The following is a 72,089-nucleotide window of genomic DNA, read 5'->3' as shown; positions in this document are numbered from 1 at the left end:
TGTGGTTCAGCTGCCTCACCTGTAAACAGAAACAATAAGATGTCCTTCGCAGGGTTTCTTTAACTATTGAATGAGACACACCAGCTTCTTAGGACAATGCCCGGATCACACAGAAACAGTTCTCGAGTGATGGCTGCTGTCGCCGTGTCTTCTGTCGGTTTGATCTCCAGAGTCCTGCAGCTCATAATCAGTGGCTGCTCCACTTAGACTAAGAAGATCGGTGAGAACCTACTGCATGACCCAGGGAAAGAACCAGGAAGGCATGATCTCCTTGCAGGACATATATAAGTGAACCTTAAAAATATGCATTGGGTGCAGACAAATACTGTTTGATTCCACCTAAACCAAGTACCTAGCATAGTCAAATTCATAGCCTCACAAAATACACTGGCAGACGCCAGGGATGAGGGGTTGGGGTAGCAGGGGATTGAGGCTTAGCTTAATGAGGACACAGTTTCAGTTTATGAAGGTGGAAGATTCCCGGGATGGACGATGGTGGGAGCCGCACAGCTGTGTGGATGCAGGGCCCCTGAACTGGACAGTGGAATGTGGCTGAGATACTCTGCCCCGGATTATGCGACTTCGACCACAATAAAAAACAAGAAGATTGGAAGATTGAGTAGCTTTCTATCTTAGATGCCAAGTGAGGCATCCTCAAATTAGCCTTTCACAGCTGAATTGAAAGCGTGTGTCTACACCTCACATCTAATTGCACACCCCTTCCAAGCTCTTGCCATTAGTTTGCTTTCTGAGTGCTATTAAGTACCATGGGCATTTTCCCTAGAGGCTGGCAGGGAGGGATTCACCTGAGGCATGAAACTTTAAATCAACATTTTGTTCCTTAATGGGAAATTCTTCACTGCTGTTTACATGTCCTCCACTGACAAACACAACATGCCATTTCAGGGCATCAGGGCCAATCCCGCAGATAAGTCATCAGTGACATTCTCAGCCTCAGTAATTATGCCTTTTGTTTGGAGCTTCTTGACGTGTCAAACTCAAGCTGAGCCGTTTGAAGAGTGGATGAGAGAGGATCCGTTTCAGATCGGTAACTGTTCACTCTGCAGGGAAAGCTGACGGTGCAGTGGGCCTCACGGCCCAGAATGGCTGATGGCAGGAAAACTCAAGCCAACAACAAAGGCACGGTGCTGACCTGTGTGGGAGACCCTGCTGACTCCCTGCTGGGACCCCCTTTCCGGAGGGGCTGCCCATCTCCAGGGCGCCAGGGCCGCTGGGTCCTCGCAGCTCCTGGCTGCTCCCTTTGGGAGGACTTCCGGGTCCCGACAGGACCCGCCTCACCCAGGGGTGCCTGATGAAGAGCAGCCCCTGTCCCCCGCAGGACCCACAGCTAACGCCCGGCCGTTCCCGCGGTGTAAAAACCCATCCTCTTCTCAACCTGGGACAACTGGTGTTCCTTCGGCCCCAGAACTCCCTGTGGGATGAGGCTGAGTTGAGTCAGCACCTAAGCCGCGTCTTCACCCAGCTTTCCCCGGCCCCCATCCTGCCCCCTGTGTGTCCTTACAGGCGTCCCTCCCGAGAGCACCCCCGTGGCTAATCAGAATCGGTCTCAGACACGGTCTGAAGAAAAGGCGATGAAAGTTTCACTGTGACCATTCCAGTCCACCACCACAGGCGTATCTTAGTATAGAGGGCCCAAGCTCTGAGGTCGGCAGTGGAGAGTTTCGGAAGGAGCCGTGGCAGACGCAAGCGAAAGAGCAGAAGGCAGAGTTTTAGTCCGGATGAAGCAACAATCTACCGACATTGTGTCTGCGTGATCTGGCCTCTGGTGATATGAACCAGAAAATCTCTTTGAACTCTGAGATCTAAAAATCCATACTGCCTGGCAGAGGACTGCCTGAAGGAAAACCCAGCTGAAGCTATTTTCGGCTGTTCAGACCCTCTGTGCTTAGACTGGGGAAACGGGAAGTTCCCTTGAGGAACAAAATGAGCGAGAAAGACTATAAAGGTGGCCGTCAGGGGCTGTCTCAGCAAAAGGGATTTTCCCAGACTGAGTCAGCAGAAAACGATCCTTCATAAAATCGCAGATATGCATAGGCCCTTGCTAAAAGAGCACCAATAGCTTTCGGAACATCTAAAATACAGCAGGTGAAAAAAATCAATGAAGAGCTATTTTTCAGGTCTTTGTGTTGGTAGATGTTTAAAGATTCTGTCTCCATGATGATGCCTCTGAACAACTTTTAACAAAAACAAGTGCCTTTCCCCAGCTGTGTTTTGAAGCACATTTTTCATGGGTTTGAGTGTGTTGTGATCCATTTAGCGTAGCTTTAATTTTTTTGAAATGGTGATTGTCAATTGCTGAATGTTTCTCTGCTCTGTTATGCCAGTTATTCTTGGTATCTTGAACCCAGAGAATTTTAAAACTAACACTGCAAAAGGTGGTATTGCTTGCCCAAAGGCAGAAGTAGAAAAAAAGAAAAAAAAACCTTATCCTCAGAACACTGTCAACAGCTACCCTGAATTAGGAGGGGGAAAAGCTACCAAAAGTCGCTAACCACATGGGAAGCATTTTCTGTCTAAAGGGAACACCGGTAAAGTGGTTTGTTTTTTTTTTTTTTTTGCTTATGCGTTTTCAGAACCATAGACGTTTAGAAGGAATAGATGAAAATAATATGAACTCAAAGAGGGAGGAAGGCCGCTTATAAAAATTAGCATGGCACTTCAGATTAAACAATGACGTTGAATCCCTATTGAATAATTCAGTCCTCAGTCCTCCAGGCCCAGCACTTTCGGTGGCAGACTCACTTTCGTTACGCAGATTTCTCAGCTTAAAATCTCTCTCTCTCTGGGGCCTCTCCTGAGTCCCACCTACACAGCCATCTACAGAGCCATGCAGTCCTGCTCTGAGACACCACGCTGTTCCATCTCCTGGCACATTTCCACTCCAGAAACCCCCATCTGTTTATCTCCCTAACAATCAGCTTGGTTAATTTCCATCCCTTCCTTAGAGTGTGTTCAACTTCCTGTCCAGAACAAGAGTTGGCTTGGTGAACAAGTGCTCACTGGTTGAATATATAAAGAAATAGCCCCACTAGACTCATAGTTCCAGTAAAAGAAAAGACGGCGTCTTCTGCTCAACGCCTTGGTGGTGTTCTTGGTGCCTGGCATGAAGCAGATGCTCGATAAACATTTGCTGAATAAATAAACTATCCTGGATGCGGATGACAGAGCGGAAAGCCAGGAAAGGCCCCTGCCCTCACGGAGGCTGTGAAATCATTAACAATACTTGGAGTGGCTCATTAACTCTTGACTTAATGGGAGAAAAAAAGAAAGCAACACAATTGTGTACAATGAATGGGCCTCCTCTCTGGAACGAGACTTAAATCTGTTTAGCTGTTACATTTTTGTAAATGGCTTAAAGACTGCGTGTACTTTGTAAATACTATTTAGGGATATTTGATGTCAATTTTTATTCTCTTCTCCTAAGAATCTGGGATAAGAAAAATTTCTCTGTTCTCATATGATCAGATTAAGTCTAGTCTCTTCTGAAAATCTGCTTTGCACATGTGCCTGACCCTTCTTCCACATGACCTGCACTGGAGCCGGTAGATTCCATTTTTCAGAAACAGATTAATATCATTACATGCTGCTTTCCACAGACTCTGTTACTTCACTTGCTCAAGAGTTCACTTTAGCGTAAGTGCTTATCAATTCATATCCAAAAGTTTTGCTTCTTCCAACACATGTTGTGAAATGCCACCATAATTGCCAGCCCAGAGAGGTGACCTTGTTAGAACCAAACTGGAGCCAGGACAGGCTCTAAGGGGCAGGCTAGGCCTGAGGTTTAGTCTCTGGAAAAGCTGAGGCACTGGGAACTCCCACAGGCAGTGTAGCTTGACCAATCAGAAAAATCCCCATAGCCCCCCTCCCGCACCAGACCCGAGCCAATCCAGATAGGGATGCAAGGTTTAAAAGTCCTGCGCACACGCGAGTACGGTTTAACCAATCAGCTATGCTGTTACAGAAACAAAGAACCGTCTGTATAAAAGTAGATGTGATTCAGAGCTCGGGGCCCTTGTCGGATTCCGCTGTGCTGGATGAAACCTGGGCCCTGGCTCGAGCCGGTAATAAACCCCTTTATGCTTTTGCATTGCTGTGGACGTCTTATTCTCTCAGTTTTGGGGACTCGGACTGTGGGCACAACAGCCTTAATCCCTTTGCTTGGCTCTACAGATGCTGCTTTTCCAGAGCAATTAGTTGTCTCCAATGGTTTTTTATGTTTGCTCAGAGAATGGAGAACAGTTGAACTCGTTTTTACTAGTAAATTCAACTTTCTATACGTATTGTTGTTGAGAAGAGATTTTCTCAGTATTCAGCTCCATGACACTTCCATAGACCACTGTTAAGTTCCCCTACACAGGGGAAATCCAACCTGTCTAGTCATTCTATGCCTGATAGCATGCCAGCTATATAGCGGGCACTTATTTAATCTACTGTATTTATTCACATATATTTTTCAATAAAAATATTGGGCATCTATATGTCAAGTCACATACAGAGGAAGGCAGTAGGGTCCGTGTCCTCAGCTACTCAGTGGATGGCGTGAAGACAGGCACATAACTGAGAATAAACAAGGATGGTCCACTCTGACCACTCTGGATAGTGGGAAACTGACAGTTTCGGAACTCCGACGGACCCACAGCACGCAGGCTTCTCAGCTCTGGTAACTGAAGAGAACGCGCCTCCTCTCATGCTGTTTGGCTCTGAATCAGCTCCATTTCTGCAGTGATGCCAGGGAAAGAGAAAGCATTACCGTCAATGTTTTATTAAAGGCTCCAACATTGCTGTTTTTCATTACACAAAGCACTTGGGGGTACCTGGAGGGGGAATGCCCACAAAGAGAAGCCAATTCTATTCTCTGTTCTATTGATCCACAAATGAAATAATTCCAGAGATACACTGGTTGAGGAGAGAAATTGAACTTCCTGGGTTAGCTTTATAATAGTATTTCTAAACAGAGCCATCTACATAAACACCATTCCCCATGATGGATTGGCTCTCATTTCCATGAGGAAGTGCGGTTTCTCCGAGAGTGAGAATACAGTCTGGAAATCAACTCAAAGAAGAGAGCAATGTTTACAGGTGGTGACCTGATTCTCAGACTCTCTGGTCTCCTTGAACAAAATCCACAGCTCATCCAGCACAGACTGCTATTATTAACATTACTCCTATTTCTGCTGAAAGTTCATTTTTGTCACTTTATGTTTTGTGTAACTTGGCAAACAATTAGAAAATGTTTCTTTAATTTTCTAAAAATGCATACACCAACAAAGATATTAACAACATTTGAATTCCATGAATGTATATACATATATATCATGGATATAAAGTTCAGTGTATTTTTACAGTTTTGAATAAAATTATATTTATAATGAACTAATAGAATATTGTAACCGTTTTGTAAAATGTCATCTATCAGGTACTATGATAGCTACTAGGAGATTTAGTTATATTTGTCCATAATCCCTGAGGATGCAGCTACAGGAGACTTTTCTTATTCCTTAAACCCCACACTCAAGCAGGGAGCTACCTGAGGCAAAACAGGGCGGGGAAAGTGGAGAGACAGACAGCTCCTTGCACTGTTCCCTGCCTCTGCCCCTGGGACCACACACCTGCATGACCGTTCTGGAAAATCTCGCGGCGTTGTTTGATGCAACTGAAGAGGCACACAGCTTACAGTCAGACTTGCAGACTGTAGACTTGTAGACCCAAGGCCCAGCCCAAGAGTGGTCACACCATAGAGCTTATAATAGCAAGCACTGATACAAGCAAGTGGCCTTCAGCTCGAGCCTGGATACTTTCCAAAACAGCAAATCCTCGGGACTTCCAGGGGGCCCAGTGGCTAAGGCTCCACCTCGCAACGGAAGGGCCGGGGGCTCAGCCCCTGGCCGGGGACTAAGATCCCTCTTGCCGCAGAGCTGCTGAGTGCTCGCGCGGCGACTCTGGCGCCAGCAGACCACAGCTGCAGAGCCTGCACTGGACCCAGGCCTCCACGGCACCCGGGGCCTGGGCACCACAGCTGAGATCTGACGCGGCCAAATGAACAAATAGCTGACATTTTTCCTTACAATGAAATTAATGACCTAAAGGGCTAGGGGGCAGGTCAGCAAACTTTTTCTTCGAGAGCCAAAAAGTAAATGTGTTAGACTTCACCCGCTAAGGAGCAAAACTCAGGATAATATATATGGACAATATATGGATAATATATATGCTACATCTATGTAACTATTTAAAGTATAACCGTCGAAAAGTGTGAGGAGAAAAGCCATCTGTAACTCACTGGTCATTAAAAAAATAAATGACATAAAATAAAATAATGAAAGAGAAGTTATTTGGCTTCTGGGCGGTGGGTTGCTGGTCTCCCGCCCAGACCATCACACCAACATAAAGGAGTCTGAAACAGTCAGCGTGGAGCAGGGGGGGAACGCAGCTGAAGCACCCGTGATGCATAAGGCCACTTAGAGGCATTCCCAAAGCCTGCAGAGCTAAGCCATAGGGTGACGCTCAGGACGGCACCCGGGCGGTAGAAGCGCAAAGGGAAACGGCCACGAGTCCCAGGTTTCACAGCAATCATGGCTTGCTGGTGGAGAGAATGACAAACGGGATCCATGGGGATCAGGGGGATGGGGGGCAGGCATTAGCAAAAATGTCTTAAGCTAGAAGGTGAACATATGGTCTTTAGAGTTCTTCTCACATACGTGATATAAATATACTTTGTATGTATTAAATAATAACAATACAAGATGAAGATCAATGCCACTTTATGGATATCATTCAAATTTTAAGTGACAGAAACTAAAACACAACTGGGTCAAAAATCAGAGGCATCGCATCCAACAATTCATGTAAAAGAGACTTACTAAGATCAGTCTGGGAAAAACATCTGCTCCACTGCATGTTGGACATGTTGCGCTCAGATTTCCAAATGTGGAAAACAAACCACCGCTCTGCGCCCACAGCCGCGTGGCTGAGCCACCAACGCGACTGAGCTGTGGAGCGCTCCTGGCCTACTTCTGTGCCTCTTTGCTCCAGCGAGACCTTTGGAACTGCCTGAATACCAAGTCCTGGGAACATTTCTACAGCTGAAAAAACGACAGAGACAGAGAAGGGTGCCTTCCTCAGCCCCCAGAATGGCGTCTGTGGTGATTTCCATCAGGGCTCGTGGTAACGTAAAGAGGCCCTGGGCTTGCACCGGCCCTTCATCTCTGCTCTCTGACCTCTGTTCATAAATAGTGAAGCCAGCAATCAGAAGAGGCTCTGCGGTTCGGGGGAAGGGGGGCAACAGCCCGGGACACTGCGCTTGATCAATGTCACCACCGGTGTCGAGAGACGGTCATTACTGCCTGGCAGATTTATTGCCTGGGTCAAAGCAAATTACTTTCTCTTCCTCTGGCCCTGGCTCCCGAGGTTTTTAATCTTTCTCCCTTGCTTTGTCAGTTTTCGTGCTTGGCTTCAGGCTATGGGAACACCAAGATTTTTTTTTTTTTTTTGGATGGAGGGGGCAATTAGCATGATAATTGACACCTTAGAAACGGTGACTTTTGAGGAATTAATACAATCATTGAATTAAATGATTGTTGTTCAGTTGCTAAGGCATGTCCAATCCCTTAGAACACTTCCGTGTTCTCCTTTAGCTTCCCCCTTCTCCTTCTGCCTTCAATCTTTCCCAGCATCCGGGTCTTTTCCAATGAGTGGGCTCTTCGCATCGGTGGCCAAAGTATTGGACACCAGGCTCCTCTCTTCTTCACTATCACCCACAGCTCGCTCAAACTCACATCCATCGAGTTGGTGGTGCCATCCAACCATCTCATCCTCTGTCGTCCCCTTCTCCTCCCACCTTCAATCTTTCCCAGCATCAGGGTCTTTTCCAGTGAGTCAGTTCTTCACAGCAGGCGGCCACAGTATTGGAGCTTCAGCTTCACCATCAGCCCTTCCAATCAATATTCAGGACTGATTTCCTGTAGGATTGACTGGTTTGATCCCCTACTGTCTGAAGGACTCTCAAGAGTCTTCTCCAACAGCACAATTTGACAATTCGTATCACCCAAAACACCCTCATCCATGCAATCACCTCTGCATAATTTTCAGCAACTTCCTTACTGGGTGTTTACTGACAATGATCATGTCTGCTTCTGTCATTCATGCTAATTACACATATTTTTCCATTGTGTTTCTGTTAATTGATTTGTTTTACATTCATCTACTGCAGCTCGATTTGTGTTCGGTAGAAAGCATTCAACATACAGTGATTCTTCCTGGTAATGATTCCCCCTCAGGAGCCTTTCCGTAAATGCCTCTTTCACAAGACGTGCTCGAGGATTCTTCTGACTCAACAATAGTTTTCCATAAATGAATGACATTGGTGGGGGGGATGGCTTGAAAGGAGAAGGGTTGGGAGGGGAGGACTCACTTCATCAAGAGGGACTGGCTGCTGGCTCCACTCCAGCTTGGGAGTCAGACGTGCCACACCGTCCTCTGCAAGAGAAGGCAGAGGTTGTTGTCTTTAAGTGAAACTTCCCAGTTTTAAAAACATCAGGAGAGTTCAACAAAGCATATATGAGTTAGTAGCTAAAAGCAGCTGTTTTTCAACTTCTGACCTGTTACTTATGTTTCCACACTTTTCCTGAGCTACACTATAGTTCTTAAGCTCATTCTCTGACTCCTTCTACCACTGAAATCCACATCAGGCCCTGCTCAAAGGCGACCTCCTGTTCTTTCCTCTGCAAAATGCCTGAGGTGCAGCCTGCTCTGCTTCTGGCCTGTGTCCTGTCAACACTTCCTTAACAGTTGTGTGCTTATCTGCCCGTGGCCTTCCTCCCCCAGACAGCTCAGCCTGGGGTCCGGCGTTATTTGTCTCCTTGGCACCGTGAGGCTGGCTCTGCGCCGCGCACATCAGAACCCGCTCGGGTCCGCACGGCACTGGGGCCCCCCTGTGAGCTGGTGCTGGTGCCGATGCAGCAGAGAGCAGGGCAAAGTCCGTGAACTCATGAAGCTCCCGTTCAAGCAATGGACAGAGAAAGGTCAAGAAAGTAGCAAATTAAAAGAGACGGTGAGTCTCTTAACCTCATTTGTACTAACCAGAAATTGTCTTCAAAGTGTTCCTTTTTTTTTATATACACGTGGGTGATGTTCAGAAAGAGGATGTCTATAATCATATTCTCACAGGGATCTGTGACCTCAGATAAGTAAACACCTCACAGCAATATTGTTCTAAACAAACAGCGAGATGCCTGTTCCCTGTCTCCACTTCAATCTTCTTTCACATCAAGCAGTCCTTATAACCAGCTACTTCTTAGTAGTGAGAGCTTGAACTTATATAGCTTATTTGCAGTTTTCAAAGCACATTGCCTTTCATGCCTTACTCTTGCCTCTGTAAAAATGCTATGAAGGGCTTATTTACCATCACAGGGCTTTGCAGACAGGAAATTGAAGTTCAGAGGTGTTCAGTGCCTTAAGCAGTATCACGTGGCTTGTATGGCGCTAAACCAGTCCCTAATTCCTGACCCAGCACCTCACCACACATTGCGTGACCTCAAATTGCCTCTGTGACTAACCCAACTCACCTCCCACCCCCATGGGTCTCTTCGTATGGGAATAATTGCTGATGAAAAACAGAATCTCTATACATTTCTCAACTCACCATGATCCTTAACTCATAACTAACTAGGTGGAGGAGAAAACACCTTGAACAACTCAGGTTTGAAGTGTGTGGGTCCACCTATACATGGGTGCTTTTCTCAACAGTGAACGCTACAGTACTGCACAATCTGAGGTTGACTGAATCCACGGATGCCGAACCAGGAATACAGAGGAACCAGAGATGAAGAGAGCCAATTAGAAATTACACGTGGATTTCTTACTGTTCAGAGAGTCACTGTTCCTAACCCCTATGTTGTTCAAGAGTCAAATATATATGTGTGTGTCTGTTCAGTTCAGTTGCTCAGTCGTGTCCAACTCTTTGCAACTACATGGGTTGCAGCAAGCCAGGCTTCCCTGTCCATCACCAACTCCTGGAGCTTACTCAAACTCATGTCCATCGAGTCGGTGATGCCATCCAACCATCTCATCCTCTGTCGACATCCTCTCCTCCTGCCTTCAGTCTGTGTGTGTGTGTGTGTGTGTGTGTGTGTGTGTGTGTGTGTGTGTGTGTTCATATATTTTTTCCCCAGTTCTCTTTTAGCTATGCTTCCTTGGATCAATCTGTTCTATTCCCTCCTAAAGGGGGCTTTCTGAAAAGATGGTCATAATCATATCAAGCACACGTTTATATCTCATTATGCAAGAGCTACAGAGATTTAACTCCCAAATTCCAGTTTATAACATTCTGGATAAAGACAGATTAGCCTGGCCTGCATTACTTCTCGAAAAATATGAAGTCCTACGGGTGCCTAGACCTAGGTCGCTGATGCACCTCTGTGGGCTTCACCAGGACAGCATGGAGTGAGGAAGGAGTCTGCATAAACAGAGGACGTGTGCATGTCTGACTCCTCGAGACCCGCCAGGCTCCTCTGCCCATGGGATTCTCCAGGCAGGGATACTGGGGTGGGTTGCCGTGCCCTCCTTCAGGGGATCTTCCAGCTCAGGGATGGAACCTATGTCTCTCATGTCTCCTGAACTGGCAGGCAGGTTCTTGACCACTGGTGCCACCCGGGAAGCCCGAAGAAAGGAGAGAACTGGCAGAAACGAGAGACGGGGAGAATAAGGTGCCTTTCTACATGACCCGGTTAAGAAAACCTGATTCATGGCTAAGCCCGAGAAAACAGAAAGGAACAGGGAGTTAGCGCTCACACGAACTAAGCTGCCCTTATTTCTGCCCCTTTTAAATCCATGGTGCGTGTGTGCTTGGTTGCTCAGCCGTGTCTGACTCTGGCGACCCCGTGGACTGTAGCCCATCAGGCTCCTCTGTCCATGGGGATTCTCCAGGCCAGCATACTGGAGTGGGGTGCCATGCCCTCCTCCAGGGGATCTTCCCAATCCAGGGATTGACCCCAGGTCTCCTGCGTTTCAGGCGAATTCTTTTCTATCTGAGTCACCAGGGAAGCCCAAATTTGTGGTGAAAGTGAAGTCGCTCAGTCGTGTCCGACTCTTTGCGACCTCATGGACTGTAGCTACCAGGCTCCTCTGTCCATGGGATTTTCCAGGCAATAGTACTGGAGTGGATTGCCATTTCCTTCTCCAGGGAATCTTCCCAACCCAGGGATTGAACCCAGGTCTCCCGCACTGCAGACAGACGCTTTACCGTCTGAGCACCAGTTGGGATGTATGAACTGAAGACTTACGTGTAATAACGACAGTGTTTCACAGATGAGCGAGATGCGGCCAACAGCGGGGAAGAGTCGGTGGCGCTGTCTTCAGCGCTTACAGAAAGACACCCAGAGAGAAGTGCAGGCTCGCCCAGCGCCCCTTAAGGAAGGAGTTCTCAGGGATTGATGAACGCATTCATTCACTCGTCAGACGCACAGGACAATGTGTTGACGATGGGCACAGGGCTTAACTCACTACCCTTAGTGCCTGAGTCATTCACACACTTGAGGACTTTAACCAGTACGAACAACATGCTTATACTGAGAGAGGCAGGAAATAATCAAGTGAACTTTATAAATCCACGCTTTGGAGAGAGTACAGAGATGCCAAAAGCTGTGGGCGACGGCTTCTGCCATGAAGCGTTTTCGCGCTATTTCAGGCAGTTATGAACTCGAGTTTGGCCTGCCTTCTACAGCAGCCTCTTACTGACTTATGCCTGGATCAGGGTTCACAGTGTCCCAGTTTGTTTTCTGGTTTTCCATGGGGAAAAAATAAATAAAATTACATTATGGAGTGACCCATTTTTATCTGCCTCTGTTTATCCCCATGTAGAATTATTCCTCCTAGAAAAGGTGTGAGGGAGATGGAGTGATTCCCTAAACAATAAAACCCTGCAGTCTTTTCCTCTGACAATACCCCTAGTGAAGAGGCGCAAAGAAGCTACTGCCAGGCGGAGCCAAGAGATAAGGTCAGATGCTGGCATTTATTCTTGAAAATAGTAGCAAGATGGTTTGGATGCATTATTTCTAAGGTCCCTTGGAAATGCATGACAATGCCTTTAACAGGAATTCTGCATAAGAATGTGAGCAGAGCAGGGCACAGGAAACCAGGGCCGCGGTCTCTGGAGGCTCTGGGGGGAGACTGCAAGGCTCACGGCCTAAGTGCTCATCACCTTCGCACTGTGAGGGGCGCTGTGTTGGCGCTTCAGGAAACTCAGGTGCAGGAGAGAAGCCTCTCCTGCTCAAAGGACACTCTCACCTCTCCTGCGGTCACAGACTTCTACACGGCATTGGAGAGCAAGGGATAATCCATGGAGCTTTACAATCCAAAGAAAGAGTAGCTTTCCAAACAGAAATATTCTGTGAAAGGCTTGGACACTTAAACATGATTTGTTCTCATAGCATCACTGACTCAAAGGACATGAGTTTGAGCAAACTCCAGGAGATAGTGAAGGACAGGGAAGCCTGGCGTGCTGCAGTCCATGGTTGCAAAGAGTCAGACACTGTTAGACTTAGTGACTGAACAATAACAACACAAAAGAGTAACTGTCCTACATATTTCGTTTTTTCTGGTATATGCTTGTGTAAAACTTTCTCACTGTCGCAGGGAGGAAGCCAATTCTGACTCCACGTGGGGAACTTTCTTTGGCTTGCTTTTCGTTGACTCAGTGGCTGGGCTGGAGGACCCTGCCCCTCCGTGCGACTGTGAACTAAGTGCCTCTGTTCAGCTCCCGGAGGGACAGCTTGTCCCTGCCGCCTGTGACCAAAGAGAGGAACACTCCCCTTCCAAGGCGGGCCGCCCCTGGAGATGCTCTGCAAGAGGCCCCTGCCCTCTACTACCCACCGCCTCTCCCTCTCCAGCCTGCCTTCTGACTGTAGTTCCTTACTGCTTCTTTCTCTCTAATCTGTGAAAGAACCTGGCATCCAGATACCATTAAGATGGCTATTGTGAGGCGCTAGCCCACCATCTTCTCAGGCAGCTGCTTTCCGAGTAAAGTCCTTGCCTCGACACCTCGTGCCTCGCATTCACTGGCCTGTCCTGCAGCAAGCAGGGTGAGCTGGGACTTGATAACAAGACGGACAGTTTTTAAAACATGAACTTTGGGAATTTCACCATAACGGAACCCTGCACGGGCCTTTTAGGCCTTAGTCTTCTTTGGGGAACGTGCTGAGTAATGCATTGCACTGGTCAAAAAATTCATTTGAGCTTTTCTGTAACATCTGATGGAAAGACCCAAACGAACTTTTTTGGACAACCCAAATAGATCACAGTTCTGAGAAACTCAGCTCCAAATAGCCCACAAATGTTGAGTCGTTAAAAAAAAAAATCATGAGACCAGGGGAAAAGGAAAAAATAGACTAAATGTTGATTACTTGGAGAAAGAAAAGATAACAACCCCTGACTTACAGGTAACTGGAAAGCAATTTTCAAAAACCAGTCCCATTTTCATGAAGGATAACACAGTGCCAAAATAACTTCAAATAAAGTATGTTTAGGAATAACAGGAAGCACTGTTATCAGGCTGGAACTTCAAAAATATCGCCTCAAAAGCAGGGACTCATCCTGTACTTCCCAACATGACTATGCCATTTACATGCTGGACTTCCAATTCAAAAACGAGAGGGAAAAAGGTAATTTTATGAACTGATGAATACTAACAGTCAAAAGCTCCCAACAAGGCTCTGCTGGAATCTCAGGCATTTTTAAGAAAAGCAAAACTATGATGAAAATCTAAATGGCACTGGCACTTAGAGATAAGCAATGTAATTGTTAAGTTGCAAGCTGAAGAAATGGTTTTGTTGGTGTCTTAGAAAGGAGACACAAAGGTTGGGAGCAATATTGCCCAAGAGTAGGACCTGTTGCAAAACAAAACCCAACAAAGCCCTCTTAATCTTTCTTTTAGTCAGTATACTTGGCTTTCTTTGCCTCTCAGGTATGTAAATTTATAAAGCACCCTCCTTACCCACTAGGCATCACCATGGGGATGATGCATGGAGACCGTGTTTATCAGAGTCACCGAGACTTTCTGTCGTCAGTTTGGTATTCTGATGCTTGCCGGCAGGCACTCGTGTGTGTGTGTGTGTGTGTGTGTGTGTAAGTCTAGTCTTTTTAGAAAGAGAGTGACATCCTCTGATTGGATTCCTGTTGACACTTCATCCAGGCTCTACACGTCCACATGTGGCCTTCACCACCAGACTTGTTTTACAGAATTAGGGAGCTTGTCAAGGTAGATTAAAATAACAGTGTCTGCACTGGGCATGACCAAGTAGATCAACAGAGGGCAAATCCGGGGTCTGCAGAGCTTAGGTAGATGGTACACAACAGCCCTGTGAGTCTGGTGGAGGCCATGAAGACAGGCCGCTCTATGCTCTGCGGACAGAAGGCAGGGCCTACTCCATGGAGCAGCCTGCTGCCTTGCTGCAATTTGTCTCCCAGAATCCTGAGAACTGCTACTTTAGGGTAAGTAAAAACAATCAGAATATGTATATATATGGGCTTCCCCAGTAGCTCCTCGGTAAAGAATTCTCCTGCAAGTCAGGAGACATGGGTTCCATCCCTGGGTCAGAAAGTTTCCCCGGAGCAGGAAACGACAACCCACTCCAGTGTTCTTGCCTGGAGAATCCCATGGACAGAGGAGCCCGGTGGGCCTCAGTCTTTTGGGGTCACAGAGAGTGTGATGTGACTGAAGTGACTTAGCACGCACACATACATATATGTTGTTGCTGCTGCTTTTAATCACTAAGAAATGTCTGACTCTTTGTGACCCTGTGGACTGTAGCCCGCTAGGCTCCTCTGTCCATGAGATTTCCCTGGCTAGAATGATGGAGTGGGTTGCCATTTCCTTCTCCATGGGATCTTCCTAACCCAGGGTTCGAACCCAAGTGTCCTGAAGCTCCTGACTTGCAGGTGGATTCTTTACTGTTGAGCCACCGAGGAAGCCCATTTGTTTATTTGTGAGGGATCTCCTCTCCTGTTTGCAAGTGAATGGAAATGATACGTTATTGCTGTTGACAGGAGATACGGGTTCAATGCCTGGGAAGTGGGAGCTCTGGCCCAGAAGAGAGGTGAGGGGAACACGGCCGCAGGAGTCCTGGTTTTGGGGCGCCCAGGCCCTCGGGCCCAGGCACGCTGCCTTCACAGTGCTGGTTGGAGATGATGCTAGTGTCTCCATATTTGTGTGAAACATGTGGAGTGCAGCTCGCTGCCTGGGAAGGACACACTGAGGAAACAGACACCAGGCAGTCATCAGGACACTCGCCTTCACTCTTTCTATTTACTAAGAGGCTGCATGTCAACAGAGAGACGACACATGAGCCCAGATCTATGCGGACACTGTGAGATACCCAGATACTTCAGATCCGGAAGGCACAGGGGAGACGCTGTAGTCTCTCATTTTAGAGACAAGAAGATTAAAGTCCAAAAGACCAAGGGTCACGCTGCAAGCCAATAACTGAAATTGCCCTAGAATCCAGATCCTCAAGATCCCCAACTTGTAAAACCCATATCTAATGGGAAGAAAAGGGCAGTAACAGTAGAAAGAGCCACCTCACACTCACGGAGACGTGCCCGCGTGCTCTGCGTGGGCACCGCTCTAAACGCGCGTCCCGTGTCTCTGCTCGCCTTCACAAGCTTCTGCTGCCACCCCAGTAAGGAAAACTGAGCTTCAGTGGGTTAACTGACCTGCCGGGCCTCCAAACTGTTCCTCAGGACTCCTGAGACGGGCGTCTTCACTAACAGGACGTTTTCTGGCCTGGGCCCACTCTTCAGATACAAGGAACGTAAAAGATTGATGGTGGCTCAAACACCCTTTTGTTGCTGTTGTTCAGCTGCTAAGTCGTGTCTGACTCTTTTGCGACCCCATGGACTGTAGCCCGCCAGGCTACCCTGTCCATGGGATTTTCCAGGCAAGACCACTGGAGTGGGGTGCCAGTTCCTGCTCCACGGGATCTTCCTGGCCCAGCGATTGAACTCATGTCTCCTGCAATGGCAGGCAAATTCTTTACCACTGAGCCACCAGGGAAACTCTCAAAAACCCTTAAACCTACCCAATTGAAAATGAGTTGATATATTTTTAAAATGCTATTACTTAGAATTTTACAGCAACGGTTGACAAATCTAGTTAAGTACTTTTTTACTTTAAAAACATTATTCAACGTCTCATTTTTCTTCCTAGATGAAATCAAGTAATTTTTTTTATTTCCCACCCCTGAAATCAAGTAATTTTAAAGGTCATATTTAAATTAAAAAAGTGAAATTAAAAGCTTTTCTTTTCAATATTGATGCAGTCTAATTTTCAACAAAATGGCATGAACCCTTCTCTTAAGCATATGGGAAGTCACACCATCTCCAACACGTCAATGAGGCGGAGAGCAGATGACATATTACAGAGGGTGTGCTTGTCCACACTCTCCTTACGCAGCAGGAAATCTTTCGTTTCTCCAATTACCCCCAAAACCATGTCACTGGACACTTCTGTTCCTACCAAGGATCTTCTCCTTTTACATTCTCCTCTCCCCCAAGCTTCCAACTTTGCAAATTCCTATCTCCCCTATCCACTGAAGAGTCAAACCCCCATCACAGTAATAAACAGAGCTGTCATCTGCAGGTGACAAAACACCCAAGCCAAATCAATGCGAAATGGAGCAGATGGGCCCGCATGAGCAGTCGCTCCAGGACAGAGCGGATCCAGCTGAACTGAGTGCAAGGTTCCACAGCGGCTGGACAAGACGCCTCTCCCCAGGGCCTGGCTCTGTGCCCCTGTGCTGGGTCCACAATCAGCCTCCATGCGGTAGGCAGCAGGGTTGGTCCCTGTAGCCTTCAGGTACGGTGGGAAAGAAGGGGTGCCTTTTTTGAAAGACCGGTACGAACCCTGAAGTTCCTGTAACTGCTCTGACTGTGGCCGGCTCAAGCCGCCAGGCCAGCCATGCTTCAAGTGGGGGTCAGAGCTCCAGCCCTGCAGAGGCGACAGAAGGAGGGCAGAAACGAACAGTTTAGGGAACCCCAAATAAGAATCAGGGATACTGTCAGAAGAACGAGAGATGGTTCTATGGGAGCAAACAGCGATGAATACCCCATGCTTTTTTGTATAAATTTCTCCCATATTAGAGGAAAAAAGCTCATTTTCTTCCCCCAAGAAAAAGGAATGATCATTATAGTACGTGGATTCTTGTTTACTTTTACCCTAACCTTCAACTCAATCTTCAGCTAGCTCTTAAAAAATAATTTCTTTCCTCCTGTTATACTGAGAAACCTTCTAAAGTAATATAGATGGGTTTATTTCTATGATCCTTTAATGTCCGAGTACCTGGACAAACTGAATGAAATCAGGCCAAGTGTTGCCTAATGGAGCATATGTTTTAATGGGTTGGTAAAAATGATTTGCAATTTAAGCACAGCTCCTTTGTGGAGATAGAAGAGGCTGGAATAGGCCACTGCTGTTATTTAAGGGTGCCCATAAATTAATATTCAATCTTGTCTGAGAATTAAGTCCTTGCTTTATGCTATGTTTAAAAATTCTGATATTTATCAGAAAAATGGATGACTGTGTTTATTACAGGTTGAATTTGGAAGGTTTAATAAGCTATAAATAGTGATTAGGTATTTAGAGCTTGCATATTGACAGGCTTTACTTATATTCTCCTTTATGACTAAGGTAAGAATATTTGGTGTGCAATATATAAGAAATGCATTTAATTAAATGATCAAATGAATATAAAATGAATTGCACAGTTCTTAACTGTTAACAAGCTTTAGACCAAGTCTTGCTACTATTAATAAAATAATGACGATGATGTTGGTGATGTTGATAATGACGCTGTAGTTTGGAGACACAAGTCTTATTTAGAATCATTTAAGAATAATGATATATAATAATAATAACATTAGACCTCAGACAAGAGCCCCAACGGGAAAATGACAAGAGCGTGGCTGCATGACATTTTTGTCTGGCATGTAATTTACAAACATAAGTGTATGAATGTGAGTGTGTACATACACAACAAAATGTGCACACATACACACACACACGCACGTGCACACGCACACGGATGCACACACATGCACACACGTGTGCACACACGGATGCACACACGTGCACACACGTGCACACACGTGCACTCGCACACAGGGATGTACACACATGCACACACACGTGCACACACACGTGCACTCGCACACATGGATGCACACACATGCACACACGTGCACACGCACACTGATGCACACACGTGCACATGCACACTGATGCACACACGTGCACACACACGTGCACACGCACACAGGGATGCACACACATGCACACACGCACACGGGGATGCACACACGTGCACACGCACACGGATGCACACGCGCGCACACACACACGTGTGCACTCGCACACAGGGATGCACACACATGCACACGCGCGCACACACATGTGCACACACACGCACACACACACACACCTTCTGTTCAAATTACCAATGTGTGCGTGCTCAGTTGCTAAGCTGTGTCCGGCTCTTTGTGACTCCACGGACTGCGGCCCCCCAGGCTCCTCCGTGCATGGGGTTTCCCAGGCCAGAATACTGGAGCCGGTTGCCATTTCCTCCTCCAGGGGGTCTCCCCGACCCAGGGATCGAACCCGGGTCTCCTGCATTGGCGGGCAGGATCTTTATTTTGGAGTCACCTGAGACCTAAGCCCAAAACACAAAGTAATGATTTCCAATCCTGTCCTTTCCTGGCAAAACGCAAGACTAAACAGTAACTATGAAACGGTTACATTTTCACAGCGGTTCTCTTAACAGAATGATAAACCACAGGCGATACAGCTGATGAAAGCGAGAGCCGCATTTCACCAGAACTCTAACCTTTTAGAACACAGGTGTAGGATTAGGTTCCAACAGAGCTCCTTGCCACCAAGTAACCCTTTTTCACTCTGTCATTACATATTTTCCCAAGGATGGCAGAATATTATCGCCAACCTTTATCTCATGATTTCCTATCATATTCCAGCAGATGGAAAGTGCCTCTAAATAACCACAAAACACACACAATCAAAAGGATTTTAATATTATTTTTTCAAAGAAGAGCCCTTTTCCCTGCACACCGGTGTCTTACAGGCTGAGGAACACAGTGCTTCTGGCCTTAGTTTTGCCGTCTGTGAAATGGAGCGAGTCTGACTCCTTGCACCGAGTGGTGGTGAGGCATGCGCAGTGCTCCTTGTAGGGGCGGGATGGGCGCGCCCTGACACTGGAATCTGCTCGAGTCTTCAGATCCCCGAGTTTGCCGTTTGCGAATCTACCCTCCTGTTTAAGTCAACGGCCTTTCCCTTCTCAGTACTCTCAGACTCAAGGGGGTGATTCCTGCCTCCTCCTTCTTCCGGCAGGCTCCTGCTCCGCACTGTGAACGGGGCATCCAGAGGGTTATTTTCCTGCATCGCACTCCGTGTGCCGCGAGCATGGGTGTCAGCTGACTCAGCACATCCTCAGCTGGAGCGGTGTCTCTGTGAATACAAAGCACGACCCTGAATCACTAGGGCGATGAATCGTGGGTGCCCACCTCCATCAATCTCCTCTACTAGCATATCGCACAGGAGGATTTTTCACTGGTAGCGACTTTCTGTTGGAATTTCAAAACATGCGTGCAATTTCTCTTGGGCAAGAATCGTATTCAGGCAAGGGCTGTTTTCCTTCCTTTTTTCTCTACTTGCCGTTCTTTCTTTGTAAAGCCTGGAACAAAAGCTCCTGTACCTCGACTCCATTTTATTTTGTTGCACAGGGATCAGAAGTATGATCATTTTTATAGAGATTCTATCCACAGAAGCTACTATTCGTTTTTCAACCCAGGTCAACGGGAAGAAAAAAGAGAAGGGAGGGAGGGATAAAAGAGGAAAGGAGGGTAGGGAGAAGAGACAGAGAAAGAGCGGATGCCACAGGCGGAACTGAGGCTGTGGGTTTAGACAGAACTTGTTTTAAATTTTGGATCTACAACTTTGCTTGTATGCAAATCCAGTGAATAAGTTCTAAAAGCCTCAGCTTCCTCATCTGCACAATGGATATATTATTATTAATCTACTCCAAGATGATGTTCAGGCAGTTCAGTTCAGTCGCTCAGTCGTGTCCGACTCTTTGTGACCCCATGAATCCCAGCACGCCAGGCCTCCCTGTCCATCACCATCTCCCGGAGTTCAATCAGACTCACGTCCATCGAGTCAGTGATGCCATCCAGCCATCTCATCCTCTGTCGTCCCCTTCTCCTCCTGCCCCCAATCCCCACCCCCAGCATCAGAGTCTTTTCCAGTGAGTCAACTCTTCACATCAGGTGGCCAAAGTACTGGAGTTTCAGCTTCAGCATCATTCCTTCCAAAGAAATCCCAAGGCTGATCTCCTTCAGAATGGACTGGTTGGATCTCCTTGCAGTCCAAGGGACTCTCAAGAGTCTTCTCCAACACCACAGTTCGAAAGCATCAATTCTTCGGCGCTCAGCTTTCTTCACAGTCCAACTCTCACATCCATACAGTACCACAGGAAAAACCATAGCCTTGACTAGACGGACCTTAGTCGGCAAAGTAATATCTCTGCTTTTGAATATGCTATCTAGGTTGGTCATAACTTTTCTTCCAAGGAGTAAGCGTCTTTTAATTTCATGGCTGCAGTCACCATCTGCAGTGATTTTGGAGCCCCCAAAATAAAGTCTGACACTGTTTCTCCATCTATTTCCCATGAAGTGATGGGACCGGATGCCATGATCTTCATTTTCTGAATGTTGAGCTTTAAGCCAACTTTTTCACTCTCCTCTTTCACTTTTATCAAGAGGCTTTTTAGTTCCTCTTCACTTTCTGCCAAAAGGGTGGTGTCATCTGCAGATCTGAGGTTATTGATATTTCTCCCGGCAATCTTGATTCCAGCTTGTGTTTCTTCCAGTCCAGCGTTTCTCATGATGTACTCTGCATAGAAGTTAAATAAGCAGGGTGACAATATTAAAGAGATTAAATAATGTAATACATATAGAACACCAAGCTACCTGCTTCAGAGAGTATATAGTCACTCTAATTCAGCTCCTACTAACAACTGCCATCATATTTATAGAACAGCCACTGGTTGATGGCCTGCTCATAGCTAATTCAAATAGTATTTGCATCTCTCCCAGACAGCTAAAGCTCAGAACAGAATATTTCATTATATTAAACCATGGATTCTAGAAATGGAGACTTAAAATAGACAGACAATTAAAAGTCTACTTGGAATCTATTTTATGATCAAAGGGATCTTTCTAGACCTTTCCTGCTGCTGTGCTGTGCTAAGTCACTTCAACTGTGTCCGACTCTTCGCAGCCCCATGGACTGTCGCAGCCAGGCAGGGATGCGGGAGTGGGCTGCCATGTCCCCTTCCAGGGGATCTTCCCGACCCAGGGATTGAGCTTCTGCCTCTTGCTCTCTGCACTGGCCGCCTGGGGAGCCTTCCTGGGATGTGAAAAACGACAAAAAGAGCTCAGTGCCTTCAGACCAACGCACTGCTCACAGAGAAAGGCGGAGGGATGTGGCTCATTCACTCGCCTCTCAGCACCCTTTCAGACAATGAATGAGTCCATTGAAAAGGACGGTGGAAGCACAGAGGAAAAGGGCAATGAGTCTGACTCCATCGTAAAGCTGGTGTAACACTGGGAAAATCGAGTGTGCACCTGGTCTGCAGTGAGCATGGAATCTGCATGGACACAAAGAAAGACGACGTTGGTGCCGGCTGCTGAGGTAGACGGAGACAAAGATGCGCTTATTAGTTGCAGTCTTAAACGCTTCAGAAAGTTAAGTTCATGTCCATGGATATTGTCTTATTATGAAATGAGGATGAAATGACTGCAATGAATATATTTCAAGAGAACATTCTGAAATTTCATACTGCCACTGAAATGCTTAAAGATGAAAGTTCTGTGATTAAAGAGACAAGGACTCTATTTGAAATTTAGAAGTGTTATCAACATTTTGTATCACAGTATTTTATAGAAATAATAACTTTTTGTGTTATTTCCTGGGCATTATTCCAAAATTATCTTCAATGAATGACATTTGAAGGCAAATATTATCTATTTCATATAAGCTGATAAAATGTTTTTAAAATCATCAAATACATAAAACAATTCCTGTAAAACTTGATATCTGACTTTTTCTAGCATATATGATCACTATTATATTTAATGTCTAAGTCATAATACTTGTGAGGCCTTGGAATTTAATGTATCTTTTTAAGGACTCAGTTTCCTCATCTCTAAAGTAGGGATAACAACAGTGCTTACTTCCTGGGATATTGTGGGGCTTAAATAAAGTATGTAAAACACTAATCCTGACTCATGGCAGCAAGAATTTAACAGGTATTTAATACAGGTGGTGGCTGATATTAAACTTTCTGATTTGGACCAAGGGTATACTCACTGATGCTGGCTCTTTAGTGGAATAGCAAAAAAACTGAAACATAATAATCATGATTATTATGTGTATCCCTATGTCGCTAAAGCCACACTCTTCACCGTGGTCTTATTTTGGTTATATTTGCAATGGTATAAAAATTATAAATACAGAAAAGGCTAGTTAGGTCCATGAAATATTAAAAATACAAGTATTATATTCTTAGATTAAAAAATATTTTCCTAGGAATGTAAATTCACTCACCTTTGTTTAAAAAGACTCATGCAAGGATGTATATTGGGCTATGGTTTACAGTCACAAAATCCCAGCAATAATTTAAATATCCTCCAGTAGAAGCATGACAGGTTATGGAACATTTATGAATCCTCTTTAAATACTAAGAAGAATGAGGTAAATAAATGAAAGAATATGAAGTGATATTTAACTTCCATAGGCAGGAAAGTGTGTTTAGATTATAACCTAGCGGTTTGCGCCCGTTTGGGTCAGGAAGAATGGCACACACAGACGCACCTTCACAGATGCGCTCTAGAGGATGCAGAAAGCGGCCACAGCGCTGCCGGCCTCTGAGAGCAGCACTGAGGAACTGAGAAACTAGAGTGAAAAACGTGAAAAAGAAAAAAGAATCCTTCCTATATACTTTTTGGTGCTATTTAAAATTTGTAATGTTCATTTAATCACCTTACAAAAAAGATGTGATATTAAGCTGTAAAAGGGGCTTCCCAGGTATCACAGTGGTGAAGAATGCGCCGGCCACTGCAGGAGGTGCAAGAGACAAGGGTTCGATCCCTGGGTCGGGAAGACCCCCTGGAGAAGGAAATGGCAACCCACTCCAGTGTTCTCGCCTGGAGAACCCCATGGACAGAGGAGCCTGCCGGGACACAGACCGTGGGGTTGCAAAGAGTTGGCTAAGCACACACACATTAAACTGTAAAATAAGCAGTTAGGATTGCTTTCCCCAGGGGTCATTTATTTTCTGATTTCCCAGATAGTGCTAGTGATAAAGAGCCCGCCTGCCCATGCAGGAGACTTAAGAGGCCTGGGTTCAAATCCCGGGACTGGGAAGATTCCCTGGAGGAGGGTATGGCAACCCAGTCCAGCATCCTTGCCTGGAGAATCCCAGGGACAGAGGGTGGGCTCAGTCCATGGGGTCGCAAACAGTTGATCACGACTGAGTGACTTCTACTTTTTAAATTTATTTTCATTTAGATTTTGATTGATTCCAGGACAGTATTGAGATACTCTATCAATGCATGCATAGTACTCTATAGAGTCAAGTCATTTGCTCCCCAGCACAATAATGTCCGTGCTGTAGACATAGTCTTCTAATCATTTTAACCTGGCTGCCCAGACACTACAGGTCATGAGGAAGTACCAAATGATATCTGCCCAACCGTTTTAGTTCCAAAGAGGAACTGAAGCATGAGGTGTTATATATGGGGATTCACTAGCTTTATTGACTTTCTGAGACAAATTTTAATGTTGAGTGGTGCGGTTTCTTTTGAAGGGAAAGATTGCAAACCCTTTTCTTTAAATGTAAATAATGATCAATAGCTGGAAAGAACCATAGTGGTTAATAGAACAAAGAGCCCTCAATTACTCTAACACCAAATGAAAATGTAATCTATAAGCCATTCCTTTAAGGTATTTTAGACTCAGTTAGAAAAAACAAACAAAATCTCAGAAATTCCTTTGATTCTCGATTAGAATCATGAAACTTTAATATAAGTAATAGTGAGAATTCGACCCCCTTGAAGATATATACAATATAGTTTAACGCTTGATTATATATATATATGTTACCTGGAGTGGGCAACTGGTTATTTTATGTTGCTCTTTATAAAGAAATAAATCTCCTTAACTCATTTCAAAGTGGCATAACCCAGAACTCAATTCCTGGCACCAATAAACTGCAGAGTGCTGAATTTAAAGGATAGTCCACTCCAAGTCTTATTCTCCTTCCCGTCTGCATCGGAAGCTTGTTACCACTGATAGCACCCTGACCCTCCATTAGGTTGTACTGAGTAGTCCACCTGGTACGACAGTCCTCTTTTTCCGTTTCCTCTGCTCCGTTTAGAGGGACGCCTTCTTTCACGCTTACGTGGATGGCTGTCTCACCTTCTTTCACGCTTATGTGGATGGCTGTCTCCTGGCCTCGCTCACCGTCGTGCTATTTTAGTCGCTAAGTCATGTCTGACTCTTGCAGCCCGTGGACTCTACCTGCCAGATTCCTCTGTCCATGGGATATCCCAGGCAAGAATACTGGAGTGGGTTGCCTTTTCCTCCTCCAGGGGATCTTCCTGACCCAGGGATCAAACCCACATCTCCTGCACTGCAGGCGGACTCAACTGCTGAGCCAGCCCGGAGGCCCCTGACTCTCCATGCTTTCCAGGAAGAACCTCAGCTACACTCATGGTTATGACCGTGTGTTACCACCACTGGCTTCCGGAGGCGGTACCGTCTAACCAGACCACTCCCCCGAGCACTGGCATTTCCTGCCTACCTACCTGCAGGCCAGTTTTCTCTCAAAGTCCTACAAGCCTCTGAAATCCACTGCACACAAAATTCTCTTCCATCATTGTATTCATCCCACATGCTTTGTGCCAGTGACATCCTTTATCATAGCGACTTGGGCTCCCCTGGTGGCTCAGCTGGTAAAGAGTCCGCCTGCAGTGCGGGAGACCTGGGTGCAATCGCTGGTTGGGAAGACCCCCTGGAGAAGGGAGAGGCTCCCCACTCCAGTATTCTGGCCTGGAGAATCCCATGGACTGTAGAGTCCACGGGGTTGCAAAGAGTCGGACACAGGAGTGTCTTTCACTTTCTCAGCTAGCCAGGTGCTTAAGTAAAAAGCCGTGGACCTCATCCGGCACTGCAGCCTTCTCACGGTCAGCATCTCCTGTGCAGTGTGGTGAGCACAGATTCCCAGGCTCACCCCCTGAAATTCTGATCCAGGAAACCCGGGGTTGGGCTGAGACTCTGAATTAAATACTCATGTCGGCAATTCTTACACTGAACTCTTCTCTCTCCCCAGTAATTAAGTCCTATGTATTCTGACTGATGAACAGTTCCTGCACCCGTTTGCTCCCCTCCCTGTGAAATGACCTGAGACGAGGCCCCCCCCACAGTGCTCTGGCGCGTCAGTCACAGCTAACTCATCTCCTGCCGCTGCTCCCCCAGCCACCCCCCGCCGCTCCCCTTCCTCACCCGCCACCTCCTCATGTTCTTTATCTAACTTCCACTTGCCAGTTAGATATGAGCTCAGATATTAATCCTTCTAAAAAGTCCAGAACGATTTCCCTGTTCTGGAATAAATACATAAGGCAAGAGTTTCCATAGGAAAACTGATGAGATTTATCTTTTGCATTCTGCTGGCGTCTGTCATCGGGCTTCCCTGGTGCCCAGTGGTAAAGAATCCACCTGCCAATGCAGGAGACAGAGGTTCGATCCCTGGGGCAGGAAGATGCCTTGGGGGAGGGCATGGAAACCCACTCCTGTATTCTTGCCTGGAGAATCCCATGGACAGCGGAGGCTGGCGGGCTACAGTCCATGGGGTCTCAGTGAGTCAGACAGGACTGAGCGACTTGGCCGCACATACACATGGTCTTCTTCAGACGGGAAAGCCCATGAAGGGGGAGCCGCAGCGTCCATGACAGCCAGGCCAGAGGGGTGCACACGTGCCAACTGAACAGACAAGTCCATGGAGCAGGATGGTAAGTGTGCAAAGCTTTGATGGAAGCAGTCAGTTAGACGGAAGGTGACTCTTGCCTACAAGCTAGAGCGCAAATTTCAAAGACAAATCAGTAAAAAAAAATGGAGCAGTCTGGATTGGATACACAGAAGTGAGAAATTCCCTAGGGCTGATGTATACGGACTACTACTTTAAAAAGATAAAACATTAACCTCCAAATGGTATAAAACCAGTTTTAAACCTGTGTGCAAAGATCCTTTGATAACCTCCTGGAAGGACATCTCTCACAGACTCATAAATTTGTTTAAATTATGATAATAGCAATTAAAATAAAATTAATCAAACACGCCATGGACATTTTCCTTAAACATATTTAGATTCTTAAAACCGCCATTAAACAGATGAAACCGTAATGGAAGTGCATTTCGGCATAACTGTCATTAACTGGCTGATCATCTGTATTCATTTAAACCCTCAGTGTGTAACTATTCACATGCAGCGCAGTCATTCCGCCTCAGCCTGGAGAAGGCCTTGGTAAAACAGGATGAAGAAGCAGGTAAACTCAAGAAATGTAAGGGCTTCCCTGGGGGCTCAGTGATAAAGAATCCACCTGCCAATGCAGGAAACATGCGTTCCATCCCTGATCCAGGAAGATCCCACACCCTGAGGAGACGCTAAGCCCGTGCGTCACAACTGCTGAGCTTGTGCTCTAGAACCTGGGGGTCGCAACTAATGCGTGCATCTGCAGCAGCTACTGAAGGCCGAGCGCCCTAGAGCCTGTGCTCAGCAACAAGAGGGGCCACCACAGGAGGGGCCACCACAGGAGAGGCCACCACAGGAGAGGCCACCACAGGAGGGGCCACCGCAGGAGACGCCACCACAGGAGGGGCCGCCGCAGGAGACGCCACCACAGGAGAGGCCACCACAGGATGGGGCACCACAGGAGAGGCCACCACAGGAGACGCCACCACAGGAGGGGCCACCACAGGAGACGCCACCACAGGAGACGCCACCACAGGAGAGGCCACCACAGGACGGGGCACCACAGGAGGGGCCACCACAGGAGAGGGGCCACCACAGGAGACGCCACCACAGGAGAGGCCACCACAGGAGGGGCCACCACAGGAGGGGCCACCACAGGAGAGGCCACCACAGGAGAGAGGCCACCACAGGAGAGGGGCCACCACAGGAGAGGCCACCACAGGAGAGGCCACCACAGGAGAGGGGCCACCACAGGAGAGGCCACCACAGGAGAGGCCACCACAGGATGGGGCACCACAGGAGAGGCCACCACAGGAGAGGCCACCACAGGAGAGGGGCACCACAGGAGAGGGGCCACCGCAGGACGGGGCACCACAGGAGGGGCCACCACAGGAGAGGCCACCACAGGAGAGGCCATCACAGGAGAGGGGCACCACAGGAGAGGGGCCACCACAGGATGGGGCACCACAGGAGAGGCCACCACAGGAGACGCCACCACAGGAGAGGCCACCACAGGATGGGGCACCACAGGAGAGGCCACCACAGGAGACGCCACCACAGGAGAGGCCACCACAGGAGGGGCCACCACAGGAGAGGGGCCACCACAGGAGACACCACCACAGGAGAGGGGCACCACAGGAGAGGCCACCACAGGAGAGGCCACCACAGGACGGGACACCACAGGAGAGGCCACCACAGGAGAGGCCACCACAGGAGGGGCCACCACAGGAGAGGCCACCACAGGAGAGGCCACACAGGAGGGGGCCACCACAGGAGACACCACCACAGGAGAGGGGCACCACAGGAGAGGGGCCACCACAAAGGGGCCACCACAGGATGGGGCACCACAGGAGACGCCACCACAGGAGGGGCCACCACAGGAGACGCCACCACAGGAGACGCCACCACAGGAGAGGCCACCACAGGACGGGGCACCACAGGAGGGGCCACCACAGGAGAGGGGCCACCACAGGAGAGGGGCCACCACAGGAGACGCCACCACAGGAGACGCCACCACAGGAGGGGCCACCACAGGAGGGGCCACCACAGGAGAGAGGCCACCACAGGAGAGGGGCCACCACAGGAGAGGCCACCACAGGAGAGGCCACCACAGGAGAGGGGCCACCACAGGAGAGGCCACCACAGGAGAGGCCACCACAGGATGGGGCACCACAGGAGAGGCCACCACAGGAGACGCCACCACAGGAGAGGCCACCACAGGACGGGGCACCACAGGAGAGGCCACCACAGGAGAGGCCACCACAGGAGAGGCGCACCACAGGAGAGGGGCCACCACAGGAGAGGCACACAGGAGGGGCCACCACAGGACGGGGCACCACAGGAGGGGCCACCACAGGAGAGGCCATCACAGGAGAGGGGCACCACAGGAGACACCACCACAGGAGAGGGGCACCACAGGAGAGGCCACCACAGGAGAGGCCACCACAGGAGGGGCCACCACAGGAGAGGCCACCACAGGAGAGGCCATCACAGGAGAGGGGCCACCACAGGAGACACCACCACAGGAGAGGGGCACCACAGGAGAGGGGCCACCACAAAGGGGCCACCACAGGATGGGGCAACACAGGAGACGCCATCACAGGAGGGGCCACCACAGGAGGGGCCACCACAACTCAGTCATCACATCTGAAGGGGAGCCCCCATCACCGCTCACCACAACTAAAGAGAAGCCCAAGTAGCAACAAAGACCTAGCATGGCCAAAAATTAGCTGATTTTTTAAAGAAAGAAATGTAATGCTATGAATGTGGGGATCAGTTTCCTGGTGGCGCAGACGGTAAAGCGTCTGCCTACAACGCAGGAGACCCAGGTTCAATCCCTGGGTCAGGAAGATTCCGTGGAGAAGGAAATAGCAACCCACTCCAGTATTCTTGCCTGGAAAATCCCATGGACGGAGGAGCCTGGTTGGCTACTGTCCATGGGGTCGTAAAGAGTCCGACACAACTAAGCGACTTCACTTCACTTCACTTCACTTCAGTCACTCAGTTGTGTCCGACTCTTTGTGACCCTGTGAATGGCAGCACGCCAGCCTCCCTGTCCATCACCAACTCCCAGAGTTCCCTCAGACTCATGTCCATCAAGTCCGTGATGCCATCCAGCCATCTCATCCTCTGTCGTCCCCTTCTCCTCCTGCCCCCAATCCCTCCCAGCATCAGAGTCTTTTCCAATGAGTCAACTCTTTGCATGAGGTGGCCAAAGTATTGGAGTTTCAGCTTTAGCATCATTCCTTCCAAAGAACACACCCAGGACTGATCTCCTTCAGAATGGACTGGTGGGATCTCCTTGCAGTCCAAGGGACTCTCAAGAATCTTCTCCAACACCACAGTTCAAAAGCATCAATTCTTCGGTGCTCAGCCTTCTTCACAGTCCAACTCTCACATCCATACATGACTACTGGAAAAAAAAACAGCCTTGACTAAACGGACCTTTGTTGGCAAAGTAAATAATGTCTCTGCTTTTGAATATGCTATCTAGGTTGGTCATAACTTTCCTTCCAAGGAGTAAGCGTCTTTGAATTTCATGGCTGCAATCACCATCTGCAGTGATTTTGGAGCCCAGAAAAATCAAGTCAGCCACTGTTTCCACTGTTTCCCCATCTATTTCCCATGAAGTGATGGGACCAGATGCCATGATCTTCGTTTTCTGAACGTTGAGCTTTAGGCCAACTTTTTCACTCTCCTCTTTCACTTTTATCAAGAGGCTCTTTAGTTCCTCTTCACTTTCTGCCATAAGGGTGGTATCATCTGCGTATCTGAGGTTACTGATATTTCTCCTGGCAATCTTGATTCCAGCTTGTGCTTCTTCCAGTCCAGCATTTCTCATGATGTATTCTCCATATAAGTTAAACAAGCAGGGTGACAATATACAGCCTTGACGTACTCCTTTTCCTATTTGGAACCAGTCTGTTGTTCCATATCTAGTTCTAACTGTTGCTTCCCGACCTGCATACAGGTTTCTCAAGAGGCAGGTCAGGTGGTCTTGTATTTCCACCTCTTTCAGAATTTTCCACAGTTTATTGTGGAATGTGGGGATAATAACAACTAATTAGAAAAGACTCCTCCAACTTAAAATGGTAGCTTTGAAGTGCCTGGTGCTTCATTTTGTTACCTTCCCCAGGTGTCAACCACTTAGTTAAACATATGGAATGAGGCAACGTTGTAAGAATTACTGATATGCACGTACCCTGGACACTGTCTCTGTTTTGAAAAAGAGGGTGAAAGGGCCTAAACAGAACCATGAAATAAGTCACATACAGACCACTTTTTCCACGTTTTCATCTCTGCATCAGTCAGAACCACTTTCACCAGATGCTAGTAGCCACTCCGTTACAGGAAATCTCCAAGAAAAGGCTTAAAAGCAGTTTGATTTCTTCCCTTTTCTCCCCATCCCATCACATAAATACATGCCTGCAGCCCTATGTCTAAATATTTACAGTTATAAATACAGCCAAGGAATGGATGTTTTTGAACTGTGGTGTTGGAGAAGACTCTAGAGAGTCCCTTGGGCAGCAAAGAGATCCAGCCAGTCAATCCTAAAGGAAATCAGTACTGAGTGCTCACTAGAATATTTACATACAAACCTCCAATACTTTGGCCACTTGATGTGAGGAGCCGACTCACTGGAAAAGACCCTGATGCTGAGAAAGATTGAAGGTAGGACAAGAAGAGGATGACAGAGGATGAGATGGTTGGATGGCATCACTGATGCAATGGACATGAGTTTGGGCAAACTCTGGGTGATAGTGAATGACAGGAAAGCCTGGCATGCTGTAATCCATGGGATCGCAAAGAGTCGGGCATGACTGAGCGACTGAACAACCAAACACTGTATTAAATACTATATTGAATAGCATATAATTGATCTTCATATTTGGGCAAGTATATTGCCATATTTACAGTTTTTTGAATTATATAAGTTTAAAGCACTAACTGACTGAGAATTTGCCAAAGTGTCAAAATGTCTGTGTGCTCTATTCGGACAAGAAACAAAATCCATAATTCATAAAATGCTTTATACTTATAACATGGAATATATTTTCAGTAAATATATTTCAGTAAAATCACAAATGAATATGTTATAATCAGTTCAGTTCAGTTCAGTTCAGTCACTCAGTCGTGTCTGCGTCTTTGCAACTCCATGAACCGCAGCATGTCAGGCCTCCTTGTCCATCACCTCCGGGAGTCCACCCAAACCCATGTCCATTGAGTCAGTGATGGCATCCAACCATCTCATCCTCTGTCATCCCCTTCTCCTCCTGCCCTCAATTTTTCCCAGCAACAGGGTCTTTTCAAATGAGTCAGCTCTTCATATCAGGTGGCCAAAGTGTTGGAGATTTAGCTTCAACATCAGTCCTTCCAATGATCTCCCAGGACTGATCTCCTTTAGGATGGACTGGTTGGATCTCTTTGCAGTCCAAGGGAATCTCAAGCGTCTTCTCCAACACTGCAGTTATAATTAAGATTTCCACAAAATATGTGTTCCATGGACATCAATGGACTAAAGGATTTTGAAAAATAAAGCGCAACTATGAAGTAGATTATGTAAATCACACAAACTGTTTTTTTAAGTTTTTTGTTTTAAATGGTTAAAATGATCTCAAAATTCAAAGATGCAATACAAACTGAAAAAAATTAATATCAACATTTTCAGCAAATTGTTTACATCAAAGTGAACAAGTGGGACAACTGTGTGCTGCTCCCATTTCTGCTAGCACTGATATTTCCTACGTGTGAAAGGAAGCTATTCAGGAAACCAGTGAGCAGAATTCATGAAAAGAGATGCTCATTAGGACAAATTGGGGTGAAATTCCTGAATTTCAAGATTAAAAACAATAAGAACATTGGAACAAATAGCAAATTGTTAAGAGTGCCTATTTTAGGGTATTGGAATGAAAAGTAATATAATACTGTTTGCACTTTTCCATCTTTTCCAAATTTTTCACGAAGTGCACACACTGCATTTTAATCAGTTTAAAAAAATACATGCTATTTTTTGTAAACTTACACCAGCTCATAACTATTAGCCACTTGCACCCAAGTTTTCCCTTAACCGTTATGCTATTATATTAGAACTATTTGTTAACAACATTTCACTGTGAAAAGAACACATGAATAGGCGTTTAATTGCATAAGGGATTTGTACTGAAACTATTTTAATAAATCAAGCTTGGAACATCTGCAAATATTTGTACCTAAACTACATATTTGAAGGAACAGCAACCTAAAAGCCCAAAAGCTCTGAATCTAAATGAAGATGAAATATTTCAACACAAACCTGCTGCCAAAGTCTTAGCACAAAATCACTATTGTTTTATACACAATTCTGATTTGTTTAATGAAGTTTCAGTTATCTCGATGCAAAATAGCAAAGCTTTCTAAATAGAAAAACAAAGGAATTAAGTTACTGATACATGAATGAATCTCGCAAACATTATGCAAAGTAGAAGAAGCCAAACTCTAAACACAACGTATCGCATGGTTCCATCCACAAGGATTGTCAAGAAAAGGCAGGTTCACAGAGACAGAAACACAGCAGTGGTTTCCAGATCTGACGGGGATAGGAGGGTGGTGGGATAGGAGGGTGGTGGGATAGGAGGTGGTGGGATAGGAGGGTGGTGGGATAGGAGGGTGGGATAGGAGGGTGGTGGGATAGGAGGGTTGTGGGGATAGGAGGGTGGTGGGATAGGGTGTAACTATGTAAGCATGGAGTTTCTTTGAGGATGATGAAAATATTCTGCAATCAGAAAGTGGTGATAATTGCACAGCTTTGTTAATATGCTAAGGACCACAGAATTGTCCATTTTAAAATAATAAGTTTTATGATATGTGAATTTCATTGCAATTTTTTAAAGAAGGAAAAGAAATGAATGCCTTGTCAGGAAATTCCACATAACATGTTCCATTGGAAACCGTATGCAATATTGCTGCAATATATATTATGTTAAAAATAAAAGATCTCATTGTCAAGGAAGCTTGAGAAATATTAAATTAAGTAGATGTAATTTCCGAAAGCCTTCACAAAGTCGTTAGCTTACTAATGTGCTTCATGTGTCTTCATGTTTCCTGAATATGTTCTCTGTCTTCCGCTTGTGGAAACTCTCAGAGGAATGTGCTCTGTGAACACACTTTGAGAACTACAGCCTGGAAGGACAGTCTGGGAATTCCCTGACAAGAACAACTTAAATTTTCCTCTGATCAAAATGCAACTCGTTATTTATTCAGGCACCATATATTGCTAAGAAAGCTGTTATTCACACATAGCTTCATTACTGTAAATTTTTCCCTTAAACCTAACAGTCACAGTTTTAGAGGCTTCAATACTTCATAGGAAGTATGACAAACTCTAATGGTGTAAAATAACCCAATAAAGTTAAGAGACTAGAAATTTAAGCAAGACTACTAATTAGGAAGTGAGTAAGTTGGACCCCACGGAGAGCATCTTGGCAACGTCCAACAAAATCACAAATGCACATACCATTTGATGTAGCAATAACATCTAGAACATATCCTTATACATGAGCAAAAAATTTACATAATTGGATAGGTTGATACAAAGCAGATACAGCAATAGAAAGCTATAGGTATAGAAAAAGAGACATGAATATTGTTTCAGCTAGCTTCAGACATGAGTTTTACTTCATGGTATTTACCTTGTGTAGTCTCCTCCCTCCTTCTCCTTGAAGTTGGTACCTGGTAAGGACTCGGTGAAGCTTCCCTGGTAAGTCAGCTGGTAAAGAATCCACCTGCAATGCAGGAGACCCTGGTTCAGTTCCTGGGTTGGGAAGATCCCCTAGAGAAGGGATATGCTACCCACTCCAGTATTCTTGGGCTTTCCCTGGTGGCTCAGATGGTAAAGAATTCTCCTGCAATGTGGGAGACCTGGGTTCAATCCCTGGGTTTGAAGATCCCCTGGAGAAGGGAAAGGCTGCCCACTCCAGCATTCTGGCCTGGAGGACCCCATGGACAGACAGCCTGGTGGCTACAGTCTGTGCAGCCGCAGAGCCGGACTCGACCGAGCAGCTAAGCGCAGCGCAGCGCAGGCGCTCAGTGGGCTTCCCAGGTGGCGCTCGTGGTGGAGAGCCCGCCCGCCAGGGCGGGAACTGGAGGTCCAGTCCCTGGGCTGGAAAGATCCCCAGGAGGAGGACACGGCAACCCACTCCCATACGCTTGCCTAGAGAATCCCACGGACAGGGGAGCCTGGCGGGCTACAGTCCATAGGGAGCCGCAAAGAATCAGACAGGACTGAAGTGACTTAGCACACACGTTATCTCCTCCCACGTTGAATGGGGTTAATCAACAATACACTGTAGGAATGATGAAGTCTGTCTTCTGAGCTCACAGAAGGCACTGTGGGCTTCACTTTACTCTGTCTCTGGGCTCACTCACTTTGCGGAAGCCAGCACCTGTGTCATGAAGACCCCGAAGCAGCCCTAAGCAGAGACCAGTGCAGCCAGGGGCTGAGAGCCCCGCCTGCAACAGTGAGGACTGGTGGTCACTGGCCCTGCGGGGGCAGGTTCTCCAGCCTGGGCGAGCCTTCCGCGGACCCTGGCCCCTGGACAGCGGTCCGGAGACTCTCAGCCGGAACCACGCAAACTGATTCATGGAAATTGCTGGTTCCTGGACACTTCTGGTTCATGGAAGCTGTTTTAAGTAGCTAAATTTGGAGACATAGTTACATAGAAATATATAATTAATATAGGTATCTACTATTTTATTACTGAAGCATTTTTATAGTAAAAGATTTCTAAGATCTAAATGTAAGCAGTGAGCATACAAAACATCACATATATATATATATATATATATATGTTTGTGTGCATGCATGTATTAGATGAAATGACGTGACACTAAGAAATATCATGAGCACTTCCCTGGTGGTCCAGGGGCTTAGTGCCCACCTGCCCACACAGGGGCATGGGTCTCATCCTTGGTCCAGAAGATCCTACGTGCTGCGGGGCAACCAAGCCCACACACCACAATGACTGGAGCCTCAAGCGCTGGAACCTGTGCTCAGCAAGAAGAGAAGCCACTCCAGTGAGAAGCCCTCTCACTGCAACTAGAGAAAGCCCCTGCACAGCCACAGACCCGCTCCAGTCCAAAGCAAAGAATGAGCACCTTTATATATGGATATAAAACATTCTAATGAGAAAAGAAATATGCAGAGAAACTTGTGAAAAAAAGAGAAGGTGAATACACGGCCGCACGTGCAGGTGTGTGCGTGTGTGTCCATCTCTAGAGGGATATATGCTGATCTATTGATGTTTACTGGTTCCTTTCCAAGAAGGCCAGGGCAGGAGGCTCGGGAAAGGAGACGTTCCACCGTACTCTGCATTGTACTGCATTTCAGCCGCGTGAAGGCATTAACTCCTCATCTTCAAGTACTCTTGTCTGCTACTCGTATGGCTCCATGAGAAGCCCAGGTAATTTTCCTCCACAGAAAATAGGCATGAAACTGCACAAAGCGATTTTAAAAACAGCTGAACGGTGATCAGATACAAGCACCAAATTAGAAGTGTCTACTCACGGCAGCCGAATTTTACCAAAAAGGATGGATCTGCTGACTTCTTGCTTGAAGGCGTGTGCACTCCTCCCAGCTTTACTAGCCAGAAATGGTGGGTTTAGCTTGGGGCAGGTAACAGAGCAGCTGGAAATTTAAATGTGAGATAATGAGAAAGGGAGAGCTATGACAAACCGAGACAGCATGTTAAAAAGCAGACACTACTTTGCTACAAAAGTCCTTCTGGTCAAAGCTATGGTTTTTCCAGTAGTCATGTATGGACGGGAGAGCTGGACCAAAAGGAAAGCTGAGCACCAAAGAACTGACACTTTTGAATTGTGGTGCTGGAGAAGACTCTTAAGAGTCCTTTGGACCACAAAGAGATCAAACCCGTCAATCCTAAAGGAAATCAAGTCTGAATATTCATTGGAAGGACTGAAGCTGAAGCTCCAATACTTTGGCCACCTGATGCAAAGAGCTGACTCACTGGAAATGACTGTGATGCTGGGGGAAAATGAGGGCAGGAGGAAAAGGGGAGGACAGAGGATGAGATGGTTGGATGGCATCACTGACTTAATGGACATGGGTTTTAGAAAGTTCCAGGAGTTGGTGAAGGACAGGGAGGCCTGGTGAGCTGCAGTCCATGGGGTCGCAGAGTTGGATTGACGGAGTAACTGAAAAAACAAACCAATAAATGTCCTCTTTTATTAAAATGATTTAATATAGCTTCCTATCATTGACAACTAAAGTTTTTATTGATACAAAGAGTTATTGGAGCAAGAATCCAGAGAGAGAGAGAGATGAGCAAAAACTGAATCTGTCGATTGGGTCAAGGAAACCAGTGGCCAGACGGGGTTTAAGATTGTGGTCATTTTCTAAGGGGTCAATGGCACAAGCACTTGGAACTGTATGACAGGGCAGATGTGGAGCCTGAGAGCCAGTGGAACCAGCGGGGACTCAGCCTTTACTCCTGCGAGCATCCGGTGACAAGGCACTCCACGGTCGTGAGCAGAGCACGCTGATTCCTCTCGCCTTAAGGATAAATCTCGAGGGCAAAGTCTCCTGTGGCCACAGTGGAGAGGGGCTGGGGCCACAGCCTTCTCAGCAAGCAAAGCCCCTTTCCTCTAGAGCAACTTCAGAGGAAATCCCACAGATTTAAACAGAGTATTCTTACAGGAAGGCATTTTTCTGCAGAGTCTGAAATTAGTATGTGTTTATACTAAGAGAAGTTATTTTGTGAACCATCATAATTTCCCTTGATCTGCTCGGTCTACTAGTACCTGGTCAGAATGATTTAAATCTGAAATTACTCTCTGACTGACAATATCTATGCCAGACGCCAGGAAAAAACAATTTAAGAGAACCAACTGTTCAGTCTCCCTGCATAACGAGAAAAGAATGCCCATTCATAATTGAAATGGCAACTGACCATGTTGGGTATCACTTTTTTTTTCTTTTAAATGCCACGATGAACAACTAATTAGTGTTAGGTCAGTTTTGCTTTTTCTTACTGCCTCCTGTTCATGTCATGTGACAAATTCATACTGGGCTGAAATTCAATTAGCTTCTAAAGCAGGACTCATAAGTTAAATGCTACCTGTTACTACTCAATTGGAAATATGCTTTACTGTTTGGGGGACTTGGGCTTCTTTTAGTTGAGTCCTTTTATTTAAAAAGCATATTCATGTTACTATGCTTCAAAGAGTAAACTATGTTTTCTTTTTTTCCCAAGAGATTCATATCCTGTTCAAGTTCCTATCAAAATAATTTCCACTCACAGTAAACGCAGAGACTTTTTCTATCCCATAGGGGTTTCTCAAGTCTCTGAAACTAATCAAATTATGAAATTAAAAACAATGATTCATATGCACTTGTTAATTCATTCAATGAATGTTTATTAAACAAGCAACGTGTACTAGGCCCTATGTTACCTGCTGAGAAGAGGAATTAGAAAAAGGAAACAAATACTGCCCCTACTGGGATAACCGGGAAAGGTCCACAGGAATTTCCTCAAAAAGGACCATCACTATACTCTGGAGAATAACGAAAGTAAACCCGCTTTGTGGAGGAAGAAAGGTCTAACGAAATAGTTGTGCCTTTCATACCAGTAATGAGAGGCATTTTCCCCTTTCAATATCAATTTCACATTATTTTGCATATGCAATAAATACACTACCAAATTTGAAACTTTTGCATGGAGTCTCACTTGCTGACGTTGGAATCTAGTTTGCTGAGTCAGTTCTTCCAATGAACACAGAATATGTACCTACTGCTTGCTAAGGGAGCCACAAAAGAAGTGAAAAGCACAGATTCTGTTGCTGTGAACGGACCCTTCTCATTTAAAAGACAAAAAACTGTTCAGTAAGCATGTTCATTAAATAGAACAGTCTTTTCAAATTATCAGCTAAACATTTGATCACTTTTTTTTTCTTGTGGAGGCATTCAAGAGTTCATCCTAAGAACTCATCTGAGAGAATACTAGATATTCCTGAAAAATTCATATCAATAGGAAGATGACATGTCAATAATTACTGGATATAACAGAAGGGTGCTGAAAGTCAGCGTCCTGCCCAGGTCTGTGAGAAGAAGAGCACTTCCTGCAAAGGGGGAAGGCCAGTTTCCTGGGACTGTTCTGCAAGACGTTAAGGATATTTACAGGAAATTCTCTTGGAAGAATCAGCGGGTTTCCTGCCATATTGCTGCTGACAAATAATATTGTCCCCTTCTGTGCAGCTCCATTTCTGAGACAATACCAAAGCTACAGCATGAAGGACAAAGGAAGAGGGGATTTCTATAAAATAATCTTTTTCTTATGTCAACCAGAGTGCAGCCTGGCAGCAGACAGGCGCCACAATGCAACACCAGCCAACTCAGCTGAACAATATCACAAAGAGAACAGGAGGCTTCAAAATGCAAAATTCCTTCTTTCACTGTATTCATCCCTGAGTCTGACAGTGACAGCTGCTGCGTCTCAGTTCTGGAAAGTGAAAACATTGGCGGTGGGTGAGCGTGATTTTCTGTTCACCCAGCATTCACCTGTCCCCACTCCCGGCACTAGGAACTTCTTCTCAGAGCCCACACCCGACACTCTTTCCATCCCTGTGATTCACGAGACTAACACTTCCCTCACACAGCTCAGGGCCGAGCAGGCAACTAGTCTTGAGGGCAGAGAACCCACTTCCCAGGTCCCTGGGGCCCGGGCAGAGCCTAAGCCCGCCCCAGGGAGCTTCCGACGTGCAGCTTCACCGGGGACGTCAGGCCGCAGGCTCTGTCCTCATGCTGGGGTTTCCGAGAATGTGCGCCTTGGCACCGAGCTGTCATCGCATCCCGCATGGGGGGTGTTTGCCTTAGAACAAAGCTAATCCAGTGCAGAGCAGAGTTTTAAGGTGGAGAGAGAAGGCGTGATTTGGAGCCAGATATAATTCACATCTGAAATTCTCATTTACCTTGTGTGTTAGTCGCTCAGTCGTGTCCGACTCTTCGTGACCCCGTGCGCTGTAGCCCTCCAGGCTCTTCTGTCCACGGGATTCTCCAGGCAAGAATAGTGGAGTGGGCTGCCACTTCCTTCTCCATTCATTCACCTTAACTAATAATAACGTTAATTAGTTTTTATTTATTTATATCTTCAACTAAATTGAAACAGCTTTCTATCTTCTAGCCAAATGCAACTGAGTCCTGAAAAATAGTATCTATCTAGCTATATCCATATCTACATCTAAATATATTTAGAGATATGTAGATACTATAGTCAAGTGGAAGAACCTTGAATATGATTAAAGGTGCACTGTTTATGGGGTCTGGTTACCTAATGCTCAAATTCCAAGGATTTATATACTATAGAACCCTAAGCAATGGATATAATCACTCTGAAATTTCCATCCTTCATATAGAAAGCATAGACCCCCAAATATTATACCCTGCAAATTCTATGAGTATTTAATTAGGACATAGAGGTTGAGTTGCATACTTTAATCCAGCGGTCCCCAACCTCCATGTCGAATGCCTGATGGTCTGAGGTGGAGCTGACATCCTGACATAACACTAAGAGAAACGAGGTGCGCGGTAAATGTGATGAATCATCCCTAAATCACACCCTCCACCCCGGTTCATGGAAAAGTTGTCTTCCATGAAACCAGTCCCTGGGGCCAAAAAGGCTGGGGACCACTGCCTTAATCCCTGTGACTGGCTCCCCCTGGAGAGCCCTCTAGAGGACTGCACTCCTACAGAACACGGTGTCAAGAGTGTTGCGGGCTTCCCAGGAGAGTAAAGAATCCGCCTGCCAATGCAAGAGACACAGAAGACATGGCTTCCATCCCTGGGTCGGGATGATCCCCTGGAGGAGGAAATGGCAACCTAGTCCAGCATTCTTGGCCAGGATGTCCCATGGACGACGGAGCCTGGTGGGCTACGGTCCTCCGGGTCACAAAGAAGCAGACAGGACGCAGCAAGCACGCACGTCAGGAGCGTTGGCACCGGAAACTGGACGACGGGGCAGCCGGAAACGCGGACAGAAGGTCGCCCAGATCAAACCAACGTTATCCTCGCGCGACTGCCAGAGCGTCAGACCCGGGAGCAACCCCAAACATCCCTGCATTCAAAGGTTTCACTATAGCAAAGAGGGCACAGGCCAGGAAGGGGAGGAGAAGTTGCAGTCACATGGCCAGTTACCAGCAGAGACAAACCTGGATTCCAAGTTCCCTGTCTCCTTCTGTCCATCATGTCCCTTTATTTGCCACAACTGGGAAGACAACAGTTCTGTACTTAAAACCAGATCTGAACGGCTCTGTTTAGAATGCTGCCTGCTGGCTTGCTTATTTCTAGCGTCAAAAAAAATGCTGGACTAACCTTTTGCAGGTGAGATTGAGTGGCAGTTGCTATGCAACCCAACAGGGAGGATTTATAGTCTGTAGGAGTTGAGTGGGAAGCAACGGAATCTGACTGCAAGTTGAGGTCTGAGAGAAGAATAGGAGCAGGGTGGAGACTGACCAAGTGCGCCTTGTGTTTGCATTTATCATGGAATGTGATTGCTAAAGAAATTTAGAGCTTGGAACAGTTTCAGAGTTTGGGTGAAATTTCATTTTATTATAACAATTTCTTATTTTACCTCTTCAGCTTAAAGATTTAGATACTCTTTTCTTTTTTGAATTGAATATATTGGCACAGCCCATCACAGATAAAAACTGTACTATCTTTATAAGAACCCCATTTTTTCACTTTGGATTCAATACAATATTTCGATTGAAAATAGAGTCTACATATTTCCAAAGCAGTGACTTGCATATTCTCTTCTGAAAACAAACAAATCAAAATTACATAGTTAATAAAGAAAATATGAGTCAAATCCATTTTTGTGATCTGAAGAGACTGAATTTTACAATTCTAAATAATTATCTTTTACACACAGCAAATTTATGCATTATTGGAAAAGAACCTACTTTAAAATGTTTAATCCAGGGCTCCTCTGGTGGGTCAACGGTACAGAATCTGCCAGCGCAGGAGATTCGGGTTTACTCCCTGGTCCAGGACGATCCCACAGGCCGGGGGGCAACAAAGCTCGTGCGTCACGACCGCTGAGCCTGTTAGAGAGGCCTGCGCCCTGCAGTCCAGGAGCCACAGCCACCGGGCCCGCGCCCTGCGGCGGGAGAAGCCACCACAGAGAGAGGCCGGGGCACTGCAGGCAGAGGAGCCCCTTCTTGCCACAGCTGGAGGAAGCCCAAGAAGCAGGGAAGCCCCAGCACAGCCAGCAGATAAAGAAATAAAACCACAAAATGTTTAATCCAGATATGTGAATAGTCAGCCACCGTTAAATGAGAGATATGTAACTGACATCGTTTCCCACATCCCTTTTCCATATTTCCCCTAATCTTTCATGATTTCTCTGCCTTAAAAAGGACCATGCGTTCTTTATGGCTTTGTCAGCTTTCCAAAGCTCCAGTGTCCTTCCCCTACTGTGTTTCGCATCTCAAGCTGAAGAGTCTCATTAATTGAACTTTGTTTTTCTCCAGCATTACATCAAAACCTCTGTAGAAAGTCTAACTCCCACAAGGATGTGCTCTCATCTTAAGATCCCACTGAAAAACAAGCAACCAACCAAGAGGCAAAAATCAAGCTCTTGAAAGATGCCAGGTAGTTCTTGCCGGTCTCCTGGTGTTTCATTTGCAGTGTGAGGTCACTTCTAAGTACAGCTGACAGTAAATTAGTTTTAAAACTTAAAGTTTGACTTAGATGTGTGGGACTTGACCCCATTTCTAAAAACAGACAAAATATTCTAAAATCCCCATGCTACAAATGTCTGAAGTGCTGAATAAAAGGTGTGTTAACAAAGCCTTTAAACGCATAGCTGTGATGTGAACCGGGGCACACCCAGAGACAGGGAGCTCCCTAAGAGCGCCTGCCAGTCTCCTGAGTCACACGAAGCTCTTCGCTGAGAGTCCCTAAGGGAGACGGGAGACTGCTTCATCCCTTGGAAGGCAAGGAGTTGCAGCAGAGATTCCGTGTTATCTAGAATCTCCAGTACCTTCAGTGATTCATTACTTAAAATAAAAATAACCCATCCCATTTCACAAAAGGAGTAGTCAAAGACACTTGTCTGAATCAATTTTGGCTCTGTGTGAGAGTTGAACCATAAAAAAGGCTGAACACCAAGGAATTGATACTTTTGAGCTGTGGTGTTTGAGAAGACTCTTGAGAGTTCCTTGGACTGCAAAGAGATCAAAACAGTCAATCCTAAAGGAAATCAGCCCTGCATACTCATTGGAAGGGCTGGTGCTGAAGCTCCAATACTTTGGCCACTTGATGCAAAGAGCCGACTCATTGGAACAGACCCTGATGCTGGGAGACTGACTGCAAAAGGGGATGGAAGGGGGAGACAGAGGATGGGATGGTTAGATAGCACTGCTGACTCAAGGGACATGAATTTGAGCAAACTTCAGGAGGCAGTGGAAGACAGAGGAGCCTAGTGCGCTACAGTCCATGGGGTTACAAAGAGTCAGACAGGATTTAGTGACTGAACAACTACCCAAAACAGAAGACCTGTTCTTGAAATGTGCAGTGTACAATTGGCCCTTACACGGATTTAGGGTTTGAATTCACTTATTCTGTGTCATAGAAACATTTCACCCCCAGGAATTTTTTGCGAGCAGTCTCGGTGTAGTAGAACCTCCAGATGCTGCAGTAACAAACACAAATCCTCACTTGGCAGCATGTCCTGACACCAAGCCTCAGAGACGCCTAGAGACAAGGTTTCAGCAAATAAGGGACCGTACTGAACACCACAGACTGAACATCAGAGAATACGGGGAAACCAGGTACAGTGAGAGAGAAGCGCCGAAGTACCAAACAAGAGTGTCAACTCCACCATCTACTAGATGCTGAAACTATCAAACACAGGATAGAAACTAAACGCATCCATACACTTAAAAAAGCAGGAGACCAGGGAGAAGCATCAACCAGAAATGGGGAAACTGACTGTACATTAAAAAGGAAGCAAAGGATACATCTCTACGAGAAAGTTCATTCCAACTGAACATTTTAAAATGCACAGGTTATTCATAAGTACGTCAGATAAGGATAGAATCAGGGAACTGAAAGATAAATATAAATGTGTTACTTATGCCCAGAAACTGATAGAAAAATATGGCAAAAAAGTTAAAAGCAAGCAGGATAGATAATTTTACGTGGTTAACTGGAGTCCCGTGAAAGAAAATAGAGAATTAGGGAAGGGATTTATGAAAAGAAAAACTGCTCAGAATTTTCCAGATGTTATGACAGATGTAAATCATTGAGCCATTGTAGCGGAAACTGCAAAACACCAAACATTAGGAGGATAAGAATAGCCATAGTGAATAAAAGATTACCTAAACCCAGGCTGACTAGGTTGACAGCTGACTGTCCTATGGCTATAGTGGAAGCCAGATGACACGAAAATAGCATCTTCAAATGATGACAAAAAATCATTACCGATTCAGAATTTATACTCACTGGAATAACAGGAACTTTTCTAGGAAAAAAGTGTGCTATTTGATGCCTAAAAAGGGGAAGGAAACAAATACATCAACCAAGACAAAAGACACTAAAATCACATATTATTAAACCTACGGAACATACTACACGCCCATCTTCCACGGCTTCCCTGGAGGCTCAGATGGTAAAGAATCTGCCTGCAAGGCAGGAGAACAGGGTTCGATCCCTGGGTCAGGAAAATACCCTGGAGAAGGGAATAGCTGCCCACTCCAGAACTCGTTTCTAGAGAATTCCATGAACAGAGGAGCTTGGTGGGCTACAGTCCATGTGCTCACAAAGAGTGACTAACACTTTTACTCACACACACAACACTTCACAGCTACGAAATATATACACACACATATATATGCATATATATCGTACAAAAGAGTACACATATATAAAAATTATAAAAAACAAAATTAGCACTGATTTGCTCATCAAAATGCTTCAGTTCAGTTCAGTTCAGTTCAGTTGCTCAGTCGTGTCCGACTCTTTGCGACCCAATGAATAACAGCACGCCAGGCCCCCCTGTCCATCACCAACTCCCAGAGTTCACTCAAACTCATGTCCATCGAGTCCGTGATGCCATCCAGCCATCTCATCCTCTGTCGTCCCCTTCTCCTCCTGCCCCCAATCCCTCCCAGCATCAGGGTCTTTTCCAATGAGTCAACTTTTCAAATGAGGTGGCCAAAGTATTGGAGTTTCAGCTTTAGCATCATTCCTTCCAGTGAACACCCAGGACTAATCTCCTTTAGAATGGACTGGATGGATCTCCTTGCAGTCCAAGGAACTCTCAAGAGTCTTTTCCAACACCACAGTTCAAAAGCAACAATTCTTCAGCACTCAGCCTTCTTCACAGTCCAACTCTCACATTCATGCATGACCACTTGAAAAGCCATAGCCTTGACTAGACGGACTTTTGTTGGCAAAGTAATGTCTCTGCTTTTCAATATGCTATCTAGGTTGGTCATAACTTTCCTTCCAAGGAGTAAGTGTCTTTTAATTTCATGGCTGCAGTCACCATCTGCAGTGATTTTGGAGCCCAAGAAAATAAAGTCTGACACTGTTTCCACTGTTTCCCCATCTATTTCCCATGAAGTGATGGGACCAGATCCCATGATCTTCGTTTTCTGAATGTTGAGGTTTAAGCCAACTTTTTCACTCTCCTCTTTCATTTTCATCAAGAGGCTTTTTAGCTCATCTTCACTCTCTGTCATAAGGGTGGTGTCATCTGCATATCTGAGGTGATTGATATTTCTCTTGGCAATCTTGATTCCACCTTGTGCTTCTTCCAGCCCAGCGTTTCTCATGATGTACTCTGCAAAAAAGTTAAATAAGCAGGGTGACAATATACAGCCTTGTTGTACTCCTTTTCCTATCAAAATGCTTAAGAAATATATAAAACGACAGTGTGTTTGAAACCCTCAGTGTGTTCCTTCATAAACGTTACTGCTAGGAGGAAATGCCTGTTTTGATTCTTATATAGCATTTCAATTTAAAACCATTTCTTTTCTTTTAAAAAACAGCTTTAATACATTCACAAATAACTTTACCAATATTGTATATGAATTTGCCATGGGTATCTTCTGTATAAATGGAATTATATTCCAAGATTATTGCGTTCTGTGACTTTCTCCCCTCTCACCAGCCCTCTGGGTAAAAAGGAGCTTTTGACTCTCATCTCACTTTCGTTCTTCTGGCGTCCCATCGTCTAAATGTTCAAAGTGCTTCTACTGTGGTCCATTCTCCTGCTGACAGACACTCGGGCTGCTCCCAAATCTTCATCTGTTATAAAAGTTCCACTCTAGGGCTTCCCCGGTGGCTCAGTGGTGAAGACTCTGCCTGCCGGATCAGGAGACATGAGTGTGATTCCTGGTTGGGAAGATTCCAGAAGCTTTGGAGCAACTAGGCCGCCTAGCCACAGCCTTCGAGCCTGTGCTCTGGAGCCTGGGAACTGTGACTAATGAACACAGGAGCCACAGTGACTGAGGCTCATGCGCTCGAGAGCCCAGGCTCCACAACCAGAGAGACCACATGAGGCGCCTATGCCCACGGCTACAGAGGGGCCCTGCACCCACAGCTAGAGAGGGGCTCCTGCAACCACAGCTAGGGAGGGGCCCCTGCACCCCAAAACTAGAGAGGAGCCCTGAACCCCACAGCTAGAGAGGGGCCCCTGAACCCCCAAACTAGAGAGGAGCCCCTGAACCCCATAGCTACAGAGCGGCCCCTGAACCCCACAACTAGGGAGGAGCCCCTGAACCCCACAGCTAGGGAGGAGCCCCTGAACCCCAGAACTAGAGAGGGCCCCTGAACCCCAAAACTAGAGAGGAGCCCCTGAACCCCACAGCTACAGAGGGGCCCCTGAACCCCACAACTAGGGAGGGTCCCCTGAACCCCACAACTAGGGAGGAGCCCCTGAGCCCCACAGCTAGAGAGGGGCCCTGCACCCACAGCTAGAGAGGGGCCCTGCACCCACAGCTAGAGAGGGGCCCCTGAACCCCAAAACTAGAGAGGGGCCCCTGCACGACCAGAGGAGCCCCTGCAGCAGCCAAGACCCACCACAGCCGGATATAAGCAAACAAAAAAATAACACGGAAAGCTCCACCCCAAGCGCACCTTCATTAGTCTCCGAGTGAATACACCCCGGAGATTCTCTCAGCTGTAGGGGCTGAGATTCTCACAGACACATCCATAACCTCACTAAGCCACGCCACTTTGTTGCTCAAAGTAGCAGCAGCATTCTGCTCTCCTGAAGCAAGAAACCGCCTCGGTTTCATCTGACTATTTAACTTCTCCCGTTGTGATACGCGTCACGTGCTGTCTCACTGCAGTTTTGACTTCTCTGCACGCTGCCAGTGACTTGGAGAATACATTCTGGTGTTCACCCACCGTGCCTACTTTCTGTTTTAATGCCTTTAATGGGGTGGGATGCTTTCTTTTTGTTATTGATTTGTAGATGCTGTTTGTATTTTGGAATGCTAATTCTTATTGTTCACATATCTTGAAAATATCTTTTCCCATTATATGGCTTGTCTTTCTAGCTTTATAATCTTTTTTTTGTGTGTGTGTGTGTGAAACACAGTCCTAAGTATAATCCAACATTAAAAGTTTCTTTATGATTTCTCATTTTTATCATATTTATAATTTAAAATTACCTATTTTAATGATTCAAGATATTTTTCTAAGTGTTTTTTTAAAAAATCAAAGCATTATCTTTCACATTTAAACAATAAATCCATCTGGAACTGATTTTTGTATCTAGCATGGGGCCAAAATTCAATTTTATATGTTTCTGTGCAGAACTGACTCTGCCTGATTTACTAAACAGCCCATTATTTCTGCAGGGATCCACAATGGTGGCTGTGAGACACACGAAGTTCACAGATGTGTGGTGACGTTTTGTAGCTTTCTTTTCTGTCCAATCAGTTTATTTTACTATGCCAAGTATAGATACACTTACAGGATAAGTTATTTGAGTGAAGGAACAGATAATCCTGATTTCTTTTCTCCATTATCCCAGAAAAAGGAAAACTATAGGGAGTATCGTCCTTATTTTATATTTCAAAAATTACTACAACTTTGAGAGGAAACTCTGAAAGAAAACCACGTGCATACAAAGGCACACACACCCCAAAGTCGTGTCCATCTCCTTTCTAACTGTGGAAGAAACACCTCTAGGCCAAATCAGCCTCCAGAATCGGCCCAGCAGAGTGGGAGGGAAGAGGCAAGAAGGGGCGGGGGTGGGAAGGAAGAAGGAAGGAGAAAGAATGACCTGGATAAACCGACCAAGGAAAACGAGGTAAACGGATTTAGAAAACAGATCGTAAAGCATGCTGGAGTTTTTGTTACATAAATGCCTCGAAGACATGTGCACCAAAACACAAAGAAGAGAACAAGCCTCAGCTCACCCTTTGATGCTGTTACGCATTTTCTACTGAGTCTATAATAAATAGATATCTTCATAATAAAAATATTACTCTAAATTGTAAATCAGAAACTAAGAGAAGAACGAAATGCTCCAAATAGTAAAAATGCCAAGTATGTGATATGACGTTTATATGATAGATGGCATTTTTATGTTTCCTATCTAATAATAAAAGTTTCCAAACCAATTTCAGCCAATGTCAAAGAGAAAAAACAGGGAAAACTTTGATTAATAGCAGTCATTAATAATATCGGTTAATACATTTAAATGCTACATTAGCCTGTTAATCATATTTTTATTTTATTTGCACATTTGTTTAAGCTATATTTAATAAATAAGTGCATTTAATAAAATAACATTTTACATGGAGTATATATAACTAAAAATACAGCTGGTTCAGCATAACGTGAAACAATGATCACTTATGTAGAAATCACGGGCTAGCTGGGAAAAAAGAAGCCTCAAAAATCACGTTTAAGGTAAAACCTCCCTCTGAACTCACATAGGACCATAAGATTACATCCATGGCGCTCCACTAAGATTTTCACAGCATAACTTACTCATGCCTGCTGTTGGCCATTTCAACACTGCTGCTGCTGCTGCTGCTGAGTCTCTCCAGTCGTGCAACTCAGAGCCGTTGACTCTGTGTGACCCCATGGACTGCAGCCCACCAGGCTCCCCCGTCCCTGGGATTTTCCAGGCAAGAACACTGGAGTGGGGTGCCATTTCCTTCTCCAATGCAGGAAAGTGAAAAGTGAAAGTGAAGTTGCTCAGCCGTGTCCGACTCTTCTCAACCCCATGGACTGCAGCCCACCAGGCTCCCCCATCCCTGGGATTTTCCAGGCGAGAGGACTGGAGTGGGGTGCCATTGCCTTCTCCGATTTTCAATACTACTCCTCCTCAAAGAGGAAGAAAAGTGTGACGAAAGCTCTTGAAGGTGAGGTCACATTAAGCAACATGTCTTTTGCTGCTGATGGATAATCTTTAAAGTTATAACACGGCAATAAAAGAATGGTAACAGTGACAGCAGAGACACAGAGGAGAATGTGACAAGGTCCAAAATCACTTGGCTATATTCAGATGGAAACCGGAATATCAATGGGTGATATTAAAATTCTCAAAAGAACAAATGAACACGGTGACAAAGGGCAGGCAGTTCAGAGTCACCGGCTCGCTGGTAAACGACAGAAGAAGAAAGTGTAACTTGTCTGTAAATAATCTGCAAAAACATTTGCTCAGGGGCTAGCTTGTAACAGAATGTCTCATCCAGAACGTAACACATTCTCCCCGTAGGTAATGGAGTTTTATGAAGAACAACATTTTCTCAGATTCCCAGAACACATAAAACCACCTATTATTGAAATAATAAATGAGATTCAACTACGCTCATAGAATCCAACACGATAGGAAACAGGTACGTTTCCAAGTAATGTAAGCCAGCAGATTAATTTAAATCTAGCAGATCCTCTTCGGTAAAATGCACCATTTCTCGGAAAGTGGCAAAACCACTGTTGAGAGCCACTGAGTTACTGGAAAGTTCTCTTTCTTTTGATCCGGAGGCCACATCCTCAGCAGAGATTGCGAAGCCCCCACCTGTGGTTGGTGCTAATATAAGTGAGTGTGAGTGGGTGCTCAGTCGTGTCTGACTGTGCGAGCCCATGGACTGTAGCCCGCCAGGCTCTTTTTCCACGGGATTCTCCAGGCAAGAATGCTGGAGTGGGTTGCCACTTCCTCTTCCAGGGGGTCTTCCCGACCCAGGGATGGGACCCAGGTCTCCTGCTTGGCAGACAGATTCCTTCCTGCTGAGCCACCAGGGAAGCCTGGCTGATACAGGCAAAACACAAATTCAAGGGCGGCCATTGCATGGATGCGAGCTCTGATCGTTTTGGAAAAGTGAACTAAATCACTCAAGCTAATTCCTTTTTGACCAGGGGTAGTAAGTAGACTTCACCCTCTGAGCTGGCACGTGTAGGATGGGGCTGACAGGTGTACCTTCTCAGGGCAGCAGCAAAGCGTGTCCAATAGATTAGCAATGCCCGCCATGGGCCCAGAAGTGTGAATGGGGTTTGCTATACTTGCTATCTTTTAATCATTTGGATCATGGATTCCTTGGACCCTGGATTTCCTTTTGAACTTTTATTAATAGAGTTGGCCCTTGAAAAGTCAAGGATTAGGGACCCTGACTCCCGCACAATCGAAAAACTGCATATAACTTGTATCTCGCCCCAAACTTCACTGCTAATGGCCTCCAGCTGGCCGGTAGCCTTAGTGATAACATAGCTGATGCACGCTTTGTATGTCACGTGTATTATACATCAGGCTTCTCCGACGACTTGGTGGTGACAGACTCTCCCTGCAATGCAGGAGACACAGGAGACACAAGTTCCACCCCTGGGTCAGGAAGGTCCCCGGAGGAGGGAGCGACAGCCCACCGCAGTGTTCTTGCCTGGGAAAAACCACGGACAGGGGAGCCTGCAGGTTACAGTCTTGGGGTCACAAAGAGTTGGACATGAATGAGCGCGTGCGTGCGCACACACACACACACACGTGCGTGTAAGCACATGCATGTTATTTGCTGAATTCTTACAATAGCGTAAGCTAGAGAGAAGGAAATATTATTAAGATAGTCATCAGGAAGAAAAAATACAGGTAAAAGTACTGCACTGTGAGTGTACGTCATCGGTTTACAAGATGAGTAGTCTGTCAGTACCTACACCAGAATTTGTGTATGGTTGGAAACGCTGTAGACGTCACATGTATTACTAACACTAGACATCAGAAATGAAAAGGCCGTGTGAAAAGAAACTCACATTTGTTTATGGGGATGATGATAACTGATAGGGAAGAAGCCACAGTGTGACTGTTTCATGATCGCCCAGTGTAACTGAGACAGTGGCCTCAGGTAGCCTGGCCTATGGAGGCTTCCTGATGTCTCAAGTGGTAAAGAATCCGCCTGCCAATGCAGGAGACACGGGAGACACGGGTTCAATCCCTAGGTCAGGAAGATTCCCCGGGAGCAGGGCAAGGCACCCCACTCCAGTATTCCTGCTTGGGGAATCCACGGACAGAGGAGCCTGGTGGGCGACAGTCATGGGCTACAGTTTCACAGACAGTCAAACTCTACTGGGTGACGGAGCGTGCACAGACACACACAGCCTCGCCTAAGCACTGACGAATGACTGTCACAGAATTCTACAGCATCACCGCCAAAATCATAGCAGTGCTGGGAACATTGTTGTGCTAAAAACAATGGGTGATGACAGGTTGTACACAATTCCTCAATTGTAAGGGAACTGTAAATGGAAAAATTACAATTTCTGTGGTTCATCTGTGCAGTTTTTCAAATTGTCAAAAATCTCCCCCCACACACACCATTTCCCAGCATATTCTTGAAAAAAATCTGTGTATAAGTGGACTCGCACAGTTCAAATCCATATTACTCAAAGGTCAACAGCCCTGGGTTTCCGATCTGCTCTTCAAGCTTCTACCAAAGGGTTAATGACGGGAGCATCAGTTAGGTCTCTGCTCCAGCATTCGGACTATCTGTTGAAAAGATGAACGTGTGTGCTCGTGTGCCGTCATGCCCGACTCTTTGCGACCCCGTGGACTGCAGCCCATCAGGCTCCTCTGTCCTTGGGATTCTCCAGGCAAGAGTACTGGAGTGGGGTGCCGTTTCCTACTAAATGGGATCTTCCTGACACAAGGCTTGAACCCACGTCTCCTCCATTGGCAGGCGGATGCTTTACCATTAAGCCATCCTGGGAAAGGCCGAAAAAGATGTATCACTTCTCAAAAGGGAGAAAAGTAGTGAAAGAGGTCTCAAAAATGAATACTAGCTGTCAATCACTGCCAATGTTTTCTGGATAATTCCTGCTACCTTTCATGCCAGCCGGTTTCTGGACTTATGCTGTGCTAAAGGCAGGTGTTTTGAACAGCTGCTGGCATTTTCACATCCAGCTGTCCCACACTACTCCCTGAGCCTCTGGGAATTTTTCCTGTATGAATCACTGAGCAGATTTGTGACTTAAATTCTAGATAAATACTCTCAATTTACCAACAACAATTGTGCCAACCCAGGCAAATAATGGCCTCCAAAATCTAAAAGGATAGGATGTCACAACATCTGTTTCCAGTCTCAGTCCCAAAGGTACTTTATCTCAGCAAGCTCGGCATCACTAGAACAATAATTCAAGAAGGAAGCTGCCCAGAATCCCACAGCAGAGTGCTCACATTCATGCCCATGGCTCTCTCACCAGAATTGACTCGCTTCCTGCGTTAGACAGATGTTGGCATGAACACTGTAAGATTTTAAAGTTGCCTTAATAGAGACATAAGTCACTGGATTTTGAAAATTTTTATCCCAAAATGTTTCCATACTTCCTCTAACAGCCATATATAATGAGTGGTTAAGTTACACTATTGTTGCACACTAAAAAGATATTAGTACCAGACTGAGTCTCAAACTGTCTCGTAAATGCTGTAATTATTATACAAGTGACAACATGAATTAGCTTCCTCTGGCATGAAACTGGTCAGGCAAAAGTATGCTCAGGTATCATGCTCAATAGAAACGGTTTAAAATCACATTTCAATACAGTCTTCACATGTATCTGCAGACTAATCCAGCAATAACTACAAATGAATTGTGGTTGGTGAGAAATCACTCTTGAGTAACACTGAATTTCATTTTATTTTGCTTTGTTTTAGGGGAGATGTAGTTTTCACAAGCTGACCAGATTAAATGGTGCCTCCCTAAGTCCCCACTCCTTGATGCGTAACCCTTCTGACTAAGCTGCCTGTTTTTGTGCTTTGCACTCTTATTTACAGCGAGTTGGGAGGCTAGGATTTGAGCACTGCGTTTAGCAGCGACCAGTGGATAACGACATCACAGCTCTCAGCTCTTCTTGTCTTTTTCCTAGTGGGCAACATTCTCAAACCTGTCATTACTCTTCGCTCAGCTGGCGCGTGGACGCTCCTTCTTGCCCATCTAGCTGCTTGACAGTAAGAACTTACATCTTCAGGACCTGGCATCCTTCATTCAAACTGTATTGTCCCTCCGCCGACTTTGTGCCAAGGACTATTCTGGGTCTCTGGAGGTGGAGTAGAGAGCAAATTCACACTCATGGGACTTACATTCTAGCCCCTAGGAGACACTTGATTACCTAAGTCTCACTGATCTACGTTCAGTGGCTCAACAATGATACATGTGTTCATAGTGATTTTAACTATTTTATTTATTAGCACTTCTATAATGTGAGCTGTATATTTACAAAGACTATTCATTATTCCTGTTGGTATCTGTTAGACTTTTCACAGCATCTGAGTTCACAATATGGACTCAATAATGTTTCCTGAATAAATTAATAAGAGATGCTATTTATGGTGCCTAACTTAAAGAATTTACCATAAAAAGAAAAATCAGGGACAAAACTTATCTCACCACTAACCAAGTTGTTAATGCTTTGTTATTTGGTAAACATCAGTTAAGGGAAACACTGAGGATCTTTACTCTCTAGTTTAGGACACAATACTAAGGGATTCCCTCCTTCAGACACCTGTCGTCTTGTGGCGGAGACAGAATATGAAACAGAGGGTTTAAAACTATGTTCCTTTTAGCAGAAGTATTTCAAGGACTGTGCAAAAGTTTTATTTGACTTTCATTAAGATACTATTAAATTATTTTAAAGCTATAATAAATTGTTCTGTCCCATCAAGTATTATATACCAAGCAATAACACACTGCAGTCCCCAAATGTGCTATGCTCATACTGTCAGGTTAATTCCCTGTTATGTAGCACTGGGGATAAAGCTCCTTTTGCTTTATCTGTGATTATCATCATGGCTGCATTTTAGGAGAAACTGATATTATGCAATTACATCAAAAACTCTGACCTTATGGAAAATTGGAAATAATTCTACTGTCTCTAAAGTATTAAAATATTTTATTCAGAATCACACTAAATCAAAGTTCATCTTGCGGAAATTTTGAATCAGGCTTAGTTGTCAAGACAAATCACTGGTATAAAAGGTATTCTCCACATAGTAGGCATGATCGGGACTGTGGCAGAACTATACTCTCCTTTAATTTAATAGCCAGGCTTATGCCAGAACACATACGTGTGTGAGCGAATTCACAGCAGATAAGGCAAAGCAGCAAAAGAAAGTAGACAGAACATGGCTGCCACATTCACTCAGAAAGCTGTTGACTAGAAGCTTGGCGGTAACAGAGTAACACGCGTTAAACCGACTGATCTTCAAAACTAATTCCAAGCTCTGAATGATTTCTTAAGAAATAAACTGATGATCGAATGTGTAAGAGGCTACTAATTCTTCCCTTTTGCATCCCTTGCAATGTGATGCTATAATTCTTCCCATCAAGAAACACAGTCTATTTCTCAAGCCCTTGAACCTGGACAGGCCGTACGATTTCCTTTGGTCAGTGAAGTATTCACAACATGGCACCGATAGATGCTTAGAAAGCCCTTGTTCTTTGAGGCTTGCCCTTTATTATTCTGAATGCCTGAGCCTATCATAGGAAGAGACCCATGTTCAGCCTGTAGATGAGATACTCACTGCATGTCTATCCCTTCCGCTGGTTTGCCATCAGCCAGATAAGTGAGTGAAGACATCCTAAGCCACTGAGACCTAGTCAGGCCACCAGCTGATCACAGGTGCAGTACAGAGACTAGCAGAAAAAAACCAAGTCAACTCAGATAAAAACTGTCCAATCCATACTCAGAACCGAGAGCCAAATGAACAGTTTGCTAGAAGCCACAAAGCTCTGGGGCTTCGCAGATGGTGCTAGTGGTAAAGAATCTGCCTGCCAGCGCAGGAGAGATAAGAGACGCAGGTTCGACCCCTAGATTGGGAAGATCCCCTGGAGGAGGGCATGGCAACCCACTCCAGTATTCTTGCCTGGAGAATCCCATGGACAAAGGAGCCTGGCGGGCTGTAGTCCACGGGGTCACACGGAGTCAGACACGACTGAGCAAGCACAGAGGCAGTGAGGCCAGTTTTTATGATGGGAGAACAGGCACATGAGTTTATCTTGATGAACAGAGGCAATTCCTCACAAAGGAATTCACATTTGGTTGTCAAAACATCTTGCAACGTCCTCTACAACCATGTTTCACAACCAGGAGCAATTTTGCCCGCAGGGGCCACTTGGCAATACCTAGCGACGTGTTTATTGTGATCCATCGAGTCAAAGGCTTTGGCATAGTCAATAAAGCAGAAATAGACGTTCTTCTGGAACTCTCTTGCTTTTTTGATGATACAGAAGATGTTGGGAATTTGATCTCTGGTTCCTCTGCCTTTTTGAAAACCAGCTTGAACATCTGGAAGTTTGTGGTTCACGTATTGCTGAAGCCTGGCTTGGAGAATTTTGAGCATTACTTTACTAGCGTGTGAGATGAGTGCAATTGTGCAGTAGTTTAAGCATTCTTTGGCATTGCCTTTCTTTGGGATTGGAATGAAAATGGACCTTTTCCAGTCCTGTGGCCACTGCTGAGTTTTCCAAATATGCTGGCATATTGAGTGCAGCACTTTCACAGCGTCGTCTTTCAGGATTTGAAACAGCTCCACTGAGATTCCATCACCTCCACTAGCTTTGTTCATAGTGATGCGTTCTAAGGCCCACTTGACTTCACATTCCAGGATGTCTGGCTCTAGGTGAGTGACCACACCATTGTGATTATCTTGGTCTTGAAGATCTTTTTTGTACAGTTCTTCTGTGTATTCTCGCCACCTCTTCTTAATATCTTCTGCTTCTGTTAGGTCCAGACCATTTCTGTCCTTTATCGAGCCCATCTTTGCATGAAATATTCCCTTGGTATCTCTAATTTTCTTGAAGAGATCTCTAGTGTTTCCCATTCTAGTGTTTTCCTCTATTTCTTTGCATTGATCGCTGAGGAAGCCTTTCTTATCTCTTCTTGTTACTCTTTGGAACTCTGCATTCAGATGCTTGTATCTTTCCTTTTCTCCTTGGCTTTTCACTTCTCTTCTTTTCACAGCTATTTGTAAGGCCTCCCCAGACAGCCATTTTGCTTTTTTGCATTTCTTTTCCATGGGAACGGTCTTGATCCCTGTCTCCTGTACAATGTCACGAACCTCATTCCATAGTTCATCAGGCATTCATCAGATCTAGACCCTTAAATCTATTTCTCACTTCCACTGTATAATCATAAGAGATTTGACTGAGGTCATACCTGAATGGTCTAGCGGTTTTCCCTACTTTCTTCAATTTGAGTCTGAATTTGGTAATAAGGAGTTCATGATCTGAGCCACAGTCAGCTCCCAGTCTTGTTTTTGCTGAGTGTATAGAGCTTCTCCATCTTTGGCTGCAAAGAACATAACCAATCTGATTTCGGTGTTGACCATCTGGTGATGTCCATGTGTAGAGTCTTCTCTTGTGTTGTTGGAAGAGGGTGTTTGCTATGACCAGTGCATTCTCTTGGCAAAACTCTATTAGTCGTTGCCCTGCTTCATTCCGTATTCCAAGGCCAAATTTGCCTGTTACTCCAGGTGTTTCTCGACTTCCTGCTTTTGCATTCCAGTCCCCTATAATGAAAAGGACATCTCTTTTGGGTGTTAGTTCCAAAAGGTCTTGTAGGTCTTCATAGAACCATTCAACTTCAGCTTCTTCAGTGTTACTGGTTGGGGCATAGACTTGGATTACTGTAATATTGAACAGTTTGCCTTGGAAAAGAACAAAGATCATTCTGTCGTTTTTGAGACTGCATCCAAGTACTGCATTTTGGACTCTTTTGTTGACCATGACGGCTACTCCATTTCTTCTGAGGGATTCCTGCCCACAGTAGTAGATATGATGGTCATCTGAGTTAAATTCACCCATTCCAGTCCATTTTAGTTCGCTGACTCCTAGAATGTTGACGTTCACCCTTGCCATCTCCTGTTTGACCACTTCCAATTTGCCTGGATTCATGGACCTGACATTCCAGGTTCCTAGGCAATATTGCTCTTTACGCATCGGATCTTGCTTCTATCACCAGTCACATCCACAATTGAGTATTGTTTTTGCTTTGGCTCCATCCCTTCATTCTTTCTGGAGTTATTTCTCCACTGAGCTCCAGTAGCATATTGGGCACCTACCGACCTGGGGAATTCCTCTTTCAGTATCCTGTCAATTTGCCTTTTAACACTGTTCATGGGGTTCTCAAGGCAAGAATACTGGAGTGGTTTTCCATTCCCTTCTCCAGTGGACCACATTCTGTCAGACCTCTCCACCATGCCCACCCATTGTGGGTGGCCCCACAGGGCATGGCTTAGTTTCATTGAGTTAGACATGGCTGTGGTCCTGTGCCAAAGCCTTTGACTGTGTGGATCACAATAACCTGTACAAATTCTAAAAGAAATGGGAATACCAGACCACCTGACCTGCCTCTTGAGAAACCTATTACAGGTCAGGAAGCAACAGTTAGAACTGGGCATGGAACAACAGACTGGTTCCAAATAGGAAAAGGAGTATGTCAAGGCTGTATAATTTCCACCCTGCTTATTTAACCTATATGCAGAATATATCATGAGAAACACTGGGCTGGAAGAAGCAAAAGCTGGAATCAAGATTGCCAGGATAAATATCAATAACCTCAGATATGCAGATGACACCACCCTTATGGCAGAAAGTGAAGAGGAACTAAAAAGCCTCTTGATGAAAGTGAAAGAAGAGAGTGAAAAAGTTGGCTTAAAGCTCAACATTCAGAAAACGAAGATCATGGCATCTGGTCCCATCACTTCATGGCAAATAGATGGGGAAACAGTGGAAACAGTGTCAGACTTTATTTTTGGGGGGCTCCAAAATCACTGCAGATGGTGACTGCAGCCATGAGACTAAAAGACGCTTACTCCTTGGAAGGAAAGTTATGACCAACCTAGATAGCATATTCAAAAGCAGAGACATTACTTTGCCGACTAAGGTCCGTCTAGTCAAGGCTATGGTTTTTCCTGTGGTCATGTATGGATGTGAGAGTTGGACTGTGAAGAAAGCTGAGCGCCGAAGAATTGATGGTTTTGAACTGTGGTGTTGGAGAAGACTCTTGAGAGTCCCTTGGACTGCAAGGAGATCCAACCAGTCCATTCTGAAGGAGATCAGCCCTGGGGTTTCTTTGGAAGGAATGATGCTAAAGCTGAAACTCCAATACTTTGGCCACCTCATGCGAAGAGTTTACTCATTGGAAAAGACTCTGATGCTGGGAGGGATTGGGGGCAGGAGGAGAAGAGGACGACAGAGGATGAGATGGCTGGATGGCATCACCGACTCAATACGGGATTCTGAGTGAACTCCGGGAGTTGGTGATGGACAGGGAGGCCTGGGGTGCTGCGATTCATGGGGTCACATAGAGTCGGACATGACTGAGCGACTGAACTGAACTGAACTGTGAGACGCGTTTCATGATGGGGCTGGGCGCTGTGGGTATCTAGTGGGCAGAGACTAGGGATGCGCCAGTCACTTTTCAGGGCACAGGACACACCTCCCCCACCCTGTAGGCCTAAGAATTAACCCTCCCAAAACAAAATTATTGTGAGAATGGAAGACTCTCTGGACAGAGGCATACTAGAATACTCATAAAGTATAAAGTTCTGTCGATTAGAAGACGTTCAGTGGATTCAGGCGGTACTACTATGGAGAACACAGTCATTTTCTTGAATACCAGGAAACTCAATACTCCCAACACAGAGCACAGAAGCTGGTCATTTGGCATTTCACTGCTTTAAATGATTCTTCATTTTTATCTCTGTTTACATTTGCCTTTGGACTCTTCTCCAGTGAGGGAGGAATTATTTTATCAAGTCATGCACAAGCTCATATTTTGAGATGAAGTTTGCTTTAGGATAAGACTTCCAAATCCCATGATATATCTGGCTAGAGCTTTGGTTAACACTATCCATGACAAAGTGTTTGATTGATAAATATTGGAGTAAGGTAATTTTGAATTTCTTGTGATTTCTCCCAATGCTTTTTCTAGGAGGAGCAAAAAGATGGAAAGAGAAAAGAGATGTCAAAGACTTCTGAATGGCTATTTCTATGTGCAAATAAAAGTCACAATATTCTAATTCTAATCTGGGCAATTATATTTTCGCCTAAATTATAGATGTAATTCAGGCAAAGCTGCAGATAGGTTTGGGAAGGCAACTGTCCTATCGCACACTTCTTCCACTTGTGTAGAAACAGCCTTTGTTCTCGATCCGTCTTGAGTATGACATTTTAAAACTGCGTGGATGGCAGAGAGGTGGAGGGGTGTTCACATTTACCAAAGCTTCGCGTTCTTTGTTCTTTGAGCTCATTTCATGCACAAGTTGGTCTACAGGGTTATTTTTAAAACCCCAACAGTCTATGAAGCCAGTTCTGTGACCCAGGGAACTTTTTGTGCTTCTAATCTGACATGAAGATAAAACAGCCCTCCTACCATAGCTGGCCTCTTCCATGTCACGGGTAAAGCTGGGCTGAACATCTGAGAAAGAAAGGCAGGGAGAGAAAATGACTGTAAGAAATATGCCCAGAACTCAGACACAAGAGAGAGAGTTCATTCCATGTAAATATACATTTACGTTATGTAACATGTCATTCACACTACACGCACAATACGTCACGTGTGCGTGATAGGCAGGCCGTTCCATCTCCACTGCACTTATGTTCACCACCCGAATCCAACCTGGGTCTCAGCTGGGCCCACTCCATTTCTCCTTCAGTCACAAAGTGAGGTTAGATGCTTGAACCAGACCTTATCCGACACGTCTTTAAGACCCATCAGTGATTTCCTGACGTGCTTGATGTGATATGCAAGGTCTTCCCCAGCTGAGGAGGTTAGCGGTTCCTACTTGGCAGAACGCTGTCCACCTCTCCAGCCTCAGCAAACCTCTTTCTCTTTCTCTCCTAACCAACCCTTCCTCCTCCGCCCCCCTCCTCCTTCTCCACCTCTTACTCTTCCCTTTGGGGACACTTTTCCATACCTTGAATTTGCTAAACTCCTCCTTGCCTGAAGCCCTCTTTGACATTTCCTTTGTCTGGCAGGATCCCTCCTCCACAGACATCCCCTGACCTTCAGCTGGCTAGCTCCTGCTCATCCTTCACGTCTCATCTGCTCTCAGTGTGAAGGTGGAGTGCTCCCGCTGTCTGCAGCGTTCTGGCCACCAGAGCTCGCTCAGGTTGCCCAGACATTAAGAGCGGGTGATGAGCACATCAACAGGGATAGTAAATAAGAAGTGGAGGATGGAAACCATACCGGCCAAGGGCAGTCAAGCTTCAGCCAGCACAGATCAAGCCATCACTCTGATGGGCGTGTTAGGCAGGGTTGTTCAGAGAAATGGAGCCAGTCTGAGATAGACAGAAAAATAGACAGATAGACGGGTGTGTGCTCAGTCACTCAGTTGTGTCCACCTCTTTGAGACCCCATGGACTGGAGCCCGCTAGGCTCCTCTGTCTGTGGAATTTTCCAGGCAGAATCCTGGAGGGGTTGCCACGCCCTCCTCCAGGGGTCTTCCGGACCCAGGCACGGAACTCAGGCCTCAGTCTCTGGCACTGGCAGGGGGGTTCCTGCCCACTAGTGCCGCCTCCGAAGCCTAGACAGACATGAAGATGGACAGATACGTATCATGAAGGGCTGGCACGCGTGATAACGGAAGCTGAGAAGCCTCTGCCATTGCCAAGCTGGGGGTCCAGGAAAGCAGGTGCTCTAACTCAAGCCCAAGTCTGAAGGCCTGGGGGCCCAGGGAGCCAGCAGTCTCAGCCTGAAGAGTGTTAATGTCCAAGGGCAGAAGCCAGAGGCCCCGCCTCAGGCAGAGAGCAAATTCATCCTCCCTCCACCCTTTCCTTCTCTCCAGGACCTCAGGAGATTAGGGTGATGGCCACCTGCCTCGGTGAGACCAGCACCCAGATGCAAACGCTAATCTCCTGCAGAGACACCATCACAGACACGCCGGAGACAGCACCTTACCCACTCTCTGGCGTCTTTAGTCCAGCTACACCACAGCACTGAATCAGCCTTCCCAGTGAGAAGTGGAGTTCTGAGCCCTTCTAGTTTTCATCTGGGAAGAAGTTATGGGTCATGGTAAAATCTGATCCTATCTCTCTTAACTCACTGAGGACACTGACAGAACTTTCCCGTGTAATCTTTAATAGCTTAATGTAAAGGAGAGCCTTCACGGCACCCTGGCAAGGAGGGGCAATAGGAGGATTTGTAGAGAGCATTGTCTTTTTTTTTTCTTATTTCTGAAACTCTTTTCAGAGAAAGGCCACAAGATCTTTAATAACAAATAAAAATCAGGTTGATTTCCCACAAAAAAAATAAATAAAATAAATAAATAAAGAGAGAGAAATAAATGTTTTGGCTCCTTAACAGGGATTTCCCTGAGGTCCCCCTAGAACACTTTCTCAGAGAAGTGACTCTTTATATTCAGAACTCCCACATTAGGGGACCCTCTTCTTAGCTGCATCTTAAAGACGCTCCACCTAAGGAGGCCTTGCGTGCCGGAGACCACGCACTTTGCCACCACGCATCTTAGTGTCTCCGAGCCTCAGGACCCTTGTCCGCACAGACTGTAGCACCTTCAGGGCCCTGCCTGTGAAATATTTGTTTTGTTTTGTGCTTTCTTTTTTCTTTTCAACTCTATAAAAGCAACTTTTTAAAGTTTGGCAAGTTTTGTGAACAGGAAATCAGGAGAAGAAAATTAGAGTTCCTGTCTTGGAACAATAAGACATATGGAAAGCTTTGCTGTAAATCCTAAAACCTGAAGTGGGTTTTTTAGAGACTAGTATCTGCAGACACCTGCGCCCTTCTCTCCTGTCTGCAATCCAGGGCTTCTATTCTAGAACAGCCTGGAAGTTCTAAGTCAGGAAAGTGCGTAAGAAGGAAGGAAATCCTCCCGCGCTGGCCCTCATCCTGGCCTCTCGGTGGCTGAGCCCGGTGAGTCCCCTGGGAGAGACAGCTCACAGGAGTCTGCTCCCACTCAGGCTCGCAGGCAGCAAGGCTGGAAGGCAGGAGACAGTTCAGCTCCTTTGACCTCTAGGTCACGAAGGGGAGACACTGGAAGTGACTGGTGATTCCTGGGCACAGGTGCCAGCTGGGCTATTGGCAGAGCTTAATTAACAAAGCTTCAGGGGCTTCTCTAGCGGCCCAGGGATAAAGAGTCACCTGGCAATGCAGGGGACGTGGGCTGATCCCTGGTCAGGGAACTAAGATCCCACACGCTGTGGAGCGACCAAGCCCGTTGCTTCAGAGCCCGTGAGTCACAAGCAGAGAGGCCATACGTGCACTAAGAAGACCCAGCCTGATGCAACGAAGGCCTGTGTGCCACCGCCAAGACCTAGTGGAGCCAGCCAGACAAACCTTAGAAATGACCCACGCGAGAAACACACTTTAAAAACGCAGCTCTAACCTTTAACCTGCTCTGTGATCTGCACCTGCCCTCTTGTCTTGGGCCCCGCAGGTGTGAGGGGAGCCCACTCGGCTTTCTGATTCCCTCTCTTCGTATGAAACGGGTGTCTCAGTGGAGATGGGGAGAAAGTGGGAACAGTGGCAGACTTCATTTTCTCGGGCTCCAAGATCACTGCTGATAGTGGCTGCAGCCATGAAATTAAAAGACACTTGTTCCTTGGAAGAAAAGCTATGACAAACCTAGACAGCATATTACAAAGCAGACCTATCACTTTACCGACAATGGTCCATATAGTCAAAACTATGACTATGTCCAGATGTTAGAGTTGGACCATAAGGAACGCTGAGCTCTGAAGAACCGATGCTTTTGATGCTTTTGAACTGTGGTGCTGAAGAAGACTCTTGAGAGTTCTTTGGACAGTAAGCCAATCAAACCAGTCCATCTCAAAGGAGATCAGCCCTGAACATTCATTCAAAGGACTGATGCTGAAGCTGAGGCGCCGCTGCTGAACGGGCGAAGGGAGGGCTGCTGGCACCGTGGGCCCACAGCTTCTCGGGCTGAGTCTCCTGCGGCCGGCGCTGAGGGCGTACGCTCAAGGAGCTTATGCACCGACTCTGCACCCACCTGCATGAGCCTAAGCGGGACCGCTTTCTTAGGTTCTGTGACCTAAGCACTTTGCTTGCCTCACTCTTGTTCCCAGATGTACATGTTATCAACTGCACACCAAGAAAAGGGAAAAGGCCTTAACTCCCGTGTAAATCATTCCAAACACGTCTATCCCTAGAAGGGCTTTGGCTGACTTTGCTTGGGTCATGTGCCCACTGCTGGTTCCTTCCCTGACAGTAAGAATGCAGCGCTATTACAGGGCTAATCCACTAGTCCTATTACAGGACTAATCTGTACTACACGTCCACCACCATGGCCTGGAGGGAAAGGAATGCAGGCGAAGCTTCCGGAACAAAGAGCAAGGAGGGTTTACAGCACAAAAGAAAAAAAAAAAAATCTGCTGAGTGCCATCCGCTTCTGTCTCGGCTCCATGTGTGGGTGTTAGCCACTCAGTCTTGTCTGACTCTTTGAGACCCCGTGGACTGTAGCCGCGAGACTCCTCTGTCCATGGGATTCTCCAGGCCAGAATACTGAGTGGGTTGCCATGCCCTCCTCCAGCGGATGTTTCTGTCCCAGGAATGGAACCCCAGTCTCCCACGTTGCAGGCATGTTCTTTACCATCTGAGCCACCAGGGAAGCCTACTGTGGGTCAATATACTCCGATATATCATACACTCCCTCTATCATAAACTATTACGTCAGAGATGAGAATAAAAAAATACTAAACCGGTTCTAGACATAAAGCATGTTACATAAGTGCTAATTTTGATTTTGAGACCTAATTTGGGGTGGTCAACAATATGATTTATTATTTCCTTTGCCTCTGGGTTGAACCTGATGGACAAAAAGGAAAAAACAAAACCTACCAGGGCAGGAAGATGCCTCTCATTCCTGATCAAGACTCGGCAGAGCAGCATTGCAGAGCATATTGCCAGCTTACAAGGGCCATAACGAGCTCAGTCTTCTGCTAATAAGTGGGAGGCAGAGATTAGTTACCTGGCTTTGCTTTTGAGCCAAAACGTAACTCCACGGCACATTAATTTGACACAGAGCACAGCTTTTCATTAGAAATCACTGTAAGGTCCACGCGGTGGAACGGCAGCAGTATATTAACCTGGATTGCCATGCCTCTGGTGTGTCATGGGCCACATAATTGAGCACAGCACCAGCATTTCTGATGAAGAGGTGGAATCGACGTGAGGGCCGCTTGCTTGTGAATTAGCTGCGTGTCCAAACCAGCGTGAGTTGCAGGCTCCTAAATCTAGAAAGGCATGGCAAACGCATTGTTGTGTATCGACAACAAAGACCAACACACTTCCTTCCCTATATTCTCCGTGTAAACAGGGTTTCTGTGACTTTAGCAAAGGCCTGCAGGATTCCTCTTCTAAAACCTTGAGGCTTGAGTTTTCAGAACAGGGTGTCTTCCTGGCAGACATTCAATAACTTGAAAAAGGCTTATTTTAACAAGCTCCATTTCATTCCACTGGACACAGAAAAGGCTGACTTTCAAAAGCCTTTCAAACTAGATTATACTCATGCCCTGGACATCCCTACATGTAGAGTTTCTGCCTTCCTTCTTATTTGCCTACCTATGCCCAAATTAGACAGAGTAGGGCTTAACTATTTCGGCAATACCTGGATTTTTAAAGCTGAAAATTCACCTTCGGGCATGTGTGCTAAACTTGCTTATTCTTTCAAACTCCACCTGGTGGATATGAGTAAGAAAGAAGAAAGCGCAGAGGACACAGACCAAGATGGAAGGTCAGATGCCCCAGGGCCCAGGGGTGAGGTGACAAATGACCCACACGCGGCCTCCACGTTGAGAGCATAACAGAAAACTGTGAAGACTGCAGTGGCCGACAGGCCGCAGCTCGCGCTAACGGGGCGGCCTCCAGGATCCGCCCCTACTCTCAGAGAGCACTGTGCCGCCTTTCTGAAGAGGAGTCAGAAACGTGGATTCTCACCGAAAACTACAGAGTCCAGTTTTGGCAACGAAAGCTTCCAAGTATGCGGGCTTAAAAAACGCTCTGAGCTCTAAAACTCAAGACGGCAGTAAATTTCAGTGTCTGCATCTAGCACTGGAAGATGCTGGGAGAGCTGGGTGCTGTGATGGGCAGAACTGAGGTTCCCCAAACGCCCACATTCTCATCCCTGAAACCTAGGGGAATGACCGAAGGGACTCTGCGTGCATGACTATGTTAAGGATCTTGAGATGCGAAGATTGACATTTATCATCCAAGTGGGTCCAGTGTAATCACAAGAATTCTTATAAGAAGGAGACAAAGTCAGAGAGAGACACAGAGACACAGAGAGACACACACAGAGACGAGACAGAAGCGTGAAGCTGCTACTGTGCTGAGTTTAACCCGGAGGAGAGACCACGAGCTGAAGAACGGAGTGGCCTCCAGAAGCTGGGGAAGGCCCGGAAACAGACTCGCTCCTGGACTCCTCAAGAAACGCAGCTCCACCAACACCTCGCTTTTAGCCTCGTGAAGTAATAAATTTGTACTGCCTCAAGATACGAGGACTTCCCTGGTGGCTCAGACGGCAAAGCGTCTGCCTGCAGAGCGGGAGACCCGGCTTCGATTCCTGGGTCGGGAAGGGCCCCTGGAGAAGGAAATGGCAATCCACTCCAGCACTCCAGCCTGGAAAATCCCATGGAGGGAGGAGCCTGGTGGGCTACGGTCCATGGGGTCGCAAAGAGTCGGACACGACTGAGCGACTTCACTTTCACTTTCTTTTCAAGATACCAAGTTTGTAGTAATTTGTTTCAGCAGCAGTGGGAAACTAATGCAGGTGTGAACTCTGACCAGACACATAACAGCCGCTCCTTAGAGAAACCACGGCTTCAACCCCTCCAGGTGTAATTTCCTATGAGCTGACTACTAGCTGGTCCATTTAACCCTACCGTGAGGATTAGAAAGGAAACAAGGAAAACATGCTTAGTGGAGAGCTCAGTCCTAGTTACGGCGATCAGTAGGGCAATGGGCTGGTGCCGTTTTCTGACACCACTTCCAACACCAAAAGTGTCTTTTTTTTTCCCCCCAACACCAATCAATTATCTAACACTAACTGCATGTCAACAATTACAATCAGTTCTGACATGAACCATCCAGACAAAAGCCACAGATTAAAGTGCTCAGGCTCCTAAGACTGCTTATACCTCAAACAGCAGCTGCAAATGGGGCAGCCAGGGCGCCCACCATTCTGCTAGGTCAGCTACAGACTTATAGGTTCTCATGACATAACCCTGCAGGTTCAATAATGACTCACGGAACTCAAGTAAACACTTAGATTTACCTGCTTATTATAAACACGATGTCTCAGGAGCAGACACGGGACAAGGGACACAGGAAGGGGTGAGAGGTTTTCACACCCTCTCTGCATGTCCCCTCACCATCCCAGTGCCTCAGTGTGTTCACCAACCCAGAAACCCCCTGAGCCCACTATTTAGGGGTTCTAATCCGGAGGTTCCATTATGTAGGCATGACTGATGAAGTCGTTGGCCATTGACATTTTACTCCATCTCTAGCTCCTCCCCTCCTTAGAGGCTGGGGTGGGTGGGGCTGAAAGCTACAATTCTCTAATCTTGCCTCAGTCTTGGTCTTTCTGGTGATCAGCCCCCTTCCTGAGCTTTCTAGTTTCCCCTGCCAGGAGCATATGCAAGGTGTTCTTATTATCAAGGGGACTCCAAGAGTTTAAGGAGCTCTGTGCCAGGAACTGGGGGAAAAGATCAAGGGCTCATTCTTTCTGATCACACCACTGTTATTGCCAACTTGCCCCAGACGCTTCTCATGCCCTTGTCTGGCCTGTCTTATCGCTCTGAGGTCATGATTCCATGGGCTGCATCCCCCAGGCTCTCCCGCTGCCTGCTTTCCTGTTGGGTTTGCAAGGAAGGCACTGGAAGGAGATCAGAGAGTGGGAGGGAAAGAGGCCAGGCTGTGTCCTTCCCCGTTTCTCCCTGTTTAGTGTGTCAGTCGCTCAGTCCTGTCTGACTCTTTGCAACTCCACGGACTGTAGCCCACCAGGCCCCCCTGTCCATGGGACTCTCCAGGCAAGAATACTGGAGTGGCTTGCCAGGCTCTCCTCCAGGGGATCTTCCTGACCCAGGAATCGAACCCGGGTCTCCCACATCGCAGGCAGATTCTTCACCCTCTGAGCCATCAGGGAGCTGCAGTAGCTTATCTATTAGAGTCTCTTTGACTTTGAGTTTCTAACTGGTAGGATGAGCTCCATAATTTGCAGATCCCTGTACAGAATAAAAATGCAAGGTCTCTGATCCCTGAAGCCAGCAAACACGTGCTGCTAAAGGCACCAAAACAGAAAGGCCTTCACCTTCTTTTATGACCTCTTTCTTGACCTGTCATAGTATTCTTTGCTTGTATTACTACTTAATGTCATTCTAAGTAAAAATAAAGCGATCAAGCAAACTTTAGAATCATCAGCATAGATTCTAGCATCCCTCCTTATATTATACAACGCCGATTTCAGATGCGAATAAAGAAGCATTAGCTCATGTACGGAAATACCAGAATTACACACTGATGTTTTGTAGCTCATACATGCGTACGGGCTTCGTTCTTACCAGGACAGTCAAAACACTGCATGAAACTAAATCTTTTCTCTTCATTTCACACAGACTCTACTAACACCCTGTATCCTCAGCTCTCTGAAGAGTCAGGAAGTGAGCATGGATCTCGTTTATTCAGTTTACCAAACTACATGCTAATCTCTCCCAGAAACACCCTCACAGATCACAGACACACTCAGAAATAATGTTTTCCAGCTATGACCTAAGCTCATCCCTTAGGTCAACTGATTTGACATGTAAAATTGACCATCTCATTCCCACGAAGAGCAAATCATCTGGCCTGGAATGAATGCATATCTGTGGAATGAATGCATGCATATTATCAAGTTGGCACTGCTAATTGCTGTAAGCATTCTCTGCATCACCCTGCTTTGGGAAGACCCAGGACTGATAGTTTTCATTACCTTTAACTTGATTTCTAAAAGAAATTAAAGACTCAGGGCATACAAACCGCAAACTCTAACCTAAAGCAAGTAAAGTAGTCTCTGCTGCGGTTCAGTCCCTCAGTCGTGTCCGTCTCTGCGACCCCACAGGCCGCCGCACACCATGCTCCTCTGTCTCCCACTATCTCTCAGAGTTTGCTCAACTTCATGTCCATTGGATCAGTGATACCATCCAAAAATCTTATCCTCTGCCATTCCCTTCTCCTTTTGTCTTCAAGCTTTCCCAGCTTCAGAGTCTTTTCCAATGAGTCACCTCTTGAGAGATTCAAAGAAAGTTAAAACTGAGGGTGATACTTTGGAAGTAATATGATTCTAGTCAACAGATTTACAAAGATCTTCTTGCCTCTCTGCTATCTGTGAGTGGCCTGAAGAATGACCGCTTGTCACCAGAGAGAGATGATCTAGTCAATTACACTGTTCCCTCTGCTTTTCCAAAGGAAAGAAACGCTCAAGAAAGCCGCACACCCACTGGATCTCCGTTTCAACGCAGAAGCTGAAGAGTTAGTATGGCTGTGTTTGCTGGTTGAAAAAAATTCTGATTTACTATAGCACAGGCGTGCTAATGGGAATAAATTGATATGCTAATTAAATATGCAATTGCAAATTGGACGATCGCCAGTAAAAACTCAGGCATCAGCAAGCAGCAGATAATAACAGCTGATTAAAACCCACAAACATTTTTAACCTTTGGCTTTGATAGATAAAATAACAAATTATTTCCCCTGTCCTGCACACTCCTCTTGTGTCTACAAACAGCTTCAGAGAACAACAGGTGTATTGGTTAAATCATAACTAGTATTTACATCATATTTTATCATTAACAATCTAAGAAATGAGATAAAATCTTTATTTTCAAATTTACTGTTACTTTCTCCTAGTTTTAACAGATTTACTTTTTATTACAATAAGAACATATGCTTGTACAAATACTGGAAAATAGATACCAGCAAAAAGAAAATAAGCATCTACCAATAATAGATAACAATATTAATATTCAAAGATAATTACTTTAGAAATAGTGTGTATTCTTTCAGCCTTCACGCTGCATGTATTTCAAAAAAGCATTGTATTTCCTAACATGTTGTATAACATGTTTTGCTGAACCAACTAGTATAGTATAAACACATTTCATCACATATTATTTCAATAGGTTTTTTATGGCCACCTAGTATTACATGCCGGAGAAGGCAATGGCACCCCAGTCCAGTACGCTTGCCTGGAAAATCCCATGGACGGAGGAGCCTGGTGGGCTGCAGTCCATGGGGTCACTAAGAGTGACCAACTGAGCAAATTCACTTTCACTGTTCACTTTCCTGCACTGGAGAAGGAACTGGCAACCCACTCCAGTGTTCTTGCCTGGAGAATCCCAGGGGCAGGGGAGCCTGGTTGGCTGCCATCTATGGGGTCGCACAGAGTCGGACACGACTGAAGCAACTCAGCAGTATTACATGCAACAGATAAGCATTGTTTTCAAGTCAATTTTTATAACTAGATATTTCACGTTTTCATAATTTTCTGTTATAAATAATTCTGCAGATAAAATTTAGGAGGAGTACATTTTATAACCTTGAGATAAGCAAAGATTTTTGAAACCAGGAAAATATCTTGAACAGCCTCCTTTGCCTGCTTTAACCTCTTCCGTGCAATTTCTCTTGGACAGTTCTCTCAATGGAAGCTGGTGTTTCAATATTCAGGTTACGTGGGAAGGAAAGCCATATTGGCGCCTGGGTCAGGGAAGGGTTGGGGTGGGAAGACCAACAAAGAAACACAGATGATTTCTTTAGAGTCGACGGGGTGCTGACCTCCAAGGACTGCGAAGTAAGAAGGGGTCCTCATTGTCTCAGACTTTTAAGGAGGATGTCAGGACAGAGGCGAAAGATTCAGGAGTGTGAGCCTAACAAAGACAGGCAGGCTAGACAGCGCAGGGCAAAGAGCTAACGCACGCCGGGAGAGGCAGCGCGCCTCTCCTCCCTGAGCCTAGCTCCGCACTGCTAACTTCCGGGGTGACTGCAGTGCTGAAGAAGCTCGGGAAGCTCCCCGCGTGGGGCCGGCAGCGTCTGGCCCACTGTGCCGCCAGCAGAAGCGGAGGGAGCGGGCGAGCCGGCCTGTTAGGAGGGGAGCGCGCGACAGCTGGGCCGCCTCCGCAGCCAGAGTTTGCCACTAAGGAAACGTCGCTTCCCTGGTGGCTCAGCTGGTAAAGAGTCTGCGGAAGACCCAGGTCCCACCGTGGGTGGGGAAGATCCCCTAGAGAAGGAAACGGCACCCCACTCCGGTGTTCTTGCCTGGAGAACTCCACGGACAGAGGAGCCTGGGGGGCTACAGTCCATGGGGCCACGGAGAGCTGGGCACGACTGAGTGGCTAAGAAACAGTAGTAACCCCCCAGAGAAGAGCCGCGTTGATCCCTGTTATCCTGTGCTGCACACACACCTCAGCAAGCTAAACCCCCTCAGTGTTCTATGCTATTTAAAGCGGCCAAACACGCCCCAAGCACATGCTAAACTGTTCTGACTGGCCTGCACGGCTCCTCCTTGAGGATAACGCTGTTTTCTCAATACTCTAGTATGCTTAATTGTTCCTTTCAGGATTCTGAAATTCTTTTCATGGATTCCTCACTATTCATCTCAAAGTAAAATCTGATGTGCTATGTTCAAGTTTAGTTATTTATTTTTAAGAGCCTTGACTCCATAATTTGAAAGATCAGGTTCTCTGCCAAAAGCTGCTCTGCTTACGAAGCCCAGCAGACTGGAACACAGAGCAGGCTGCACAGGGGTTTATAGGTACGCGGACCACACACCAGCTCTGGGAAAGAAGGCAGGTATTCTCATTTGTGGGGACTGCAGAGCTATGTGGATTCCAGCACCAGACTCAAACGTTCCCTAAGGGGCCAGATCTGTGCAGTTTCTGGCTTCCCGCCCACAGGCACTCCTGACCTCGTAACCTTCCACAAGGGGAAGGGCACGCAGAGACAAGACAGGATGGAGACAGAGAGAGTGGGGAGGAAAACCATTTTGTGCAGCCTGAGGAGTCTACGGGGATGAGAGAGAGGCCGTCACAGACAGACTGGAGGTTTACACAGACCAGACGCCGTCGACTAGGGGGCATACGCTCCCCTCTGCCACCAGGGACTTTCGGCCATGCTTGGGGCATACGCTCCCCTCTGCCACCAGGGACTTTTGGCCATGCTTGGGGCATACGCTCCCCTCTGCCACCAGGGACGTTTGCCGATGCTTGGGGATATTTTGGTTGTCACTGCTGCACTTGAGGAAGGGCGGCATCTGAGGAGCAGAGGCCAGTGCAGGCGCTCAGTCATGTCCAACTGTTTTTGACCCCATGGACTGCAGCATGCCAGGCTTCCCTGTCCATCACAACACCTGGAGCCTGCTCAAACTCATCCAGTTGGTGATGCCATCCAACCATCTCACCCTCTGTTGTCCCCTTCTCCTCCTGCCTTCAATCTTTCCCAGCATCAGGGTCTTTTCCAATGAGTCAGTTCTTTGCATCAGGGGGTGAAAGCATTGGAGTTTCAGCTTTAGCATCAGCCCTTCCAATGAATATTCAGGACTGTGTTTCCTCTAGGATTGACTGGTTGGATCTCCTTGCACTCCAAGGGACTCTCAAGAGTCTTCTTTAAGACCACAGTTCAAAAGCATCAGCTTTCAATTCTTTGGTGCTCAGCTTTCTTTATAGCCCAACTCTCATATCCATACATCAGTTCAGTTCAGTTCAGTCACTCAGTCGTGTCCGACTCTTTGCGACCCCATGAACCGCAGCACGCCAGGCCTCCTTGTCCATCACCAACTCCCAGAGTTCACTCAGTCTCGTGTCCATTGAGCCGGTGATGCCATCCAGCCATCTCACCCTCTGTCGTCCCCTTCTCCTGCCCCCAATCCCTCCCAGCATCAGAGTCTTTTCCAATGAGTCAACTCTTCGCATGAGGTGGCCAAAGTACTGGAGTTTCAGCTTTAGCATCATTCCCTCCAAAGAAATCCGAGGGTTGATCTCCTTCAGAATGGACTGGTTGGATCTCCTTGCAGTCCAAGGGACTCTCAAGCGTCTTCTCAACACCACAGTTCAAATGCATAAATTCTTCGGCGCTCAGCCTTCTTCACAGTCCAACTCTCGCATCCATACATGACCACAGGAAAAACCATAGCCCTGACTAGACGGACCTTAGTCGGCAAAGTAATGTCTCTGCTTTTCAATATGCTGTCTAGGTTGGTCATAGTTTTTCTTCCAAAGAACAAGAAATTTAATTTCATGGCTGCAGCCACCATCTGCAGTGATTTTGGAGCCCAAGAAAATAAAGTCTGTCACTGTTTCCCTCAGACTCTGGGGGGAAACACACAAAACCCTGTGCACACCGGGACCCACAGGAGAAAGGAGCGGCGACCCCACAAGAGTCTGAGCCAGGCCTGCTGTGAGAGTCCAGGAGTCCTGGACAGAGGTGTGGGTCAACAGTGTGGATCAGGGGCAAGGAATACACAGTCCTGGGAGCCACCAGCATGC

The sequence above is a fragment of the Capra hircus genome, chromosome 13 (genome assembly GCF_001704415.2).
Source record: "Capra hircus breed San Clemente chromosome 13, ASM170441v1, whole genome shotgun sequence".
Classification (NCBI taxonomy): Eukaryota; Metazoa; Chordata; class Mammalia; order Artiodactyla; family Bovidae; genus Capra; species Capra hircus.
This window is presented reverse-complemented; position numbering follows the sequence as displayed.